Source organism: Aquarana catesbeiana, linkage group LG02, assembly GCF_042186555.1.
Source record: "Aquarana catesbeiana isolate 2022-GZ linkage group LG02, ASM4218655v1, whole genome shotgun sequence".
Taxonomy (NCBI): domain Eukaryota; kingdom Metazoa; phylum Chordata; class Amphibia; order Anura; family Ranidae; genus Aquarana; species Aquarana catesbeiana.
The window spans coordinates 226402690-226474778 of NC_133325.1; positions in this window are offsets into that span (position 1 = coordinate 226402690).

The following is a 72089-nucleotide window of genomic DNA, read 5'->3' on the forward strand; positions in this document are numbered from 1 at the left end:
CCCCCTGTCCCATAGTCCGGCAGACCCAACTAGATCCACCACGGGTCAGCTTGGGGCTGGCCGGGAGAGTTTTACAGTTCAGTTTGCCGGGAAAGTCCATCAGCGTTCCCATTCTGCTTTCCTGGCCGATACTGTATGGTAAAATTGTAAGGCTGCAGTGCCAAGCTCCATCGCAACAAACGTCCATTATCCCCGGAGACCCGATTAAGCCAGATTAATGGATTGTGGTTGGTGAGCACCGTAAAAGATCGTCCATAGAGATAAGGTTGGAATTTCTTGAGAGCCCACACCAGCGCCAAACACTCCTTCTCCACGGCTGCATAACCGACTTCCCTGGGTAGCAGCTTCCGACTGATGTAGGCCACTGGGTGCTCACCGCCATCAGGTCCTAGTTGGCTCAGTACTGCCTCCAACCCAAATGTAGAGGCATCTGTGTGGACACAAAAACGTTTGGTTGGGTCAGGGGCAGCTAGAACAGGAGCTGAAGTTAGTGCATTCTTTAATCGTTGGAAGGCAGCTTCACACTCGGGGGACCACAGTACCTGTCGGTGAAGATGCTTCTTAGTCAGGTCTGTCAGGGGCTTAGCGATGGAACTATATTGTGGGACAAATTTCCTATAGTACCCAGCTGTGCTGAGGAACGCCAGGACCTGGGTTTTAGTACGGGGGGGCGGCCACTTGGCAACTGCCTCAATCTTAGCAGGCTCGGGTCGTTGTTGTCCACTGCCTACTCAATGTCCAAGGTACTGTAACTCGGACATCCCTATGCTGCATTTCTCTGGCTTAAGGGTTAGTCCTGCAGCCTTGATGGTGTTGATGTCTAACACAACACCCAGGTGAACCAGATGGTCCTCCCAGGTATCACTGTAGATCGCAATGTCATCCAGATATGCACAAGCATAGTCCTGGAGGCCATCAAGAAGTTGGTCTACCATCCTCTGGAAAGTCACCGGTGCATTCCTCATCCCAAATGGCATTACTTTAGAATTATATAAGCCAAATGGGGTAATGAACGCCGATTTCGGAATAGATTCCACATCCAGGGGAATTTGCCAGTACATTTTGCATAGGTCAAGGGTTGTCAGGAATTTTCCCCGAGCGATGCAATCTAACAGATCATCGACCCGGGGCATAGGGTAAGCATCAGTGGTGGTGCACTCATTTAATCTGCGGTAGTCTACACAGAAGCGAGTTGTGCCATCCCGCTTCGGTACAAGGACCACTGGGGAAGCCCAGGGACTGCTGGATGGCTCAATGACTCCCAACTCAAGCATCTCCTTAATCTCATGACGCATCCCCTCTCTCACTGCGTCAGGTATCCGGTAAGCCGCCTGTCTTAGCGGCAATTGTCCCGGGGTCTCCACATGGTGCACTGCCATAGTAGTGTACCCAGGGACTGTGGAGAACATTTCCCTTCTCTGACTAAGGACCTGTCTAGCTTGTTCTCTCCGCGTTGGCCCTAGCTGGTCGTCAAGCTTTATCGTTTCTATCCCTGCAGTAATTCTGTTTAGCTCCGGGAGCACCAGCAGGGGAAGATTCTCAGAATCTTCCACAGCTGGAGCACATATAGCGGCTACCTCACCTGATCTTTCCCAGTATGCTTTCAACATGTTCACATGAAAGGTCCGTCGGACTCTTTCATCCGAACATTTAGCCACTACGTAGGTTGTGTCACAGAGCTTTGCCACAACCCAGTAAGGTCCCTACCAAGTGGCCTGTAACTTGTCCTGCTTGGTTGGCCTGAGGGCAAGAACCTTCTGCCCAACCTCCAGAGTGTGGTTCCGAGCTCTACGATCGTACCATTGTTTCTGCCACCTTTGGGCAGCCTGAAGGTTCTCCTAGACGGTGTCCGTGAGCTCCTTCAGTCTGTCCCTAAACTCAAGAACGTATGCTACGATAGAGGACCCTTGGGGATCAATTCCCCCTTCCCAGTGGGCTCTGACTAGATCTAGAGGCCATGGAAAAGAAAATGATTAATGTGCTACCTTAAAAAGAAAAAAACCAAAGCTGCTACAAACCATGTGACCAAAATGTGTACCAATATTCAATAAATTGTAGCGCTAAAAAAACACATATGTCATATGAACAGAATGCCTCTGTAAACATAAACTGGTGTCCCAATAGTGATGTATAGTCAAAGGAAAAACGTGATGATCCGCAGTGAATAAATGTGAACAGTGTAACAGTCCCTTCTGCTTCCCAAATCTCAGTTCAGATGTCATCAAACTCATAAAAGGATGGGATACGCATACCGGAACTGTTGGATTCTACTGCCATAAGCATAGAATCAATCGAGCTGTGTGCCACCACGGGCAGGTAAGTGAAGTGGTCGAAGGCAGATGGAGCCTCTGTAAGGCCTGGATGTCACCTCTGGATATACGGGAAATGGGCCAAAAACTGGTTCCAAGGTTGAAGCTGTTTCTCAAATCCTAGTGCAGCCGGAAACGCTTTCCTTGGGAAACTCAGAGGGCTCTTATTGTCGTCTTTATCCTCCCAGACCAGAGTAACAAGCTTTTATTCCACACAGAGGCAAAGTATGAATAGCAGCCACTGCTCCAACTCCACCTTCCTCCTGGAAGGTGGAGTTGGAGCAGTGGCTGCTATTCATACTTTCCTCCTGGAAGGTGGAGTTGGAGCAGTGGCCGCTATTCATACTTTGCCTCTGTGTGGAATAAAAGCTCGTTACTCTGGTCTGGGAGGATAAAAACAACAATTAGTGCCCTCTGAGTTTCCCAAGGAAAGCGTTTCCGGCTGCACTAGGATTTGAGAAACAGCTTCAACCTTGGAACCAGTTTTTGGCCCATTTCCCGTGTATCCAGAGGTAATATCCAGGCCTTACAGAGGCTCCATCTGCCTTCGACCACTTCACTTACCTGCCCGTGGTGGCACACAGCTCGATTGATTCTATGCTTATGGCAGTAGAATCCAACAGTTCCGGTAAGCGTATCCCATCCTTTTATGAGTTTGATGACATCTGAATTGAGATTTGGGAAGCAGAAGGGACTGTTACACTGTTCACATTTATTCACTGCGGATCATCACGTTTTTCCTTTGACTATACGTCACTATTGGGACACCAGTTTATGTTTACAGAGACATTCTGTTCATATGACATATGTGTTTTTTAGCGCTACAATTTATTGAATATAGATCTAGGGGACCCCTCACCCGCCTCCCATACAGTAACTCAAACGGAGAGAACCCGGTAGATTTCTGCGGCACCTCCCAATAAGCAAAGAGAAGGTGTGGCAGATATCTCTCCCAATCCCTGTGAGAGGTTGCAAATGTCCTAAGCAGCTGTTTCAGTGTTCCATTGAACCTCTCACACAGTCCATTGGTCTGGGGGTGATAGGGAGAGCTCTGTAGGGGCTTTATCCCACGGAGCCTCCATAACTGCTGAGTGAGCTCAGCAGTGAACTGGGTCCCCTGGTCAGAGATGATTTCCCGAGGGAAACCCACCCTGGCAAAGATCCGGAGCAAAGCATCAGCCAAAGTTTCTGCATGGATATTTGCCAGGGGAATGGCCTCTGGGTACTGGGTGGCATAATCCACCACAGTAAGGATATATCTCTTCCCAGAAGGACTAGGTCGGGGCAATGGTCCAACCAGGTCTATGGCAACACGGCTAAAGGGTTCATCAATGATTGGTAAAGGGTGTAGGGGAGCTTTCAGTGGGCCTCCATGCTTACACACCCGCTGGCATGTGTCACAGGTCCGGCAATACTGTCGGACATGCCCTGTAATCCCTGGCCAAAAATACGACTGAGTCAGATGATGGAGGGTCCAGGACATCCCCAGGTGTCCAGCTAAGGGTATGTCATGCCCAATGCGCAGCAGGTCATGCCGATATTTCTGCGGCACAACCAGCTGTCGCTTGGGTGGATGAGAGGCTGTCTTTCCCTCAGTAACCCGATAGAGTAATCCCTGGACCCACTCTATCCGCTCCCTCTCCAACCCCCAGGGTCCAATCCTGCTCTTTCCCTATAGCTAGCTGGGGAAGGGTCGCTAAGAGTTGCCTGAGCAAAGTCTTGGGGAGAAGCCCAAGTCGGGGTAGGAATAGCTGGGGTAGTACAGTCTAGGTCAGGGGTGACAGGTCTTACCTGGGTCCCATCCTCGAGGGACGCAGCTCCATCCGGGCTTGCTGGCAGGTGGTAACAGGGTAGGCTTCCGGGGATACATCCAGGGAGAAGGCTGAATTTAAATGTCCCAAATCGTTGCCCAATAAAACCTCTGCAGGTAAGTCCCCCAAACCCCAATCAAGGTGAACCCTGGCAGTGGGGACCCGCATAACATTTCCCCCGGCCACCCACACAGCCACAGACCGTCCCGTCTGCTCTGCCGGGTTTATCATTCGGGACTGTATCAGGGTAATAGTAGCTCCCATGTCCCGCAGTCCCTGGGCAGCCCAACCATTAATCCACATGGCTTGTCGATGGTGCAAACGATTATCTGTAGTGGCAGCTTGCACAGGGTCTGCCTCATGTAGAATTCCAATATTCTCCTCACTTGGGTAAGTCACATCATCTCTCTCCAGACAGTGTGCAGCAGCCCGGGTAGGTCCAAGGGGCCTGTTGTTCCGCACGTCCTGGGAAACATTCTGTGGACAATACCTTCTAACATGCCCTGCTTGGTTGCATCTGTAGCAGAGGTCCCCTTTTCCTCATGAAGACGGTAGCTGAGTGGGGCCGGGAATTGACGGCTGGTGTGGAGGAGCAACGCTCCATGGAATGTTGGGGACAGGCCGAGCTGGGGTCCTAGGCTCTGGTTGTACAGTCCGCCCTGAATCCACGTATTGGTCAGCTAGGGTGGCAGCTTCATCTACTGTGACTGGCCACCGATCCTTTACCCAGTCTCTAACTTCATGTGGGGTATGATCGTAGAATTGCTCCAGGAGGATTAGCTGGAGCGCATCTGCCATGGTAACAGCTTGGCACCCGGTCATCCAACTCTTCGCTGCTCGGGTCATTTGATGAGCCCATTCTGTGTAAGGCTCTCCTTTCGGCGGAGGTTGCGAAACCTCAAACGGTGTGCCTCTGGAGTAATGCCAAAGCGAGCCAATAGTCTTTCTTTTACCCGGTCATAGTCCTGGCTGATCTCATCTGGGACATTATTGTATGCCTCTGCAGCCCTTCCTGTGAGCCAGCTGACCAGGAGCGTGACCCAATCTGCTTTATGGACACCTTGGAGACTGCATTGCCACTCAAAAATTTGCAGGTAAACATCCATCTCATCTTCACCATCTTGAAACATGCGGAAGGCGGCATAGGGTAGCTTTTTGCGGGCTGCTGGAGCTTCCCGGTTGAACATAACTGATGCTCCTTGGTCCCGCTGGAGTTCAACCATTCGCAGCTGGGACACCTCTTGTAACACTTGACTGATAACCTCCTGTGGGGGGTGAGTACCATACAAGGCCAGTCGCCACTGGACGTCACGCTGGAACTCTGTCGCCTCTGAGGTATCTGCTGGTGGGTTGCTGGCCTGGTCAATCTCCATTAGTTCGGTGATGAGAGTTGCTTTGGATTTGTTGCTGGAGACTTTTCCACGGGCTTCCAAGAGATCCTTCAAGGTGCTGCGCTTGAGTCTGGCATAGTGATGTTCCATCTGCTGTTAGGAGCAGGGGGTCCCGGTGGTGATTTGGGTGTGCCTAGGCAAGAGGAAGCATCCCAGAGCTTGCCACCAATTGTGACGGATCCTATCCCACACTCCGCTGAGTGCTTCCATCAGTAATACTGCTTCCTCCAGTCTGACCATTAGAGAGATATATTCTTATAGCTGCATTGAATACAAGTCTAGCCGAAAATAGCTTGTAGAATCTTGAATGCTTTATTGGACAGAATACAGCCTTTTTATACACATTTAACACAAGGGGTTAGAGAACGAGGCAGGGATACTCCCCCCCTCCCCTCTAGCAAAACCTTAAAAGACAATTATACAATTAACATGTTAATTAACACAACACAGCCCAGGTGGCCAGACAGTTAATCTCTGCATGTCAATGTGATCAGCTCTTTCAAGAATCATGTATTGTTCAGAATTAACAACCAAATAACAGGGTGAATGTGGACAGAAAAAGGTCCTTGCAGCCAGTGTCCGTGACATATATTGATACTGCAGCTAGCAAAATCAACTGCTTGCCTGTAGTACTATTAGTATGAGAACACCACCAATCTTCTACAGGTAGCTTTAGCTGAACACTGTGCAGAGGTCGCACTACACTAACTTGTAGCTTTAGCTAAACACTGTGCAGAGGTCGCACTACACTAACTTGTAGCTTTAGCTGAACACTGTGCAGAGGTCGCATTACACTAACTTGTAGCTTTAGCTGAACACTGTGCAGAGGACGCACTACACTAATGTTTAAATAATATAGCTGCCTACGGTAGTGATAGGATCAGGAAAACACCACCAACCTTCTACAGGTAGCTTTAGCTGAACACTGTGCAGAGGTCGCACTACACTAACGTGTAAATAATGTAGCTGCCTGAGGTAGTGATAGGATCAGGAAAACACCACCAACCTTCTGCAGGTAGCTTTAGTTGAATACTGTGCAGAGGTCGCACTACACTAACGTGGAAATAATGTAGCTGCCTTTGGTAGTGATAGGATCAGGAAAACCACACCAACCTTCTACAGGTAGCTTTAGCTGAACACTGTGCAGAGGTCGCACTACACTAACTTGTAGCTTTAGCTGAACACCGTGCAGAGGTCGCACTACACTAACTTGTAGCTTTAGCTGAACACTGTGCAGAGGTCACACTACACTAACGTGTAAATAATGTAGCTGCCTGCAGTAGTGATAGGATCAGGAAAACACCACCAACCATCTACAGGTAGCTTTAGCTGAACACTGTGCAGAGGTCGCACTACACTAATCTATAGCTTTAGCTGAATACTGTGCAGAGGACGCACTACACTAACGTTTAAATAATGTAGCTGCCTGCGGTAGTGATAGGATCATGAAAACACCACCAACCTTCTACAGGTAGCTTTAGCTGAACACTGTGCAGAGGTCGCACTACATTAGCGTGTAAATAATGCAGCTGCCTGTGGTAGTGATAGGATCAGGAAAACACCACCAACCTTCTACAGGTAGTTTTAGCTGAACACTGTGCAGAGGTCGCAATACACTAACCTGTAAATAATGTAGCTGCCTGCGGTAGTGATAGGATCAGGAAAACAACACCAACCTTCTACAGGTAGCTTTAGCCGAACACTGTGCAGAGGTCACACTACACTAACTTGTAGCTTTAGTTGAACACTGTGCAGAGGTCGCACTACACTAATTTGTAGCTTTAGCTGAACGCTGTGCAGAGGACGCACTACACTAATGTTTAAATAATATAGCTGCCTGTGGTAGTGATAGGATCAGGAAAACACCACCAACCTTCTACAGGTAGCTTTAGCTGAACACTGTGCAGAGGTCGCACTACATTAACGTGTAAATAATGTAGCTGCCTGTGGTAGTGATAGGATCAGGAAAACACCACCAACCTTCTACACGTAGCTTTAGCTGAACACTGTGCAGAGGTCGCACTACACTAACTTGTAGCTTTAGCTGAACACTGTGCAGAGGACGCATTACACTAACGTTTATATAATGTAGCTGCCTGCGGAAGTGATAGGATCAGGAAAACACCACCAACCTTCTACAGGTAGCTTTAGCTGAACACTGTGCAGAGGTCGCACTACATTAACGTGTAAATAATGTAGCTGCCTGTGGTAGTGATAGGATCAGGAAAACACCACCAACCTTCTACAGGTAGCTTTAGCTGAACACTGTGCAGAGGTCGCACTACACTAACGTGTAAATAATGTAGCTGCCTGCGGTAGTGATAGGATCAGGAAAACAACACCAACCTTCTACAGGTAGCTTTAGCTGAACACTGTGCAGAGGTAGCACTACACTAACTTGTAGCTTTAGCTGAACACTCTGCAGAGGTCGCACTACACTAACGTGTAATTAATGTAGCTGCCTGCGGTAGTGATAGGATCAGGAAAATAACATCAACCTTCTACAGGTAGCTTTAGCTGAACACTGTGCAGAGGTCGAAATACACTAACTTGTAGCTTTAGCTGAACACTGTGCAGAGGTCGCACTACACTAACTTGTAGCTTTAGCTGAACACTGTGCAGAGGTCGCACTACACTAATGTGTAAATAATGTAGCTGCCTGCGGTAGTGATAGGATCAGGAAAACACCACCAAACTTCTACAGGTAGCTTTAGCTGAACACTGTGCAGAAGGTCGCACTACACTAATGTGTAAATAATGTAGCTGCCTGTGGTAGTGATAGGATCAGGAAAACACCACCAACCTTCTACAGGTAGCTTTAGTTGAACACTGTTAAGAGGTCGCAATACACTAACGTGTAAATAATGTAGCTGCCTGCAGTAGTGATAGGATCAAGAAAACACCACCAACCTTCTACAGGTAGCTTTAGCTGAACACTGTGCAGAGGTTGCACTACACTAACGTGTAAATAATGTAGCTGCAAGTCTCCCAATGCCGGAACACACTACACAGGGCCAACGTGCAGGCGGTCTTATATAGTGTGGGGTGTGTACTAAACCCCCTGAGCCATAATTGGCCAAAGCCACCCTGACTTTGGCCAATTACAGCTCTCTGTACAGACAGCACTGTGATTGGCCAAGCATACGGGTCATAGTGCATGCTTGGCCAATCATCAGCCAGCAATGCACTGCAATGCCGCAGTGAATTATGGGCCACGATGCGCCATTCGAATTTGGCGCGAACAGCCTATATCGTTCGCAATTCGGCGAACAATCGAACAGACGATGTTCGAGTCGAACATGGGTTCGACTCGAACACAAAGCTCATCCCTAATGACAAGTCGGTAAAGCAGTCAAACCAGGAGAGCAGATCAGACAGATCAGGATCTAGCCGGGTCACAAAGGGAAATCCAAACAGCAATTGTACAGAGGCTCAGGAACACAGGAAGGCTGAAGACAAACCAGCAATTGCAGACAATAGCAGACTTCCTTATATAGGCTTATGTGACCTGTTGGTAGAGATAATTGGTCCTCCAGCTAGAGATGCTGGGTCCTAAAGCCCTTCTCCTGCCATAAGTGCTGGTAGAGATGCTGGGTCCTAGACCCCTTCTCCTGCTATTGGTTCCCTGACAACTGGCACTATTGCCAGTTCTCCTACGGCCATTTCCCTGACAGTATGGTTCAGGAGATTCAAAGAATCCAAACTTGAATTTTGTAGGGCCTTCTTTATGCGGGCTCTATTGATCCTTGCAAGAAAGGGGTGTTTTTCTGGCCAGCAGCATTTCCTCCAGGGTTGCAAATTCAAAGATTGCAGAAATTGTTCTGCCTCCAAAGGAGAATGGAACGTGAGGCGCATGCCTTCTGATGCCATCCGATGCAGGATGGCGGGGTAAATTTAAAGTGATGGTGAAACAGAATCAAGCAGATCTGCGAGAAGGCTTTACGTTTGTTTGATACCTCAGCTGAGTAATCCGTGTACAATTGGAGAGTGTGCCCTTTAACTTGCAGGGTGCATTGTTTCCTGAACTTTGGTAAAAGCTGTTTATCTGCAAAGTTTAAAAAGCATGCAATGACTGGCCTTGGAGATTGCTTGTTCTCTATAGGTTGACCCAGCCTATGTGCTCTTTCCGCTGTGCACTTTGTATTGACCCCAATGCTTTGGGGATGATGGAGGAGCATATTATAGCCAGGTCAGCAGCCTTGACTGATTCTTGGACTTCAATAATGCGTAGATTATTTTGCCTGGAGCGATTTTCCAGGTCTTCCAATTTCCCCTGGAAAGCTAGCAGAGCTTCATCATGGGTCTGGATAATATTAGATGCCTGATGCATGTCTTCTTCTATGAGAGACAGCCGATTCTTTGTGTGGTGTATGCGTTGCAGCTGTAGCCCTAGTTTCTTCTGTAGCTGAGCTATGCCCTGTGTAACAGCTGCTTCCACAGCTGAGGAGATGGTGGGGGTGAGAAGGGCCACTACAGCCTCTGCAATTCAGGCATAAGAAGGATTGGCTGCTTCAGTGGCAGAGGGAGATGCTGAGGGAGATGAGTCTGGGAAGAGAGGGAAGGGGGAGGTCTCCTCTGCCATACCTAACATGACCACAGGTCCCTTCATGTTCATGTCAGTGGGTGTCTCCGCATTGGTATCCTAGCTGGGCTACGTGCAGGAGCAGGATCGATCCACAAATCAGTCCATTAGATGGACCTATACTCACTGTGTGAGTGGCGGCGGTGTAGGAGCTCCTACGTTGGCTTGTGATGCAGGGTTTCCCAGGCTTAATGGGAGCTGCAGGAGTCCTCCTCTACATCACGCGGTACTGGAACCGGAAGCCTAAGATTATGTTTTAAACATAAAAATACAAAATATTGAAGCAACTTTATCACATATAAGAACTTTGAAGATAAGCAATGCACTGTGAAAATAAACCCTTTTTTATCTGAAAGAATAGTGATACGCTTATTTGAAAAGAATTCCCCTCAAAACTTAAAAACCGTGAGAACAGAGAAAAGCACCAAAAGAACAATACTCTTTGTGGCCCTCTTGTCAATCCAGGCTTTAGGCCATCTGCCATTACACCAATGTGTATGCCATACAGCACCAAAACCTTGTGAATCTGCTACATCAGTAGACAGCTCTAAGTCTTCTGCCAAAAGAAATTCCTCCTGAAATAAAGACCTACTGGTATACATGTCAAAGAATTTAAACCACACCAAGAGATCCTCTTTCAAGTTATAGGACATAAGAATATGTGAGAAAAGAGATTTAAGGCCAGAAGTTTCCAGCAATAATCTCCTGGAGAAAATTCTTCCCATCGGCATAAATCTGTAAGAAAAAAAAAACTAACAAAGACTGGAAGTTCTTTAGCAAAACTTTTTTTTTCCCCGAATTAAAAAATATATAGAAGACTGAATTTTAAAGATTTTATCCACTGGAACTTTAAACTGTAAAAGAGCGGTACCAATGTGCACTTCCAAGAAATCAATAGTAACCAAAGGAAAAAAATTCTTCCCAACAGAAAGGGGAATGCCAAATTAATCAGTTACAGAAACAAAAAATTTCAACAGCAGAAAACACAAGGGGGAATTTGGTAGCCCAATAAACAGAAAATCATCTAAATAGTGAATGATGCTATCAAAACCAGATTCAAACATAATACAGTAAGCCACTGCAAAAAACTAAAAAAAGTTTCAAAACAGCACAGAGAACAACCCATAGGTAAACACATATCAAAAATGTTTTATTATTATTATACAGGATTTATATGGATTTATAGGGCTTTCTGCCCACCGTCCTTTGACAGAATGGCACTCCTGCTCAAATCGCCGTAGCTGTACGGTGGACGCTTTAAGGAGTATAGGGGGCGCATGCGCATTCCCACAGCATCCCTAAGGAGCCGATGCGCATGCCTGGCGGCCGCGATGTCCGCCGGGCACCCGCAATCGCTCCTGATAGAGCGAGAAGGGGGATTTGTTAATAAAAACAATTAACAAAAATAAAATGAATAAAAATAAACCATTGAAATGAAAACCTAAAGAATTAAATGTATAGGAAAAAGCCTAAATGCAGATTTTATGTCCGCTTTAGCCATAAGAGCATTCTTGCCAAAACGTTTAATTAAGTTCCAAGCATTAAAAGTAGAGTAGAAAACAAATAATAAAGAGCTGTCAATTTCATTGTTTAGAGAATGCCCTTTGGGAATGCTAAGTGGTGAATAAACCTAAAAGAATTGGGTTTATTTTTTTAAGAATGATTCCCAAAGGGAAGACCCAAAAATGTTCAAAATGCGTGAATAGAAAAGGGCCAGAAACCCTTCCTTCTTGGATCGCCTTAAAGTTTTTTCCCCTAACAATAGAACTGTTTTTGTCAGCAGATTTCAAGTTATCCACTAAACTTCAACCAGGGCCGGATTAACATAGGGTCTATTGGAGCTGCTGCTCCAGGCCCCTTACCTTAAGATAGGCCCATTTGCCCCCCCAAAAAATCACAAAAAACAAAACAAATAACGATCGATTTCAAGGGTCATGGCTTGGCGACCAGGAGTCACACATAAATATGAGGATAGGTGGCTGAAGACCTACCCCATTACTAGTCAAAATTTGGGGCTCATATCATCCATAGTTCCGGAGATATGGGGCTCCTTGCGCAGCCTATCAGAAGCTACATACAGAGTAACCAGTTTAAATACAAGCTGGCACACTCTGTTTGCAGCAGACTGAGAGGATGAGCTCACATTGCCTCTCCTCACTTCTTGCCAGAGGCACTGAGCTCGATGGACAGCTTGGAGCCCGCAGAGCTTGACAGGCAGCACCGCCTGTCAAACTCGCCTATTGATTTCAATGGGGCCACATTAGCTTGCAGTAGCAGCGTAGTCCAACAATGTAAAACTACCATTCAGCAATGTAAAAAAAAAAACAAGGAGGCGGCAGTAGCACCTCATGAATGCCTGTCAGCTGCTGCTATACCACTCGTTGAAAAGCAGTCCACCACAGATCACTTTTCAAAGGGCAGTAAGCATTATCGCAAATGTGAAAGAAACACATCATCCATTTCACTCTCACCACCAACCAGGTCACTCCACAGCCACTTCCTATGTTAGCCACCTTCCTTCAACTTATATCACAGGTGACCATTACCTAACCTGCAGATGATAGACCCTACTCCAAAAGATATCACTCCCAGTTCTCCCCCCACCCGCTGATTGATATCCCTCCATGACCACCTCACACCTCCCTGCTGACAGACATCTCTCCCCAGCCTGTCCCCATACACCCTCTCACCTGCTGACCTGTGGATGGGGAAATCACTCCCCCAGTGTTATTGTGTTCTGCCAGTGGGGAGCCTTCCTTACCCACACAATACAATGATCAGTGTTGCTAACTATAGCTGGCAGCACTGATTGTTCTGGGAAAAACCTGACAGGGTGGTTGTACTCAAGTCGATTAATAGATTGACTTGTTTACAACCAGCTAGCCCATACATAGATTGGCTATGGCTTGTCTCTGCTTAATTGGCTTAATTTCAATCCATGTATGGCCCAAATTAACCACTACGCAGTCCCTAAACATCCTTCCAAAACCGTTACATTTTTCTTTTCCAGATTCCTTCATCATCCTCACCTGTATATAGAAGACATGTGCGATTAGTTTCGTACAAATCGAAAATTCGTACGGATTTCCGAAATATGAATTGCTATGCTTCCGAATTTTGTACGAAATAAGAAATTTCGTTTACGAATTTCGGATCCAAATTCCTAACGAACATTCATAATTGTTACGAAAAGTTAATGAACCTAAAAGTTAAAAACCCAGAAAGTCAGCACAGCACAGGGATGGTGGGAGCCCCTCATAATGATAAATTCATCATTACAAAAATTCGTAATAGTTACAAAAAGTTAACGAACCTAAAGAAAATTCGTATTTCGTACGATATTTCGGACACGAATTACGAAATACGAATTAATTCTACTACGAAAGGGAACGAAACTAAATAAATTTATTGACGGCGCACATGTCTAGTACATAGTGCCTGCTGTCATACCCTCCACACTCTTCTCCTGTACATACTGCTCAATGTCATACCCTCCACACTCCTCTCCAGCGCATACTGCTCACTTTCATACCCTCCATGCTCCTCTCCTATACATAGTGCCCACTGTCATACCCTCCAAACTTCTCTCCTATACACAATGCCCACTGTCAAAGCCTCCACACTTCTCTCCTGTACATAATGACCACTGTCATACACTTCTCTCCTGTACATAGTTCCCGCTGGTCTCTGCTTAATTGGCTTAGTTTCAATCCATGCCCAAATTCAGCCCAAATTAACCATTACGCAGTCCCTAAACATCCTTTCACAAACCTTTAAATTTTCCTTCCCAGATTCCTTCATCCTCCTCACCTGTGAATAGTGCCTGCTGTCATACCCTCCTCATTCCTCTCCTGTACATACTGCTCACTGTCATACCGTCCACATCTCTCCCCTGTACATACTGCTCACTGTCATAACCTCCACATTCATCTCCTGTACATACTGCCCATTGTCATACCCTCCATGTCACGGGCATGGCCAGAGCGGAGGATGTTGGAGAGGACTGTATGCAAGCCTGTTGCCCACTGATTATGGGCCCTAGCATTTGAGGTGAATGAGAAATCCAGTCTGAACTGTATTAATTGGACTCAGTCATGTATATATTGTATGGGGACTCCTTACTGTATATTTGTGTCCCTGAAGAGGGAGGGGGGATTCCTCCAGCAGCCCCCTGCTGATAAGACTGATTCATTCTGTTGGGACACATCCTGTGAGGAGATGCTGGTGTTATCAACATGTGTTTATGTTAATTGAGAGAGCTGATCACATTAGCCACCAGCCCTGGCTAATAGACGAATGGCCTAGGCTGAGGAGGGGGGAGATTGTTGTTTGTATTGTTAATTGTATTAATGTGTGAAGCTCGGTGCCCACAAGACTGTCATCTGGTCTGGGTACATTTTGTAGTAAATTAGGTCATGTTAATTAGGTTAGCTTCGAGTCATCCCTGCTGTATAAAGGTCTGTGAGATCTCAAAATAAAGACAGTTCTGATGTACTCCAAGACTGGTGTTGTCTAGTTCTTGGGGTTCCTATAGCCAGATCCATTGGACTCGTGTTCCAGAACTTAGGAAGTGGTATATGACGGAAGCACTCAAGCGGAGTGTGGGGCGTTCCGTGACATTGGTGGCAAGCAGCGGGAAAGCTTCCTGAAGTCTGGGACATCCAAACTTCCATCTGGATCCAAGGTCCAGATAGCAGAAGAGGAGAGGTACAGATACCAGGAGAGGAGAGGTACAGATACCAGCCGCCATGGATGAGGAATTCAGAAGGAGGTTGCGAGAGATGCAGATACAGCACAGAGGACCAGTATCGGAGCAGGTCCTGCTGGGATGGTGTGATTCTATTCGCTGCAAACTCTGGAAGGAAGCGCTAGCCCGTGAGCAGCGACACCAGGGAAAAGTTCTCCCCTCCATCGAGGAAAGGTACTGGTCGCAGTACGGACTGCGGGTGCGGTTTTTGGGAGAAAAACCACACAAGAAGCAGACAGCTGAATTAAGCAGGCTGGTCTGGGCAGAGATGAAGCTGGATGAGAGCTACAGAGCCCTCCGGTGGCATGTATCCCAAGCATGTCCCTGGATAGCGGATGACAGCCCAACGGAAGGCTTAAGCTACGGCGGCTTGGGACTGTTGTTTGTGAAGCTGACAGGGGACCCTAACTTTGGGAGTGATTTGGAGCGGCGGGTGGACGAAATCATGGATTTCAGAGAAGGGCTACTGAACATTTCGGAAGTGCACTGGGCACAGGAAGATTTGGAGTTTCTGGCCGTTCAGGAATGGGAGCTAGAGATCGCCTACAGACGGCTGCTAGACATTGCTCAGTGCCAGGGCTGGGCTCCCTTTGCCTGGGACTATCAGGAAATACCAGCTGACAACCCTGAAATCCTGGCTGAAGAGTCGGCAATGTGGCAGAGCGATAGTGTGCTTTGCCAACCTGCCCCCACAGCTATGGAGGCGGAGGTCTTATGGCGGATGCAGCAAGTGCTGACTGACCTTGATGATCCTGTTTCTGCATGGGATGATCTTGGATGGAGGAATGTGCCTGTCCAGCAGCATGCCAGAGAATCTGCAGTGGAAAATCTGGAGATTGCCATCCCCAAAACTGAAGTGCTGACAACAGGGCAGAGCTCTGCTAACCTCTGCCCAGCACTGATGGCATCTTCTGAGTTCCACGGACAGGAGATGGTGAACCTCTATCCACAGACACCAGTTATAGAGGTAGATGATTTAATAGACTTTTCTGCTGAGGAAGAACAACCTGATGAGCCTCCAGCAGAAGAGCTGCTATCAGGGCCAAAGTTCACTGTGTTCTGCCCAGCACCAACAGTGGCTTCAGCCTTCCTGAGAGAAGAGGTAGTCAGCCTTTCTCCCACAACAATGACAGGGACATGTGATTTTCTGCCAGCAGCATCTATGGAGTTAAAACAAACTTCTCCAGCTGAAGATCTGGTAACTGAACAGAGGGTCCAAGACCTCTGTCCCACACTTTTACCAATTCCAGAGACTGGGGATTTAATAGACGTTTCTGTAGAGGAGGAACCACCTGGCAAACCCCCAGCAGAAGTGCTGGCAACCGGACAGAGGGTCCAAGACCTCTGCCCCACACCTGCAGCAATTGTGGAGGCCCAAGGTGAGGAGGTTGCAGTCTATCGCGAGCTGCAGATCAGGATCCAAGGAGAGAATGCAGTCATCACCTCACAACTGCAGCTTGATCTGGTGTCGGTTGATGGGACTTCAGTCCCCACCTGTATACCCCAGGGATGCTGGGCAGTCGGCCCAGATCCCCAACAGCAGGATGGAGTGAGCCCAGTCCCCCTGTCTTCTCTCCAGCGGCAGAAAGGATTCCAGGGAGAAGAGCCAGTCCGGGCCTCTCCCCAGCGGCAGATATGTTCTCTGAGAGAGGCAGAGGATGGCTGGGTGAGTAATGCACTGTTTGGGATGATTTGTTTGGGGTACTGTGTGGGTACAGGCAGTAGAGGACTGGAGCTGTGGACTAACTTCGGAGTCAACCCGTCTGGGGTCTCCTCCTGTGTTAGTCTCCTGCCGAAAGGGGAGAAATGTCACGGGCATGGCCAGAGCGGAGGATGTTGGAGAGGACTGTATGCAAGCCTGTTGCCCACCGATTATGGGCCCTAGCATTTGAGGTGAATGAGAAATCCAGTCTGAACTGTATTAATCGGACTCAGTCATGTATATATTGTATGGGGACTCCTTACTGTATATTTGTGTCCCTGAAGAGGGAGGGGGGATTCCTCCAGCAGCCCCCTGCTGATAAGACTGATTCATTCTGTTGGGACACATCCTGTGAGGAGATGCTGGTGTTATCAACATGTGTTTATGTTAATTGAGAGAGCTGATCACATTAGCCACCAGCCCTGGCTAATAGACGAATGGTCTAGGCTGAGGAGGGGGGAGATTGTTGTTTGTATTGTTAATTGTATTAATGTGTGAAGCTTGGTGCCCACAAGACTGTCATCTGGTCTGGGTACATTTTGTAGTAAATTAGGTCATGTTAATTAGGTTAGCTTCGAGTCATCCCTGCTGTATAAAGGTCTGTGAGATCTCAAAATAAAGACAGTTCTGATGTACTCCAAGACTGGTGTTGTCTAGTTCTTGGGGTTCCTATAGCCAGATCCATTGGACTCGTGTTCCAGAACTTAGGAAGTGGTATATGACGGAAGCACTCAAGCGGAGTGTGGGGCGTTCCGTGACACTCCACACTCCTCTACTGTACATACTGCCCACTGTCTCCTGTAAATACTACCCTGTGTCATACCCCCCAGACTCCTCGACTCCTCTTCTGTACATACTGCCCACTGTCATATCGTCCACACTCTTCTCCTGTACATACTGCCCACTGTCTTACCCATTACATTTGTCTCCTGTGCATACTGCTCACTGTCATACTCTCCACTTTCCTCTCCTGTACATACTGCTCACTGTCATACCCTCCACATTCCTATCCTGTACATACTGCCAACTGTCAAACCCTCCACACTCCTCTCCTGTACATACTACCCTCTGTCATACCCATCACACTCCTCTTCTGTACATACTGCCCACTCTCATATCCTCCACACTCTTCTCCTGTACATACTGCCCACTGTTTTACCCTCTACACTTGTCTCCTGTACATACTGCTCACTGTCTTACCCTTCACACTTGTCTTGTGTAAATACTGCTCAGTATCATACCATCCACACTCCTCTCCTGTACATACTGCCCACTTTCATACCCTCCACACTCCTCTCCTGTACATACTGCCCACTGTCATACATTCCACACTCCTCTCCTGTACATACTGCCCACTGTCATACTCTCCACACTCCTCTCCTGTACATAATACCCTCTGTCATACCCCCCACACTCCTCTCCTGTACTACTGCCCACTATCGTATCATCCACACTCTTCTCCTGTACATACTGCCCACTGTCTTACACTTCACACTCCTCTTCTGTACATACTGACACTTTCATTAACTCCTCTACTATACATACTGCTCACGGTCATACCCTCCACAACCCTCTCCTGTACATACTGCTCACTGTCATACCCTCCACATTCCTCTCTTGTACATACTGCTCACTGTCATAACCTCCATAGTTCACTCCTGTACATACTGCCCACTATCATACCCTTCATACTCCACTCTTGTAAATACTGCCCACTGTCATACCCTCCAGAATCTTCTCCTGTACATACTGCCCACTGTCATACCCGTCACACTCCTCTCCTGTACATACTGCTCACTGTCTTATCCTCGACACTTTTCTCTTGTAACTACTGCTCAGTATCATACCATCCACACTTCTCTCCTGTACATACTGCCCACTGTCATACCCTCCAGACTCTTCTCCTGTACATACTGCTCACTGTCTTACCCTCCACACTTGTCTCCTGTACATACTGCTCACTGTCTTACCCTCCACACTTGATTCTTGTAACTACTGCTCAGTATCATACCGTCCACACTTCTCTCCTGTACATACTGCCCACTGTCATACCCTATATACTCCACTCCTGTACATACTGCCCACTGTCATATCCTCCAGACTCTTCTCCTGCACATACTGCTCACTGTCTTACCCTCTACACTTGTCTCACGTAAATACTGCTCAGTATCATACCGTCAACACTTCTCTCCTGTACATACGTCCTACTGTCATACCCTCCAGACTCCTCTCCTGTACATACTGCCCACTGTCATACCCTCCACACCCCTCTCCTGTACATACTGCTCACTGTCATACCCTCCATATTCCTCTCCTGTACATACTGCTCACTGTCATACCCTCTACATTCCTCTCCTGTATATACTGCCTACTGTCATACTCTCCACACTCCTCTCCTGTACATAATACCCTCTGTCATACCCCCCACACTCCTCTCCTGTACATACTGCCCAATATCATATCATCCACACTCTTCTCCTGTACATACTGCCCACTGTCTTACCCTCTACACTTGTCTCCTGTACATACTGCTCACTGTCTTACCCTCCACACTTGTCTCTTGTAAACACTGCTCAGTATCTTACCGTTCACACTCCACTCCTGTACATACTTCCCACTGTCATACCCTTCACACTCCTCTCCTGTACATACTGCCACTTTCATTAACTCCTCTACTATACATACTGCTCATGGTCATACCCTCCAAAACCCTCCCCTGTACATACTGTTCACTGTCATACCCTCCACAACCCGCTCCTGTAGATACTGCCCACTGTCATACCATCCAAACTCCTCTCCTGTACATACTGCCCACTGTCAAACCCTCCATACTCCCCTTATGTACATACTGCCCACTGTCATACACTTCGTACTCCACTCCTGTACATACTGCCCACTGTCATACCCTCCAGAATCTTCTCCTGTACATAATGCTCACTGTCTTACCCTCCACACTCGTCTCCTGTACATACTGCTCACTGTCTTACCCTCCACACTTGTCTCTTGTAACTACTGCTCAGTATCATACCATCCACACTTCTCTCCTGTACATACTGCCCACTGTCATACCCTCCATACTCCACTCCTGTACATACTGCCCACTGTCATACCCTCCATACTCCACTCCTGTGCATACTGCCCACTGTCATACCCTCCAGACTATTCTCCTGTACATACTGCTCACTGTCTTACCCTCCACACTTGTCTCCTGTATATACTGCCCACTGTCATACCCTCCACACCCCTCTCCTGTACACATTGCCACTTTCATAAACTCCTCTCCTGTACATACTGCCCACTGTAATACCCTCCAAAACCATCTCCTGTACATACTGCTCACTGTCATACCCTCCACAACCCTCTCCTATACATACTGCTCACTGTCATACCCTCCACATCCCTCTCCTGTACATACTGCTCACTGTCATGAACTCCACACTCCTCTCCTGTATATACTGCCTACTGTTATACCCTCCACACACCTCTCCTGTACATACTGCTCACTGTCATGCCCTTCACACTCCTCTCCTGTACATACTGCCCACTGTCATACCCGCAACACTCCTCTCCTGTACATACTGCACACTGTCATACCTCCTCACTCTTTTCCTGTACATACTGCCCTCTGTCTTACCCTCCACACTCGTCTCCTGCACATACTGCTCACTGTCTTAACCTCCACACTTCTCTCCTGTACATGCTGCCCACTGTCATACCCTTCAGGCTCCTCTCCTGTACATACTGCCCACTGTCATACCCTCCACATTCCTCTCCTGTACATACTGCCCACTGTCATACCCTCCACATTCCTCTCCTGTACATACTGCCCACTGTCATACACTACACACTCCTCTCCTTTATATACTGCCACTTTCATAAACTCCTCTACTATACATACTGCTCACTGTCAAACCCTCCACACTCCTCTCCTATACATACTACCCACTGTCATGGCCTCCACACTCCTCTCCTGTACATACGGCCCACTTTCATACTCTCCTCACTCCTGTCCTGTACATAATTCCCTCTGTCATACCCCCCACACACCTCTCCTGTGCATACTGCCCACTGTCATATCATCCACACTCTTCTCCTGTACATACTGACCACTGTCTTACCCTCTACACATGTCTCCTGTAAATACTGCTCACTGTCTTACCCTCAACACTTGTCTTGTTTAAATACTGCTCAGTATCATACCGTCCACACTCCTCTCCTGTACATACTGCCCACTGTCTTACCCTCCACACTCGTCTCCTGTAAATACTGTTCACTGTCTTACCCTCCACACTTGTCTCCTGTAACTACTGCTCCATATCATCCTGTCCACACTTCTCTCCTGTACATACTGTCCACTGTCATACCCTCCAGACTGCTCTCCTGTACTTACGGCCCACTGTCATACCCTCCACATTCCTTTCCTGTCCATACTGCCCACTTTCATACCCCCCCACACTCCTCTCCTGTACATATTGCCACTTTAATAAACTCCTGTACCATACATACTGCTCATTTTAATACCCTTCACATTCCTCTTCTGTACATACTGCCCACTGTCATACCCTTCATACTCCTCTCCTGTACATACTGCCACTTTCATTAACTCCTCTACTATAAATACTGCTCATGGTCGTACCCTCCAAAACCCTCCCCTGTACACACTGCTCACTGTCATACCCCCACATTCCTCTCCTGTACATACTGCTCACTGTCATACCCTCCACATTCCTCTCCTGTATATACTGCCCACTGTTATACCCTCCACACTCCTCTCCTGTACATACTGCCCACTTTCATACCCGTCACACTCCTCTTCTGTAGATACTGCCCACTGTCATACCCTCCAAACTCCTCTCCTGTACATACTGCCCACTGTCAAACCCTCCATACTCCACTCCTGTACATGCTGCCCACTGTCATACACTTCATACTCCACTCCTGTACATACTGAACACTGTCATACCCTCCAAAATCTTCTCCTGTACATACTGCTCACTGTCTTACCCTCCACACTTGTCTCCTGTACATACTGCTCACTGTCTTACCCTCCACACTTGTTTCTTTTAACTACTGCTCAGTATCCTACCATCCACCCTTCTCTCCTGTACATAGTGCCCACTGTCAAACCCTCCATACTCCACTCCTGTACATACTACCCACTGTCATACCCTCCAGACTCTTCTCCTGTACATACTGCTCACTGTCTTACCCTCCACACTTGTCTCCTGTACATACTGCTCACTGTCTTACCCTCCACACTTGTCTCTTGTAACTACTGCTCAGTATCATACCGTCCACACTTCTCTTCTGTACATACTGCCCACTGTCATACCCTACATACTCAACTTCTGTACATACTGCCCACTGTCATACCCTCCACATTCCTCTCTTGTACATACTGCTCACTGTCATACGCACCACATTCCTCTCCTGTACATACTGCTCACTGTTATACCCTCCACATTCCTCTCCTGTACATACTGCCCACTGTCATACACTACACACTCCTCTCCTTTACATACTGCCACTTTCATAAACGCTTCTACTATACATACTGCTCACTGACAAACCCTCCACACTCCTCTCCTATACATACTGCCCACTGTCATGGCCTCCACACTCCTCTCCTGTACATACGGCGCACTTTCATACTCTCCACACTCCTGTCCTGTACATAATTCCCTCTGTCATACCCCCCACATGCCTCTCCTGTGCATACTGCCCACTGTCATATCATCCACACTCTTCTCCTGTACATACTGACCACTGTCTTTCCCTCTACACATGTCTCCTGTACATACTGCTCACTTTCTTACCCTCAACACTTGTCTTGTGTAAATACTGCTCGGTATCACACTGTCCACACTCCTCTATTGTACATACTTCCCACTGTCATACCCTTCACACTCCTCTCCTGTACATATTGTAACTTTCATTAACTCCTCCACTATACATACTGCTCACTGTCATACCCTCCACATTCCTCTCCTGTACATACAGCCTACACTGTCATACCCTCCACACTCCTCTCCTGTACATACTACCACTTTCATAAACTCCTCTCCTGTACATACTGCCCACTGTCATACCCTACATACTCCACTCCTGTACATACTGCACACTGTCATACCCTCCAGACTCTTCTCCTGCACATACTGCTCACTGTCTTACCCTCTACACTTGTCTCACGTAAATACTGCTCAGTATCATACCATCCACACTTCTCTCCTGTACATACGTCCCACTGTCATACTCTCCAGACTCCTCTCCTGTACATACTGCCCACTGTCATACCCTCCACACCCCTCTCCTGTACATATTGCCACTTGCATAAACTCCTCTCCTATACATACTGCCCACTGTCATACCCTCCACAACCCTCTCCTGTACATACTGCTCACTGTCATACCCTCCACATCCCTCTCCTGTACATACTGCTCACTGTCATAAACTCCACATTCCTCTCCTTTATATACTGCCTACTGTTATACCCTCCACACTCCTCTCCTGTACTTACTGCCCACTGTCATACCTTTAACACTCCTCTCCTGTACATACTGCCCACTGTTATACCCTCCTCACTCTTCTCCTGTACATACTGCCCACTGTCTTACCCTCCACACTCGTCTTCTGCACACACTGCTCACTGTCTTAACCTCCACACTTGTCTCTTATAAATACTGCTCAGTATCATAAAGTCCACACTTCTCTCCTGTACATGCTGCCCACTGTCATACCCTCCATACTCCACTCCTGTACATACTACCCACTGTCATACCCTCCAGACTCTTCTCCTGTACATACTGCTCACTGTCTTACCCTCCACACTTGTCTCCTGTACATACTGCTCACTGTTTTACCCTCCACACTTGTCTCTTGTAACTACTGCTCAGTATCATACCGTCCACACTTCTCTTCTTTACATACTGCCCACTGTCATACCCTACATACTCAACTTCTGTACATACTGCCCACTGTCATACCCTCCACATTCCTCTCTTGTACATACTGCTCACTGTCATACGCACCACATTCCTCTCCTGTACATACTGCTCACTGTTATACCCTCCACATTCCTCTCCTGTACATACTGCCCACTGTCATACACTACACATTCCTCTTCTTTACATACTGCCACTTTCATAAACTCCTCTACTATACATACTGCTCACTGACAAACCCTCCACACTCCTCTCCTATACATACTGCCCACTGTCATGGCCTCCACACTCCTCTCCTGTACATACGGCGCACTTTCATACTCTCCACACTCCTGTCCTGTACATAATTCCCTCTATTATACCCCCCACATGCCTCTCCTGTGCATACTGCCCACTGTCATATCATCCACACTCTTCTCCTGTACATACTGACCACTGTCTTTCCCTCTACACATGTCTCCTGTACATACTGCTCACTTTCTTACCCTCAACACTTGTCTTGTGTAAATACTGCTCGGTATCATACTGTCCACACTCCTCTACTGTACATACTTCCCACTGTCATACCCTTCACACTCCTCTCCTGTACATACTGTAACTTTCATTAACTCCTCCACTATACATACTGCTCACCGTCATACCCTCCACATTCCTCTCCTGTACATACAGCCTACACTGTCATACCCTCCACACTCCTCTCCTGTACATACTACCACTTTCATAAACTCCTCTCCTGTACATACTGCCCACTGTCATACCCTCCACAACCCTCTCCTGTACATACTGCCCACTGTCATACCCTACATACTCCACTCCTGTACATACTGCACACTGTCATACCCTCCAGACTCTTCTCCTGCACATACTGCTCACTGTCTTACCCTTTACACTTGTCTCACGTAAATACTGCTCAGTATCATACCATCCACACTTCTCTCCTGTACATACGTCCCACTGTCATACCCTCCAGACTCCTCTCCTGTACATACTACCCACTGTCATACCCTCCACACCCCTCTCCTGTACATATTGCCACTTTCATAAACTCCTCTCCTGTACATACTGCCCACTGTCATACCCTCCACAACCCTCTCCTGTACATACTGCTCACTGTCATACCCTCCACATCCCTCTCCTGTACATACTGCTCACTGTCATAAACTCCACATTCCTCTCCTTTACATACTGCCCACTGTTATACCCTCCTCACTCTTCTCCTGTACATACTGCCCACTGTCTTACCCTCCACACTCGTCTCCTGCACACACTGCTCACTGTCTTAACCTCCACACTTGTCTCTTATAAATACTGCTCAGTATCATAAAGTCCACACTTCTCTCCTGTACATGCTGCCCACTGTCATACCCTCCAGACTCCTCTCCTGTACATACTACCCACTGTCATACCCTCCACATTCCTCTCTTGTACATACTGCTCACTGTCATACCCACCACATTCCTCTCCTGTACATACTGCTCACTGTTATACCCTCCACATTCCTCTCCTGTACATACTGCCCGCTGTCATACCCTTCACACTCCTCTCCTGTACATACTGCCCACTGTCATACCCTCCACACTCCTCTCCTGTACATACAGCCCACTATCATACCCTCCACATCCCTCTCCTGTACATACTGCCCACTGTCATACCCTCCACAACCCTCTCCTGTACATACTGCTCACTGTTATACCCTCCACATCCCTCTCCTGTACATACTGCTCACTGTCATAAACACCACATTCCTCTCCTTTATATACTGCCTACTGTTATACCCTCCACACTCCTCTCCTGTACATACTGTCTTGTGTAAATACTGCTCAGTATCATACCATCCACACTCCTCTACTGTACATACTGTCTACTGTCATACCCTCAACACTCCTCTCCTGTACATACTGCCCACTGTCATACCCTCCTCACTCTTCTCCAGTACATACTGCCCACTGTCTTACCCTCCACACTAGTCTCCTGCACACACTGCTCACTGTCTTAACCTCCACACTTGTCTCTTATAAATACTGCTCAGTATCATAAAGTCCACACTTCTCTCCTGTACATGCTGCCCACTGTCATACCCTCCAGACTCCTCTCCTGTACATACAGCCCACTATCATACCCTCCACATCCCTCTCCTGTACATACTGCCCACTGTCATACCCTCCACAACCCTCGCCTGTACATACTGCTCACTGTCATACCCTCCACATCCCTCTCCTGTACATACTGCTCACTGTCATAAACTCCACATTCTTCTCCTTTATATACTGCCTACTGTTATACCCTCCACACTCCTCTCCTGTACATACTGCCCACTGTCATACCCTTCACACTCCTCTCCTGTACATACTGCCCACTATCTTACCCTCCACACTCGTCTCCTGCACACACTGCTCACTGTCTTAACCTCCACACTTGTCTCCTGTAAATACTGCTCAGTATCATACCGTCCACACTTCTCTCCTGTACATGCTGCCCACTGTCATACCCTCCAGACTCCTCTCCTGTACATACAGCCAACTATCATACCCTCCACATCCCTCTCCTGTACATACTGCCCACTGTCATACCCTCCACAACCCTCGCCTGTACATACTGCTCACTGTCATACCCTCCACATCCCTCTCCTGTACATACTGCTCACTATCATAAACTCCACATTCCTCTCCTTTATATACTGCCTACTGTTATACCCTCCACACTCCTCTCCTGTACATACTGCCCACTGTCATACCCTTCACACTCCTCTCCTGTACATACTGCCCACTATCTTACCCTCCACACTCGTCTCCTGCACACACTGCTCACTGTCTTAACCTCCACACTTGTCTCCTGTAAATACTGCTCAGTATCATACCGTCCACACTTCTCTCCTGTACATGCTGCCCACTGTCATACCCTCCAGACTCCTCTCCTGTACATACAGCCCACTATCATACCCTCCACATTCCTCTCCTGTACATACTGCCCACTGTCATACCCTCCACATTCCTCTCTTGTACATACTGCTCACTGTCATACCCACCACATTCCTCTCCTGTACATACTGCTCACTGTTATACCCTCCACATTCCTCTCCTGTACATACTGCCCACTGTCATACCCTTCACACTCCTCTCCTGTACATACTGCCCACTGTCATACCCTCCACACTCCTCTCCTGTACATACAGCCCAATATCATACCCTCCACACTCCTCTCCTGTACATACTGCCACTGTCTTACCCTCCACACTTGTCTCCTCTAAATACTGCTCACTGTCTTACCCTCCACACTTGTCTCCTGTAACTACTGCTCAGTATCATCCTGTCCACACTTCTCTCCTGTACATACTGTCCACTGTCATACCCTCCAGACTCCACTCCTGTACTTATGGCCCACTGTCATACCCTCCACATTCCTCTCCTGTCCATACTGCCCACTTTCATACCCTCCATACTCCTCACCTGTACATACTGCCATTTTATTAAACTCCTCTACCATACATAGTGCTCATTTTAATACCCTCCACATTCCTCTTCTGTACATATTGCCCACTGTCATACCCTTCACACTCCTCTATTGTACATACTGTCACTTTCATAATCTCCTCTCCTATACATACTGCCCACTGTCATACCCTCCACACTCCTCCCCTGTACATACTGCCCACTGTCTTACCCTCCACCCTCGTCTCCTGCACACACTGCTCACTGTCTTAACCTCCACACTTGTCTCTTATAAATACTGCTCAGTATCATAAAGTCCACACTTCTCTCCTGTACATACTGTCTTGTGTAAATACTGCTCAGTATCATACCATCCACACTCCTCTACTGTACATACTGTCTACTGTCATACCCTCAACACTCCTCTCCTGTACATACTGCCCACTGTCATACCCTCCTCACTCTTCTCCTGTACATACTGCCCACTGTCTTACCCTCCACACTCGTCTCCTGCACACACTGCTCACTGTCTTAACCTCCACACTTGTCTCTTATAAATACTGCTCAGTATCATAAAGTCCACACTTCTCTCCTGTACATGCTGCCCACTGTCATACCCTCCAGACTCCTCTCCTGTACATACAGCCCACTATCATACCCTCCACTTTCCTCTCCTGTACATACTGCCCACTGTCATACCCTCCACAACCCTCGCCTGTACATACTGCTCACTGTCGTACCCTCCACATCCCTCTCCTGTACATACTGCTCACTGTCATAAACTCCACATTCTTCTCCTTAATATACTGCCTACTGTTATACCCTCCACACTCCTCTCCTGTACATACTGCCCACTGTCATACCCTTCACACTCCTCTCCTGTACATACTGCCCACTATCTTACCCTCCACACTCGTCTCCTGCACACACTGCTCACTGTCTTAACCTCCACACTTGTCTCCTGTAAATACTGCTCAGTATCATACCGTCCACACTTCTCTCCTGTACATGCTGCCCACTGTCATACCCTCCAGACTCCTCTCCTGTACATACTGCCCACTGTCATACCCTCCACATTCCTCTCTTGTACATACTGCTCACTGTCATACCCACCACATTCCTCTCCTGTACATACTGCTCACTGTTATACCCTCCACATTCCTCTCCTGTACATACTGCCCACTGTCATACCCTTCACACTCCTCTCCTGTACATACTGCCCACTATCATACCCTCCACACTCCTCTCCTGTACATACTGCCACTGTCTTACCCTCCACACTTGTTTCCTTTAAATACTGCTCACTGTCTTACCCTCCACACTTGTCTCCTGTAAACATCCTGTCCACACTTCTCTCCTGTACATACTGTCCACTGTCATACCCTCCAGACTCCTCTCCTTTGGTTATAACAATTTTTTGTTATAACAAATTAAATTAAATAGAGAGAGGAAGGATGAGAGAGAGAGAAAGTGGATGAGAGGGGGGGAATGAGAGAGAGAGGATGCACATGAGCATGTGTGGGAGTGACATCAACGCAGCCCAGCCAAGGCAAGTGACCAAAGGCACAGAACCGGAAAGGAAGACCGGGTGAAGATGGAAGCATCCAGGACCTGCCGGATTGATCACAGCGCAGCGTTGGAGGGCTCAGTCTGACAGGTAAGTGCACCCTAATGTGCTAATATGCTGTGCATACTAGTACATTATGGCATAACCTACCTCTGGGCCAATAAAAAGTAGTAAAGTTAGCAAAGTTTTCTACTATTTTAATATCACATGATCCCAGGAACCTGTCATTGGGCCCCCTACTGACCCAGTGGCCCTTGGGCAGTGCCCACATGCATAGTTGCCAACATTTCAAACATATTTTCAGGGACACTTTTTTTAACAGTGGTATATTTAGTGTACCTGATATCCCCTATGTTCCTCTATACATCAAAGTAGTAATCACAAAATTAAATGAGCACTGATAATGGGCAGAACAAATATGAGGACTTAGAAGATTTTCGTTGGACTGACAAAAGTGTGCCCATTCTAGAGCTGGTAATATTGAGGATATTCAATATAATTTTAAAGAACTGTTTTTGTGGGTAAGAGGCATAGGGAATGAGTATGGATGGTATAAAAGTGGGAAGTATGTGCAGATGAGGGAGAGGAGTGTGGAGGGTATGGCAGTGGGCACTATGTACATGAAATGAGCGTGCAGGGTATGACAGTGGGCAGTATGTACAGAAGAGGAGTGTGGAGGGTATGATGGGGCAGTATGTACAGGAGAGGAGTGTGGCGGGTATAATAGGTGTAGTGTGTACAGGAGAGGAGTGTGGAAGTTATTATAGGGGCAGTACTTACATAAGATAAGTGTAGAGAGAAAGACAGATGGTAGTATGTACAGGAGAGGAGTATGGAGGGTATTACAGTGGGCGGTATGTACAGGAGAGGAGTGTGGATGGTATGATAGTGGGCAGGATGCACAGGAGAGGAGTGTGGAGGGTATGACAGCCGGCACTATGTACAGTAGAGGAGTTTATGAAAGTGGGCAGTATGTACATGAGAGGAGTGTGGACAGTATGATACTGAGCAATATTTACAGGAGACAAGTGTGGAGGGTAAGACAGTGAGCAGTATGAACAGGAGAAGAGTGTGGAGGATATGACAGTGGGCAGTATGTACAGAAGAGGAGTGTGGGGGGTATGACAGAGGGTAGTATGTACAGGAGAGGAGTGTGGAGGGTATGACAGTGGGCAGTATGTACAGGAGAGGAGTGTGAAGGGTATGACAGTATACAGTATGTACAGGAGAGGAGTGTGGACGGTATGATACAGAGAAGTAATTACAAGAGACAAGTGTGGAGGGTAAGACAGTGAGCAGTATGTACAGGAGACAAGTGTAGAAGGTAAGACAGTGGGCACTATGTACAGGAAAAGATTGTGGATGATATGACAGTGGGCAGTATGTACAGGAGAGGAGTCTGGAGAGTATAACAGTGGGCAGTATGTACAGGAGAGGAGTGTGGAGGATACCAAAATCCTCAGCAACAGGCCCAGGATGTTCTTAATCTGGCCCTGACTTCAACCAACACCTGAGAAAGCTGGTAGTGGGATACCTGAGGAAAACTCCCAAATTAGCATTTTGACTTTCACTTGATCTGATACAGTCAGAGCCAGTAAAGCATACTTTCCAGCCTCACAGACATGCAAGCTTTTGGAAAAAATATCTTTTGATTAGTAGCAGAAGCAGATGACCTTTTAAAACATTAGGATACCGGATGGTTGCCAGAACAAAAAGAGCACTCATGTCTAAAGTGACATGACAAATTCCATTTACATTGACTTTCATTAAAGGTGTAGCACACACCTTTCCTGTGACCAGATTGAACACTTGTATTAGGATTGGATTGTCTAGACAAATTGTCTTTCTGTGGTAAAAAAAGATTTTCCAAAAGGCCAAAGTCCTTCATATCCCTTTTAAAATTTGAGTATATTGCCAATTATTAATGAAAATATTTGTTATAGAAATACCAGTGGAAGAGCCCAACATTTTTGGAAGCCTCGAAAATAATTTTCAAATGCTGAAAAAGACCACTACATTTTCAGGGGATCTCTCACCTATTATACGTGAAAAGATACAAAATGCCTAAAGCCAATTCAAAAAGGACCTAGCAACAGGGAAATTATAACATATCTATAAAAATTAATGATAAAATATCTATAAACTCTCTCTTACAGATTTTTCATTTCACTGACAAAAACAAATTAAAACCCAAGGGAGAAGAATTGCAAGGTAATACTTCCTTAAAACAAATTTCTGGGATAGAAGGAGAAGCATTAGTAACATTTTAAACAATATCATTACTTGACAATGAGACAGAGGAATTTACAGGAGCAGAAGAAACTGAAATAGAAGTCCATTCGTTAGAAGGAGAAGCAGAACAAACAAATAAAGGTTGAGAAGAAAGAGCATCAGCAATTTTTGTGAGAGAAGACAGTAAGATGTTAAACATATGTTGTTGCGGTATCTCACTGTGAGCAGCAGCACATGAAGGGTTAGTTGCAGAAGAGGCTGCAGAGGAGATTTGTTCCTGTGCTCCTGGACAGTGGGAAGAGCTGTGGCTGCAGTGGAAAAGGCAGCAAAGATGTCCAGCGAAAGCAGCCTGAAATAAAGTCAGATGCATTGCTGGGCAACAAGCCCAGATGCTGGCGGTGCTCCAACTCAATGACCACCTGCCACATAACCTACTGTCGCTTCTGTTAGGTAAAGGCAAGAATAACAATCTTCCCCTCTTGATCATTCCACCAAGCCAAGTCCCAGTAGTGATGTCACTTCCACCTGGATCCTGATGAACTTTTGTCACCGGACGATCTGATGCCACAGATGACACTGGCTGCTCTGGGGATGGCTGTGCCTCAGTTGGTGAGGAGGAGGTCCACAATCTGACTTGCTAGAAGCTCCAGTCTCTCCTATGCTTATCGAGCGGTGACTTCTTCTCCTCTGCTCATCAGGTCCATCTTCTGCTAGCTTCAGGTAGCAGACATTTCCACCGTCCGTCTCTGATTTTTTTTTCCCATGCCAGTGGGCCATGATCAGGGATGCATGCACTGTCCTGTCACCATTTGAGGAGGCCACAAGGATGGTGAGCAGTGACAGTGCATGCATCAGTGACACTGTCCCTCTTGTCCACCTGTTGGAGCACACGCTGCATGGAATAATGGACAGGGCACTTGAGGCAGAACAGAGGCAGGAAGAGGAGGACTTCCTTACCTATCAAGGCCCCCTTTATCCAGACAGTATTCCTGCATGCCCGCCGATCACACAGGAAGAGGAGGAGGAGAAGGATTGTGTCAGCATGGAGGTGGGGCCTATCACTCAGCATCAGCAGCAGTCTTCAAGGGATCATTTACAGTCCGAAGAGACCCATGGACTTGTACGTAGTTGGGAGGAGGTGGCTGTGGATCATGTCGTCCTTAGTGACCCAGAGGACTCTGGACCGAATGCCTCAGCAAACCTACACTGCATGGCCTCCCTGATCCTGCAAAGCCTGCGAAAGGATCCTCGTATTTGTGGTATCAAGGAGAGGGATCATTACTGGCTGGCAACCCTCCTTGATCCATGTTACAAGGGTAAGGTTGCGTACCTTATCTTGCCTTTACAGAGGGAGCAGAGGATGAAACATCTTCGGGAGGCCTTGCAGAAAGGTTTGTGCAACGCGTTTCCAGAGCCTGGGAGGTTACAATTTCCTGGTCCTCCTGGACAACGTGTTGCTGAGGCTTCGGTCAGTCACAGAAGGAGCGGTGGAGAAGGTGGCTGTCTGACCGATGTGTTCAGACAATTTTTTAGTCCGCAGCCCCAAGGTATGATTGGTTCCAGCAACCATCGCCAGCATCTGATTCACATAGTACAGGAATACCTAGGGGCAAGATCAGACTTGGACACCTTTCCCACTGAAAATGCTCTGGGTTACTGGGTCTTGAGGATGGATCACTGGCCAGAGCTTGCACAGTATGCAATTTAGCTACTGGTCTGTCCTGCATCTAGCGTTCTTTCGGAAGGCACATTCAGTGCTGCTGGAGGCTTTGTAACCAATCACAGGGTGCGCCTGTCCACTGAATCGGTCGATCAACTGACCTTCATAAAAATTAATGAGTCTTGGATCACCACCAACTACCAAACACTTGATGCTGATGTAACTGAATAATTTTTTTTTAATGTGAGATCCCTTAAAGACTGCCTATGCTGAGTGACTATCGTGTTATGCTGAGTGACAATCCTCTTCCTCCTCAATGTTCGTGCTGATAGCTTGTAAGAACATTTTTGGTTCTGGGCACCAGCACCAGTGGCTAAGGCCCAATTTTTCTGCCCCTGTTTAACAGGGGCGTGTAATTACAATTTTTGATGCAATACTTTGCAGCAGGGCTCATTCCTGCTCTCCAACTAGAATATCTGTGAGGGGTTGCAGTGTTGTGGCACTAGCACCAGTGCCTTAGGCCCAATTTTTCAGCCCCTGTTTAACAGGGGCATGTTATTACAATTCTTGATCTAATATTTCACAGCAGGGCCCGTTCCTGCGCCCACCAAGAGTAACTGTGAGGCCTTACAGATTTGTGGCAACACAACCACAACGTCCACCACCAAAGGCCCAATTTTTCTGACCCTGTTCAACAGGGGCATGTAATTACTATTCTTGATCTAATATTTAACAGCAGGGCCCATTCCTGTGCCCACCAAGATTAACTGTAAGGGCTTACAGTGTTGTGGCAACACCAACACCTAAGGCCCAAATTTCTGTAGAGTATATAGGGCAGGCCCCTACTTTAAAACATCCAACTTACAAATGACTCCTACTTGCAAATGGAAGGAGACTAAAGGAAGTGAGAGGAAATCTACCCCTAGGAAGGGAAATTCACTCCTGTAAGAGTTCCTTGTTTCACTAAAAACCCCACATTTTCAAAATCCAATTGTCATTGGGACAGAAAGTGAGGTGAAATCTTCTGAACAGGTGCACAGACAGCAAAACAAATGTTACAGGAGTGATAATCGTTCCCTATGTTTTCCAAAAAGCTTAAAAATAGATTTTTTGGCTGGAGCTACATGTAAAGAATGTACCAGTTCAAAATTACAAACAGATTCTACTTAAGAACAAACCTACAGTCCCTGTCTTGTTTGCATTCCCTGTATACTGCTGTTCAGAGTATATAGGGCCTGGGGGCCCAACGCCTTTCCTTTTTTTTATTTGGGTGTGGGGTTCCCCTTAATATCCATATAAGAGCCAAAGGGGCTGGTAATGGGCTGGTGGGGGACTGTTCTCAATGGTTTTCATCCATATTGCCGGCACCAGACATGACATTAAAGCCGCAAGCAGTTTTAAATGACTTTTTTTCCTTTAGAAATGTCATTTTGAGCAGTGACTGTTCTAAACATGGGAAACACATGCCACTTTACAGGCATACTATAGACACCCCCCCAGGCACGATATTTAAAGAAATATTTCACATTTTTTCACTTTAAGCATCATTAAAATCACTGCTCCCGAAAAAAACTGTCTTTTTTAAAACTTTTGTTTGCATTGATACATGTCTCCTGGGGCAGGACCCGGGTCCCCAAACCCTTTTTAGGACAATAACTTGCATATTGGCCTTTAAAATTCGCACTTTTGATTTCTCCCATTCGAGTCCCATAGACTTTAACGGGGTTTGAAAGTTCACGCGAACTTTCGTTCCGTTCAAATGTTCTGATACGAACCGAACCGGGCGGTGTTTGGCTCATCCCTAGTGGTGATATCTCAACTTACTGAAGCAATTGACAGGCATAGGAGACACAGGCAGAGAATATATTTGCAGCAGCTGTCCTCCCTCAGTAGCAATTGAATTTCTGTGAATGAGTTATGCTTCCATAGAATTTGGTCTGGTGAGTGTGTTGCCTAACTTTAACCACCTCAGCTTCGAAAGATTTTACCCCTTTATGATTGGGACATTTTTTGCTATTCAGCACTGCACTAATTTAACTGCAAATGTGTGGTCATGCAATATTGTACACAAATTTACACACTATAAAAAAAACCAACAATTTTGGAAAAATATATTTTTCCTTTCTGTTATAAAACATATTCAATAAAGTCAAATGTATTCATACATTTAGGCCAAAATGTATTCTTACATGTCTTTGGTAAAATAAATCCCAATAAGTGTGTATTAATTGGTTTGTGTGAAAGTTATAGCGTCTACAAACTATAATATATACAGTATATTTGAAAATGAATCGGTTCTGATGGACTGACGGTCTTTCTTGAGGCCATTAAAATGCTAGGACAGTCCAAATATCTCACAAATTCCCCTTTTTTGGAAAGTAGACAGCCAGTGCTATGGCAAGTTTTTTTGAAGTTGTAATTTTTTTTTACAATTTTTTTAAAAATAAAGAAATTGAACAAAATGTGTTTTTGTGTCATCATATGACTGATGCAGCAAGGATCAGGGACACTGATTTGTGACAGTATGTTAAAAAAATAATTATTATTATTCAATTTTTGTAAACATCTTGTTTTTTTTTCATTTTTTTTACATTTTTTCCATACGTTCATCAGAGTAGTTCAGTGTGACTATAGTAACACTGCACTACTCTGAGGGGGTGATCAGGATTTTTTTTTTTTTACACTTTGCTGTTACAATGATGATCATTGTAAGATCAGTGTTTTCAACTGTCATGATGAATGGGTTACATTCATGACAGCTGTGATTGCTAGTGTATTATATACACAGCTATCATTTGTTCCAGACTTTTATACTGTATGCATACTTGTTTGCATGTTTGTATGCACATTGTAATTCAGCATTTTTGCACATGATATACTATTTTGTCATTGTGTTGCATTTTATAACTGAGACTAACTTTGGTCACTAAAACCTTTTAAAACCATGCCAAGATTTTAATGAACACCTTTGTTTTTTGTAAAATTTATAGTTTACTTAAAAAACAACAGCTAAAAATGCATGTATTCCTTGTGCTCTTTCTCTGAAAAAAGTAATGAAAATTAAATTGTATACAGTATCCCTTTTATTTCTAAAGGGGATGTCCTTCTTATATTAAATCCCTTCCGTTTTATTCCAGGAGAAAGACTAACCATTATAGCTACTTTAAAGATCACACATTTCTCGTACCTGGATGAGCCAAGCATCTTCTCTGCCTGGTTGACTTTTTTACTTTCGCTTTTAGTTAAGCCTTGGATGCCAGTGTGAGTTTATGTGATGGTGTTGTCAGGGAAAAGGTGGCTTTACAGTATGGTGTTCTAGAGGTGAGAGGTGGAGCTAGTTGAGATTTGGAAAATGGAACAAGTACAGCCTTATCTCCATCCTCTTACCTCCTCATACTGGCTTGGTGGGAGCTCTAAAAACTGCTGAGGAGGGAGACAGTGATTGGTGCTGTGTGCTGAAGTGCATCTACTGCCAGATGGGGTATTTTTGGAAGTTTCTTGGCTTCTATGCCTATTGGTTAAGATCAAAGAACTACAAAAATCCTATGTTTATACTCCTACTGTGGGTTCCTACTCCTTGGAGGTTGCTAGCACTGTGAACCATATACCCCCATCTAAGTGGATAACAGTAATTTTGTTTTAAATACAATAAAGTGCTGCGCTCACCTTACTGTATATACATAAATACTGTGCTCTTGTAATTAAAGTGAAACATGGTAAGTATCCAGTGAAAAAATATAAAGTGAATTCAAAGTCCATCTCGCATGTCCTTCAGGCTACGTTTCCACTATTGCAACCCCAAAGTTGTGTGATTTTGCAGTGATTTTTTGCCCCGGTTTTATCGCAAAGTTTGCAGTGATTTTGACGCGACTTGAAGCAATGCCTATGTATTCTTGGGGTATATGGACCTCAAGTCACATCAAAGTTAGACCAAAGTAGTGCAGGGACTACTTTGAAGTCACTGCGTCTTGAAGTCGTACAGATATGAACAGTACTCATTGTAAATCATGGGGTACAACTTGTCCATAGTGCAGTAATTTCTATTGCAACAGGAAAAATAAAAACACTTCCACTTCCACTTCCATTAAAAATATAAATTCCAGAATCAATATGGTTACTATACCACATGATTCCATGATGGCTACAGATGACCCAACTTCCTGTTTGTTTCCTACATGTGTTCCACAGACCAAAAGTGCTGTAGGCAGAAATTATGTCACAAACCTCCATGATTAAGCCCCAGGAATGGGGCAAAATGCTCTGAGGTGTGGCTTGGATGGAGCGAGCTGAGGCTGCATTTATCTGTTGATTGCTTGACTGTGAATGGTGTGCGGCTGCTGGAAGATCTCTTCATGCAAATCATTGGAACTGTATAATTGACAAAGACACTGAGAGTACAGAAGGCCAGTCTGTTTGCCCTGTATCACCCCTTTGGCCCCTTCTTAAAGTATCAGCCCAATGCTGATGATCTACAGAAGGAATCATTACCATTTGGGCTGGTGCTTTAACCACATCATTAGGATGTACTTAAACATCCTTAGGTTGAAGTGATTACACCAGAATCAAGACTGGTGCTGCAACCATGATTCTGCTATCAAAGTTTTCAGTTTATGATGGACTTTCCTGTACAAGTGGTCAAAGTGGCTGTACGGGGCTCCAATGATTTCCAATGATGGCCCTGGTTCCTTGTATAAATCAAGATTTTTCCAGTGCCTAGAAGCTGTCACCAAAGCTTTATCTACACTCTTACGTTTAGTCCAAACTTAAGTGAGATAACATACAAGTGGTGTAGCACACTGTAACCCAAGACCAAAAAAATGTAATGCTGTATATTGCAGCTAAAGTGTCCTAAAATGTGGTGGTTACATTTGTTTTCTCTTTTCAGACTAAGTACAGGAAATACCTATTAGTCCTACCAGAAACCAACTGTCCTTGTAAATTTCATTTCAATGTCCTTGTAAATTACTGAACTAAAATCTCAGTCAATATTAACAGTCATCCTAGTTCTACCATGTGAACTACATAATACAACCCCCCTATGTTATGGAGATGAGGAGAGGGGGGAATGTTTTGTAGTTCTGTCCTAGGATGATATCTGCTCCTCCATAAAAAATAGAGAGTCACCGTTGTCACCCTAAAACAGGAAGTGGGTAACTGGCAGGATTACTAGGTGAAAATAAAGTGTCTCTATGATTCTTACAGCCTATAAAAAATAATTAAATAATGTAGCTACCACATACAAGGAGTGATAAGTTGAAATATATTATATTTTTGTTTTTGGGTTTTGATACACTTCAATATGCTTATTTTTGAACAAAGCAAATGTTTTGTTTTTTTGTTTTTATTTTTAAACTGAAATTACATTTTAAAGCAACTGGAATAATAATGTTTAATATTGTATTATTATTTAGAGATTGACAATTAAAAATTTTTCATAAAAAGATTATTTATTTGTGGTTTGGAATTTTAATGCATTTTATGGTTAAGCCTCAAACTAACATATTATGTTGTAGTGAGGGGGTGGTATTGTGTTAATGTGGGGACATTTTGTTTAAAATAGAATATATGAAAAGTGTTTACTGTTATAAAGGTAAAGTGACAACAATGACTAGAAAGGTCTTTTGTATCTTTATGCCAGAAAAATAAGATAAAGCTTTACCTTGGATTTTTGCACATAACTCTAAATTGTTAGACTACTTTTCTTTCAAGGGTATGTCATTTTTTGGCAGTTGTGATGAATGTTTCTCTCAAGTACTCACTTAACTTTTGTCAACTGCACAGCAGTTTCTTTTCCATTTTTAAGTCTGCCCTTGCTACTTTCTCCAGCCTAAGTTTTCAAAATACAGTTTTATTCCTACCAATATGGGCTATAACTTTTTTTCTTCAAAATATTCAGACTCGTCTGCATAAAAAAAAACCTTTGAATTAGTGTGACCCCCAAAAATATGTTTGGCATGCCTACAATACTTTCTGTTCAATGTAGTTATGGTTATATAAATGCTGCTCAGTTCTAGATGATACAAAAGTTCTAAGCGTTAAAAAGTACAGTTTACCACAAAATGCAAGAAAAAAACTAAACAACTAACAATATTTCTAGCCTTTCTAATTCAAACAGCCTCAAGGAACATCTTCTTTTTCACTGGATTATGGAATATAACTTCTTCTTTAATAAAAGAGACAATACATATAGCAAATCTCTTTATAAATATTGCAACAAAAACACCTTTTTTATCTTCTGATATGTATGGAATAAAATTCAGTCTCTCACACCAGTGTTATTATCAAAGTCAGGAATATTTCCCAAATTTACACATGGATCAAGTGCAAGTATTCCCCTAGTTTACATACAGTATTAATGACAGTATTTGTGTTCATATGATTATTGCAAGCAAGCAAAAAAAAAAAATGATGGTTTATATCTTCCAGTAAGCTAAAGAATGAAATATATTCCAGCCCTTAACCACAGTACTAGTACTGGAGGCAAACATATCTCCTCTAAAAGTATAATCATTCTGTTCCTTGACATATAATGACGTTTTTACATTAACATAAAAGTAAAAAAAATAAGAGAATGATTAAACAAAAGCCATTGCCTTATTAAATACAGTAACAAGCACATGTTTGTATATAACACAGCCACAAAACTGGGGTCTATGAAATACACTCAGTGTTGTTTAGGTGTATAAAGGGAGAAGGCAATGAAGAGGAAGAAAAGAAGAAGAAAAAAAGGGGGGGGAGAAAGAATGGTGTACCCTTCTGTACAGGTCTTGGCTGCTTTTTTGCAGTCTACTATAAACACATGTTTAAAAAAAATGCATTCACATAAAAACATGTATATACGTACAATGGCTGCAGAACACATATGAAGAGAGATTACAAGGACATTAAGTCCATATATGATGTCTCATTGCCTCTTTTTTTTTTTTTTACCAAAGTTTTTATTACAGCAAAAGAGAAAAATAGAACAGATAATGTTTTTGTATATGACAATTATCATTCTGATAGAAATATAACACATACGTCATAAAACATACAGAAAATTGGCTATTTCCCTAAAGAAATGTATTACTCTGAGGCATCCGTATATCATCATTACATATAGACCATAATGACAATGGAACAGAACACTGTGCTACATAAGCGTAAAAGACCTTAGGAGTGAAAACATAACTAAAAAGAAAGATGTTACAATAGAATAAAAAAAAAAAGGGTACAAAGCATAAAATCTTTAGGGTTGGTGATATGATGTTATCTATTCCTCTATACACCAACCTATCCATATGCGGACCACATCTCCCACTTCCTATCATAAACAAGCATAGTATCCATAATGGTTTGACGAACTCCCCCATAAGTTGGATAGCTGCCATACACTTCAATATTTGATCCCATGGACCCATAGGGGAGTGCCAGTGTAAGGCAATCGCCCAGTGGACTGTACTAAATAAAGTATGGGCCAGTTTTTGGCTTGGAGGGGGCACTTCTGGTAACTCAGCAAAGAGTAGGCATATCTGATTTGTCAGGGTTAGATTTGAGAGACCTTAGAGGACACCCGTTGCCATAGTGGCTGAATTATACTACAGCTCCAGAAAATATGGAGGTGTGTGCCTCTGTCCGGGCAGCCTCTAAAACAGTTTTCCGAGGGGTAGAACTTATTTAATTTAGATGGTGTATAGTACTACCTAGTATGGAGGTTAACCACTGTTCCCTTCACTGCCATAGACTTTGTGCATCTATGCATATTGGTAAGCATGTCCAACCAATCCTCAGGGGAAATTTCCTGGCCTGTTTCCTCCTCCCAATCTAGTATTACTAAAGATTTAGTTGGAAGGCCTCTTTCATCAAGGTATTTGTACATAATAGAAGTTGTACCCTTATCCCTCGAGGAGAATCTGCACAGGCCCTCAAGGATGGAACCAGTGCTCGTCTCCTCCAGGGGAAAGTGGGTGGAGAAGAAATGTTTAATCTGCAAGTATTTATAAAATTATGTTTGAGTAAGTGCTTAACTCTGTTGGAGGGAGGAAAAGGAGCAAAAAGGAGGCTCTCGTGTCAAAGATTCCAAGGTGACAATATCTTGCTGGACCCATCTAGAGAATTCACTGTAAGAATTGAAAGCAGGAAGGAACCTAAAAAGGAGGCTAATTGAGGTTCAGGTGGTATCAAGGAATATGACTTTCTATGCAGAGACCATTAGTGAAGCAATTGGCCCACCACTGCATTGAGGGGGTCAGATCTATGGGGTGGACTGAGTCTGAACACAAGAGGCCTGCGAGGTAATAAGGATCTATGAAAGTACATTCAAATCAAAGCCTTGCAATGTGAGTTGGAGGTGCATGCCACTGTGCTAGCTTGACCAATCTAGCAGAAAGATAGTATAACCACAACTTAGGATAGACCCAACCCACCTTGAGCTTGTGGTCTGTATACTAACTGTTTACCTGAACAAGGTTTTTTGGCCTGCCATATGAACGTATTCACCTCTTTTTTTATTACTTCAATTGTCTGGCATGAGACATATAGACATATAATCTAAACTGACAAAAAATGGCGCCAAACAATTGTTAGGATTGATGAGTGAAGCTGCTACTTTAGGAGTGGATAACCACTCAAGTGACTGAAAATGTGTAAAAAAGTGTGGCGCTACCTCAAAACACAACCAAATAGTTATTATAATAACCTACTACAATCAAAATGTAGATCTTGTACCTTTAATAGTGTAAAAACAAACCAAGAAAGAATGTGAAAAAAATTGAAAACAACTTCATAAATAATACGCAAAAAAGTTTAAAAAAGAGTCCATTCACCGTGATTAAATGTGAGCAACTCAAAGTGGTGTAAAAATACAGTTCTAAAGGTGATAAGGGTAACAATCCACCTTAAAACATGCATGAGACATTCGCATTCACTAATGTCTAGGCATTAAAAACCACCCCAAATTGGTAGGTTCTTTGTAACCAGTGATATGGGTGGTGATAATTCCTTATTCTTTGGTAGACTTCATTTAGTAGACACATTTTCATAAAGAGGTAGGGCTCTAAAGTAGAAGAGCAATTTAGAAAGTATAGACATCTTTATTTCCTGGACCCTACCTAAAAAGGAGATGTGGTATGGGGTCCACATACACAGCAGTTGCCTAATACGAGAGAACACCTGTGGGTAATTAACATAGTTCATCTTGTGGAGGGATAAAGCTAATCTGATTCCAGATACGGGAGTGTTTCTCTACTCCAGGCAAAGCCAAATTTGGCCTGAATGCCTGAAATTGAGGATTGTGTGAAATTTATTGGAAGTTCAACACATTTTGAAAAATTCATCCCTAGACCTAATAGATCTTGTAAATTATGTAGGGTAGATGTTAGATCAGTCAGGGAGACCACCGGGTCCATTAAAAATAGCAGCATATTATCAGCATACATACTCAATTTAAATTCTTGGTCGCCCTTCACATAACCTCTGATTGTAGGATCTAGGCAAACAGAGCGAGCCAAGGGTTCAATGGCCAATGCAAATAAAAGGGGGAGAGGGGACATCCCTGCCTTGTTCCACGGCCAAGAGTGAAATAGTCCTGGAAGTTTAACAGGTGTGCATGGATGAGGATACAGTGCCCTGAAGCCATGCACGAAGACCCCCTGGAATCCAATTTTGCAAGGATGGTTTCTAAATAGGGCCACAATGTGCTATTAAAAGCCTTATGGATATCTAGACTTAGCAATAGGGATGGGCAAATGGTTCAGCTCGAGCATGAGTTCGGGCCGAACATTTGCCTGTTTGGCCATTCACTGAACACCTGAATTTGCAGGGTGTTTGCTAGGTGTTCACCCCAATGAACACCCTGCAACGCACTGAGTGCTGCACCTTGATAAGTGTTAAGGAGCCGGGACGGGAAGCCGGCCGCAGCGTCCTTAACAACCGATGAGTCATCAGCTGTCAATGTGTTTCCCCGCTGACAGCTAAATAAAAAAAAAGCGCAGGTTAAAAAAATAAAGAAAAGAATGGCATGGGGTCGCTCCACTCCATACCAGGCCCTCCACTCCATACCAGGCCCTTGAGTGGAACCCCATTCAAAAATGTAAAAAAAAAAACGGCATAGGGTTCCCCCCAAAATCCACACCAGACCCTTATCTGAGCATGCAGCCCGGCAGGTTAGGAAAGGTGGGGGATGAGTGAGCACCCCCCATGACCACCTCACCAAGAATAATCTTCTTGATCCCCTTCAGTCTAGATTCTGCCCTCAACACTCCATGGAAACTGCTCTCCTAAAAATCACAAACGATCTGCTAACAGCTAAAACCAGTACTATTCTGTACTCCTACTCTTAGACCCCTCTGCTGCCTTTGACACAGTGGACCACCCACTCCTCCTCAAAAAACTCCACGCCTTTGGTCTCTGTGACTGTACTCCTCACTGGTTCTCATCCTATTTTTCCAACCGTACCTTCAGTGTCACTCTACAACTCTACTTCCTCTTCTCCTCTATCTTTCTCTGTTGGGGTTCCCCAAGGTTCTGTTCTTGGACCTCTCTTATTCTTCATCTACACCTCCTCCCTGGGTCAGGTAATAGCCTACCATGGCTTCCAATACTGTTTCTACGCTGACAACACCCAAATCTATATCTCTACTCCTCAGCTCACTCCTTCACGTATCACTAATTTGCTAACAGACATATCAGCCTGGAAGTCACACCACTTCCTCAAACTCAATCTAACTGAAACTGAGCTCATGATTTTTCCAACCACCCCATGTGCCTCTTCCCCTGATTTCTCTGGCAAGATCAATAGCACTACTATCAGCCTGTCCCCGCATGCCAAGGTTCTAGGTGTAACCGTGGACTCTGAACTGTCCTTTCGGGCCCCATGTCCAAACACTTTCCAAATCTTGCTGCCTCAACCTCCACAACATCTCCAAAATATGCCCCTTACTAACCAATAACACCATAAAGCTCTTAGTTTACTCCCTTGTCATCTCCAACCTCGACTACTGTAACTCCCTCCTCACAGGATTACCTTTACATAGGCTTTCCCCCTTCAGTACATCATGAATGCTTCTGCCAGGCTCATCCACCTTACCATCCACTCAGTGTCTGCTATCCCTTTCTGTCAATCCCTCCACTGGCTTCCACTCACCCAACAAATTAAATTAAAAATTTCTCACAACAAATTACAAAATACCAATTTACTCATTCCCTTCATTTCTCCCAAGACCTCCTGATCTTTATTTCCCTCATCACCTCCTCCCATGCTCACCTCCAGGACTTTTCCCGGGCTTCTCTTATCCTATGGAACTCCCTACTCCAATCTGTCTGACTATCTTCTGCTCTGCTTGCTTTTAGACGATCCCTGAAAACCCTTCTCTTCAGAGAAGCCTATTCTGCCTTCATCTAACAACTGTACTTTTACTTCCTACATCAGACCATCTCCCACATTTTTTTTTTTTTGCCAAAAGTTTTGGAAAATGAAAATTTATTTTTTCCCAACAAAGTTGTCATTTTAATAAGATATGTCTCACACACAGCATAGGTATGCTTAGAATTGCATCCCAAAACATATTCTCCTCCTGAGTACGGGAACACTGCATATGGGAGACTTTTCACATCCTCTACACATAGAGAAACCCAAAATCCAAGAAGAACCTTCAGGCTTTCAAGGAGAAGAAATCTTCATCTGATTTCCTGACTATCTTCCACATTTTTGGAGGCCCTGAATGTGAGGACAGTATAAACTTCCACAAAATGACCCTGCTTTGGAAAACCGATACTTGTCAAAGTGAATCTTTTGGAGACTTAACTTTTTTTTTACAAAAGATTTTGAAAATTAATTTTTTTACAAAAAGATTTTACTGAGATGTTTCTCACACAAAGCATGTGTAAAACTTTGCACCCCAAAACATGTTTTGCTACTCCTCCTGAGTATAGGGATACCACACGTGTGACATTTTTTCAATGTTCGTTCTGATTATATACCTGACACTGGGCTCCATTCACAAAGCGGTGTCTACCGTTTAAAGAAATGTGGTAAAATACTGCACAGTGTTTTTCAAAAACATTTTTGCCATCCACTTAAAAATGCTTCTAAAATACATAATGGGTATTTATCTAATGAAACTATGCAGTATTTTATCTCAAGCAATATCCAGTAAAATGGATACAGTGGAGAAGAATTAGAAACCACTATCAATTTTTATTTCTAATAAAAAGGTAAAAAGGTTTAACCTATTCCCGACCAGGTCACGCAGATACACTGTGGCAGAATGGCTCCTGGGTAAAATCCCGTATGGGTACGTCCTTCCCTTTTTCAGCCACCAGAGGGCATGCAGAGGACCCGATGCACATGGCCGGTGGTCACGATCGCTGCCAGCCACGCGCGGTTGCGTGCACAAGTGCCAAAACAGGGATTTGTGTGTGCAAACACACAAATCTCTGTGCTGTCAGAGGAGAGGAGACGTGTTGCTAATTCCTAGTAAGTAGGAACAGCGATATGTCTCCTCTCCTACTCAGTCCTATCCCCATACAGTTATAACACACTGAGAGAACACACATTTAACCCCTTGACTGCCCCCTAGTGTTAACCCCTTCCCTGCCAGTGACATTTACAAAGTAATCAGTGCATTTTTTTTATCACTGATGGCTGTATAAATGTCAATGGTCCCAAAAATGTGTCAAAAGTGTCCGATCTGTCCATTGCAATGTCACAATACTGCTAACAATTGCAGCACCACCATTACTAGTAAAAAAAAATAATAAAAATGGCATAAAAATGCCATAAATCTTTCCCATAGTTTGTAGACGCTATAATTTTTGCACAAACCAATCAATATACGCTTATTGCGATTTTTTTCTACCAAAAATATGTAGAAGAATATATATTGGCCTAAACTGATGAAGAAATTTGTTTGTTTTTATTAATTTTGGGGATATTTATTATAGCAAAAAATTTATTTTTTCAAAATTTTCTTTATTTTTTTAGTTATATCGCAAAAAATAAAAACTGCAGAGGTGATCAAATAACACCAAAAGAAATCTCTATTTGTGGAAAAAAAAAAGGATGCAAATTTTTTTTGGGTACAGCATTGCATGACCGTGCAATTGTCAGTTAAAGCGACACAGTGCCAAATTGTAAAAAGTGCTCTGGTCAGGAAGGGGGGTAAAATCTTCCGGGACTGAAGTGGTTAAACTGTAGAAATATGCCAACTCACTAAGTAAGTGTGGTCCCTGCAGCATATACAGCAGGTAAAATAAGTCTTGCACACAACACCATTTTTCTAGGTAAATATATTTCTAAAGGTGCTATTGAGATGAAAAATTCACCACATGTCTGTAACAACCCATGCAATCCATACATACAAAGAAACAAATAAGTTCAGAAGTTACATTATATGTAATAATTGGAATGACACAGGTAAAAAGTATTGAACACATGAAGAAAGGGAGGTGCTAAAAAGGTATGGAAAGCCATGACACCAGCTAAATTCTATCAATAATTAGAAAGAAATCCTGCCCCTTGTCAGTGCAAATTAATATCAGCTGGTTCAGTCTCAACCGATGGCCTATAAAAAGGTGTCTCATTACCAAAGTGTCACACAAGAAACATCTCATGATGGGTAAAAGCAAAGAGCTTTGTAACCTTATTGTTGCAAAACATACTGATGACATTGGTTACAGAAGGATTTCTAAATGTATGAATGTTCCAGTGAGCACTGTTTGGGGCCATAATTCATAAGTGGAAAGAACATCATTTCACCAAAAACGGGCCACGACCAGGTGCTCCTCGCAAGATTTCTGACAGAGGAGTAAAAAGAATTATCAGAAGAGTTGTTCAAGAGCCAAGTACCACTTGTGGGGAGCTTCAGAAAGACCTAGAATTAGCAGGTACAATTGTTTCAAAGAAAACAATAAGCAATGCACTCATCCACCATGGCCTGTATGCACTCTCACCATGCAAGGCTCCCCTGCTGAAGACAAAGCATATTGAAGCTTGTTTAAAGTTTGCTGCACAACATTTAGACAAGCCTGTGAAATACTGAGAGAATACAGTCTGTTCTGATGAGGCCAAAATTGAACTCTTTGGATGCCATAATACACACCATGTTTGGAGGTCAAGTGGCACTGCACATTACCCCTAAAATACCATGCCAACAGTAAAGTTTGGAGGTGGGAACATCATGGTTATCATAATGGGGGACTTTAATTATCCAGACATAGACTGGGCGGAGCGAACCATGCGTTCATTTAGGGTTCGCCAGCTCCTTAATGTCTTGCAGGACAATTTTATGGGTCAGATGGTAGAAGTAACAAATAAAAATAAAACAATACTGGATCTAATAATTACCAACAATACAGACTTGATCACTGATGTGGAAATACGGGGCAATTTAGGTAACAGCGATCACAGGTCAATTAGTTTCAGTATAAATCACACAAATAGGAAACGTAAAGGGAATACAAAGACACTGAATTTCAAAAGAGCCAACTTCCCTAAACTACAAACCTCGCTAAAAAGGCATAAATTGGGATAATATATTAGGAACAAAGAATACGGAGGAGAGATGGGTTTGCTTTAAGAGCATATTAAATAAGGGCATTAGCCAATGTATCCCATTGGGTAATAAATTTAAAAGAGCGAACAAAAGTCCTGGATGGCTTAACTCCAATGTAAAAATGCATATAAAAGCAAAGGAAAAGGCCTTTAAAAAATACAAGGTTGAGGGATCATCCTCAGCATTCAGACTTTATAAAGAATGCAACAAGAAATGTAAGGGTGCAATTAGGAAGGCTAAGATAGAACATGAAAGACACATAGCGGAGGAGAGCAAAAAAAATCCCAAGAAATTCTTTAATTATGTAAACAGTAAAAAAGGGAGGACAGACCATATTGGCCCCATAAAGAATGAGGAAGGACATCTGGTTACAAAGGATGGGGAGATGGTGAAGGTATTGAATTTATTCTTTTCCTCAGTCTTCACAAGTGAATCGGGGGGCTTCAGTAACCAAAACTGCAGTGTTTATCCTCATGACACAACACAGGAAGCACCTCCATGGTTAACAGAAGACAAAATTAAAATTAGACTTGAGAAACTTAACATTAATAAATCACCGGGACCAGATGGCTTGCATCTGAGAGTACTTAGGGAACTCAGTCAAGTGATTGCCAGACCGTTGTTCCTAATTTTTACAGAGAGTCTACTGACTGGAATGGTACCAGCTGACTGGAAAAAAGCCAATGTAGCACCAATATTTAAAAAGGGCCCAAAATACATCCCTGGGAATTACAGACCAGTTAGCCTAATATCAATAGTATGTAAACTCTTGGAGGGGATGATAAGGGACTATATACAAGATTTTAGTAATGAGAACGGTATCATTAGAAGTAATCAGCATGGATTCATGAAGAATCATTCGTTCATGCCTCTACTAACCTTCTATGAGGAGGTGAGTTGCCATCTAGATAAAGGAAGGCCCGTAGACGTGGTGTATCTGGATTTTGCAAAAGCATTTGACACAGTTCCCCATAAACGTTTACTGTACAAAATAAGGTCCGTTGGCATGGACCATAGGGTGAGTACATGGATTGAAAACTGGCTACAAGGGCGAGTTCAGAGGGTGGTGATAAATGGGGAGTACTCGGAATGGTCAGGGGTGGGTAGTGGGGTTCCCCAGGGTTCTGTGCTGGGACCAATCCTATTTAATTTGTTCATAAACGACCTGGAGGATGGGATAAAAAGTTCAATCTCTGTATTTGCAGACGATACTAAGCTAAGCAGGGCAATAACTTCTCCGCAGGATGTGGAAACCTTGCAAAAAGATCTTAACAAATTAATGGGGTGGGCAACTACATGGCAAATGAGGTTCAAAGTAGAAAAATTTTAAATAATGCATTTGGGTGGCAAAAATATGAATGCAATCTATACACTGGGGGGAGAACCTCTGGGGGAATCTAGGATGGAAAAGGACCTGGGGGACCTAGTAGATGATAGGCTCAGCAATGGCATGCAATGCCAAGCTGCTTCTAACAAAGCAAACAGAATATTAGCATGCATTAAAAAGGGGATCAACTCCAGAGATAAAACAATAATTCTCCCACTCTACAAGACTCTGGAGTAGAGTATGCTGTCCAGTTCTGGGCACCAGTCCTCAGGAAGGATGTACTGGAAATGGAGCGAGTACAAAGAAGGGCAACAAAGCTAATAAAGGGTCTGGAGGATCTTAGTTAAGAGGATAGGTTGCGAGCACTGAACTTATTCTCTCTGGAGAAGAGACGCTTGAGAGGGGATATGATTTCAATATACAAATACCATACAGGTGACCCTACAATAGAAATAAAACTTTTTCGCAGAAGAGAGTTTAACAAGACTCGTGGCCACTCATTAAAATTAGAAGAAAAGAGGTTTAACCTTAAACTACGTAGAGGGTTCTTTACTGTAAGAGCGGCAAGGATGTGGAATTCCCTTCCACAGGCGATGGTCTCAGCGGGGAGCATCAATAGCTTCAAGAAACTATTAGATAAGCACCTGAATGACCACAACATACAGGGATATTCAATGTAATACTGACACATAATAACTTAAATCCAATAGAAAATATATGGAAAGAACTAAAGATCAGAGTTAATAGACAAGACCCACAGAACCATCAAGATTTGAAGATTGTGTGGAAGAATGGGCCAAAATCACACCTGAGCAATGCATGCGACTAGTTTCTCCATACAGGAGGTATCTTCTTGAAACTGTCATTACCAACAAAGAATTTTGTACGAAGTATTAAATAAGTTTGTTAACCCATAAAACTGATCCTGTTCCCTTATAGCATGTTATACAGCACAGTGCTTGTGCTGTGTCATTTGGCCCCCTGAGACACCTAAAAAAGCTGTCTGATCCCGCCTGGCTATTCCCTCCCCTCTGAAAACCTATATGAGCTCCACTCCCGGCGCTCAGTTGACTGTTGGCTCTCTCTCCTCTCTTCCGCTCCTCCCCGGCTGATGTCAGCGGGAGTGCTTGGCCCTGCCCACTGGAGCTGTGAGCCAGAGAGTGAAGAGAGCCGAGGAATCAGCTGAGCGCTGGGAGTAGAGCTCATATAGGTACAGATTGGAAGATTTTTTACATAACACAGACACAGGGACACTTGTTATTATGGTACAAAAAGGATCAATTTTTTGTTGTATATGTGGATTGCATGGGTTGTTACTGACATGTGGTGAACATTTCATGTCAATGACCTGTCAGCATCTTTAGAAATATATTGCAATGGTCACAGTCATTCGAGAGATCAAAGGCAGACCACAAGCCACAAAATTTAACAGAATTTGCCTACAAGCCGGCGGACTGGAAAAACCAAGATGGCGCCGGCCAGGCCACGCCATCCACAGCATACACGGACCTCCCGGATGCTCTGACAGATGAACAACTGGATACAGGTACCGTGGATAACCTCTCCCAGGCCCCAGAAGGTGACCCTCTCCCTGGCAGCCCAGCAAAAGCTAAGATGTGGCTGGACACTCTGCCGCAGCGGACACAGCACCCGCAAGTTGGGGCCCAGGCTCCTATCCCCTTCTCCCTAGACCAGGCCCTGCACTCCTCCATGTCCTCCTTCCCCACCTCAGGCCAGCCAGTCATGGACACCACCTTGAAAGAAATGCTCATATCCCTGCAGACCTCCCTCATGACGGATCTTTCATCCCTATTTCACAAGATCACCACTGACATCCACTCACTGGATGATAGAGTGATCAACGCTGAGAGGGGGATATATGCCTGCACCTTCACAGTAAATGAAACCTTTGAAGCTTATGATGCTTTTAAAGAGGAACAGGCATGGATGCGCTCCAAGCTGGCCGATTTAGAAGACAGATCTCACAGAAACAATGTCAAACTGAGGGGTGTCCCCGAGACTATACTACCCGCGGACCTGCCACGTTATGCAAAAGAACTGATGCATTTAGTTATCCCTGAAGCATCACCGCGAGACGTCATTATTGACAGAATTCATAGAATAGCTAAACCATCCCACCTGGCAGCCTCGGTCCCTAGAGATGTATTGATGAGGATCCACTTTTACCACACCAAAGAAAAACTCCTCATGGGACTCAGAACCAAATCGCCCCTACCTTCTCCTTATACTGGGATCCAACTCTTCCCTGACTTGTCAAAACATTCCCTTCAACTGAGACGTCAACTGAACCCGATCACCAAAGGCTTGCAAAACCATAAGGTACAATATAAATGGCGCTACCCCACCACCATCCTCATTGTGCACAATGGGCAAACCCACGCGATAGGGGATCTAGAAAAAGGCCTGAAACTTCTCCACTCCTGGGGTATAATTCCGGAACCGCCTAACTCTGTTCCTCATGACAGAGGTTCATCCTCATCCCGCAGACAACTAGATCAAAACTTCAACTGAAAGTCACAATCTTCCATGACTCATTTGGCCGATAACAGTCATTATAGCTCCCCTGCGCTCTGGCTACCTGCTATTCCTGCCCTCTCCTCCCCGCGATAATAACTCTCTGTACCCCCAGTATAGAAGCTTTTACGGTGCTCAGCACCCCCTCTAAGTTTTTCCTTTTTTTTGTTGATACAAATCTCAACTACTGTTCCGCAATATCCACTAATGGATCACCATCTAAGTTTCTTTTCACTATGGAAAACTGCCACGGCTCTCCAAGGTGACATCATATGTGTCCAGGAAACTCACCTACTAGCTTCCAACACATGATTCATGAGTCATGATTGCGATCAAAGATACCATAGACTTCCAACTACTATATGTAGTCCCGGACCCTGAAGGTTGCTTTATTATCCTAGTCTGCACCATCAATAGAGTGACTTACTCTATAATCAATGTCTATGCCCCGAATTCCTATCAAATGAAGTTCTTACATAGACTTATACGCACCGTCAAACCCATTCAAAAGGGTCACACATTCCTCTGTTGTGACTTCAACCTGGTACCAGACGTATCTATGGACTCCACCTCATCAGCAAAAAGATGTGACTCACCTTTGAAGAAGTTCATAACTTCCTAAGAATTATATGATGTTTGGGGCTGCCACCATGGCGCCGAACGCGATTTCACCTTTTTTTCCTCTAGGCACCACTCATACTCAAGAATAGACCTGTTCCTAACTGACAAGCATATTTTACAAAAAATGTCTAAGTCTCTGATCCATGCCCACGCCTCAATTACAATCCAAGACTCCAACCTGCAGCAGAATACATTTCTCTGGCGAGTAAACAACTCCATTATTCAACATGACAAATACACGCCAGAAATATCAGAACAAATTACAGATTTTTTCTCATTGAACAAAGGCTCGGTACCCGACCCTGCCATGGTGTGGAGCGCACATAAGGCAAGGAATGATAGGAATGTTAATTAAACTGAGTTCCTATCATAAGCGACAGAGGACGCAGCGTGTAGATGAATTAACAGCTCAGATAGCAGCCCTAGAAACGAGACACAAATCTGACCCTCAAGACCCACAGACAAACCAACTACTATCCCTCAGACAGGAACTTAAAACCCTACTCCTCCACTCCTATGAATTCCTTCAAAGGAAATTCAAAGCGTCTACATATTCCACCTCTAACAAAGCAGGGAAGAAACTCGCACAACGCCTCAAAGGTAGACGCATTAAAACTAGAATAACTCGACTCACCCACACCCCATTGAGTAACCCCCAAGACATTGCTGACGCCTTCAGTGTCTACTATGAAGATCTGTATAACCTGAAACAAGACCCTCTTACCCCTCAACCCACACAAGATGGCATTGACCAACTTCTCCGCAATATACACCTACCCAAATTGACCAATGACCAACTGACCTCCCTGAACACCCCATTCACTGACCAGGAGATCAAGACAACTATAGACTCGCTACCTAGTGGTAAAGCACCAGGCCCTGACGGGATGACAGGGGAATACTACAAACAATTTTCCTCACAACTAATCCCACATCTCACCGAGCTCTTCAATCATGCTGCCTCCTCTGCTATCTTCTCGAAAGAATATTTAAAAGCATTGGTCATTACGATACCAAAACCAGGGAAACAGTCACATGCCCCCCAAAATTTTCGCCCAATCTCTTTGCTCAATCTTGACATCAAAATATATGCCAAAACCATAGCAATAAGATTACTTGACATCATGCCCACTATTATACACCAAGACCAAACAGGATTCACTAAAGGCATACAATCCTCCGATGCCACCAGAAGAATGATTAATTTAATACATCATGCTGAATCCACCGGAACACCTTCTCTGCTTCTTTCCCTGGACACAGAGAAGGCGTTCGACAGAGTCCACTGGTCCTACCTCAAAGTGGTCCTCCAAATATTTGGGTTCCAAGGCCAAATTTTAAGAGCCATTATGGCATTGTACTCCAACCCTGAGGCCCAGGTTTTCACAGAGGGCATGCTCTCACATCCACTCCCCATTACAAACGGCACCCGCCAGGGATGCCCCTTCTCCCCTCTAATATTTAATATGCTTATGGAACCCCTAGCGGAACATATACGTTCCCACCCCAACATCTCGGGCCTTCAAATCGTCCCCTCTCATCACAAAATCAGTCGCTGATGATGTAATTCTCATCCAACTGTTTCCCTGGCAGAAGTACAAAAATTGCTTAACTGGTTTAGTTCGGTCTCATACTATAAAGCCAACACAACCAAATCCTACATATTAAATATAAATATAAACGCCACCATGAAAAACCTCTTACAACTACAATACCCATTCGACTGGACAGATACTGACATATCCTACTTGGGCATACAACTCCAGAGGAAAACTAAGAAATTCTACTCATGCAACTATCTACCACTCCTCCAACAAATCCAATCAACTTCACAACAAATAGCAAAACACGAACTCTCATGGTCAGGTAGACTTGTGGCCTTTAAAATGATATGCCTCTCCCAAATACTCTATTATTTCAGGACTCTACCCATCCCTCTGCCAGTCAGTTTCTTTAGATCCCTCCGAACGATATTCAACAAATTCCTTTGGAATGGCAAACGACCGAGATGTGCCCATCACAAACTAATTAAACACAAACTAGTCAGAGGAACAGGATCTATAGATTTTGAGGATTATTACTTGGCAACAATCCTAGCCCAATTACCCTCCTGGTTCCAAAAATACCCAAACACACTTTGGGGACAAATTGAGAACTCCTCACTTACACGACCTAGTTTGAAAATCTGGCTACTTAGCACACCGCTAGGCCCTACAATACCAATATCTTTATCTCCAACCATGAGAGCATCGGCACACGCTTGGATAAAATCATCAGCCCTACTGACATTCACACCCACCAAGCCACAATCCTATTTTCCATTAAAATCTTTACTACATCTAGTACCTGAACTCTCGCTATCAACATGGACCATCAAAGGCATATGATTCCTGCAAGATTTAATACATAACAACCACATTAAAACACTCTCACAACTCCAATCCGAATTCGCTCTACCAACATCCGAACACTTCACTTACCTCCGTATACGTCACTACCTGAATACTATTCCTCTTCCTTTCTACAGTATTCACCTCAAGACCTGGGATTACCTCACCAACCCAGCCACTAAAACTAGAGGTATCTCCTATTTTTATAACACCCTTCACCAAAAACGCATCTTCTCCAAACTAAACTCAAACCACAGCTGGGAAATTGACCTTGCCCATACCTATACTGATACTCAATGGCCCTCAAAGCTGTCTATAAGGCCACCAAATACGCATCCCTATGGGAACTCACGCAGAAAATTTCACTACACTGGTATCTAACTCCAGCCAGAATAGCATCCTTTAACCCACAAATCCCCAACACCTGCTGGAGATGTAATTCTTCTCCAAGCGATATATTCCATGTTTTTTGGACATGTACCAAACTACATCAATACTGGGAAAATATCTTTCTCTTAATCTCGAACATAACCCACATCAAGATTCCTCCCTCGCCGGCACTTGCGATACTAAACCTAAATATAGAGGTCATCCCTCATCCACTCAGGCTGGTAGTCACTCAAATCCTCATGGCAGCAAGACTTAATAAAACCAGACACTGGAAATCCGACACCCCTCTGACACTTGCCCAAGTCACTGACTTGGTAGCCCTCCACTACAGCTACGAGATTACAACAGCTACATACACTGGCCAGGCGACGAAAATGCACATTAACTGGCAACCGTGGACTGACTGGACTAAACACTGTGCACCCCACACAATTAAGAACTGAAACATAGATCTTTCTTTCTTGACCGAGCAATACCAATTTCTTTACAAGAGCAATAAGATACATGTAACAGCTAGTACTATCTAGCTCATCTCTACTACCGTAGGTCTATAACAAATAGGTCCCCTTCACTCCTGTGGCACTAGAGCTCCCACATAGGGTGCAACAATAGTGAAGAGGACCGACTATATATATATATATATATATATATATATATATATATATATATATATATATATATATATATATATATATATATATATATATATATACTTCTGTATTTCTAGGACCGATCATGGATATACGTTCACTACTTGTTACAACAGATCCCTTTTTGTGGATGTTAATTCATACTTTGTATTATTTACCCAGACGTCATTGCACGACGTACAATGTTTAATTGTACATTATATTTTCTCTGAAAAATCTAATAAAAATATGGAGTTAAAAAAAAAAAATATGTAGAAGGAATTGGGAATTAGAGGATTTTTATATTTGACCTGCCCAGATGGAAATCTAGCTGAATACTCTCTCTTCTTCTCCTCCCTTCCATCAAACATATCCCTTCCTGCCCTACTTTAAACTTTCTTTCCCTTGTCCCCTTTCTATCCCATTGGTCCCCCGACATTCCCCCCTCACAGGGGGGTGAAGATTTGGTCCGGTAGCCACTCCTCTCATTGACTCCTCATCCACCTCTCACCATGACCTCCCTGAATGTGCTCACCCTAAATGTACAGGGCCTAAATTCTCCCCATAAGGGACATAAGACCTTTCGTTCATTTGCTTCCAATAAAGCACATTTCACCAACCACCCCGCCCCCAAATATTTGGGTGAATTCAATCCTCAGTACTATACAGCCTCTGCCAACATCCAATGTAGGGGGGGTCATGATAGCTTTTCACCTTTCAACCCCCTTCACACTCCAAGCAGAGATCAAGGACCCAGACTGCAGATACCTAATTTTTATAGGCCTTCTCTTAGATGTAGAAGTAACAATAGTTTCGTACTATGCTCCCAACTGCAGCCCTGCCTCCTTTCTCTCTCACCTATTCCAGGTCATGGAATCTCATAAACAAGGCACCTTATTAGTATGTAGCGACTCTAACCAGGTTACCTACCCTTTTCTAAATAAGTCCCCCTTCTCCCCTTCTAGGAGCCCAAGTAATCTTACTTTTCAACAATTGCTACACCAACACTCTTTCCTTGATACCTGGCGCAAAAGCAATCTTACCAGGAGAAAACACACCCATTATTCTCACCCACATAAAACTGTTTCAGGCATTGACTTCATCTTTATCTCCATTCGATCTCCCTCTTCATGTCTACCCCGATTGTCCCAATCCCTCGATTAGATCAAAATGCTATCCTTTCCTCTTTAGACTCCCTTATCCCCAAGCAAAAGGATCGCTCTTGGTGCCTCAATGACACCCTTTTAGCGCATCCTTCACATAAGTTAAACATATAGGGGGATATTTACTAAAGCTGGTGCACACAGAATCTGGTGCAGCTATGCATAGTAACCAACCAGCTTCTAGTTTTTTTATCAAAGCTTAATTGAACAAGCTGAAGTTGGAAGCTGATTGGTTAATATACACAACTGCACCAGATTCTGTGTGCACCAGTTTAAGTAATTTTCCCTCGTAGTTTAATTATTCTGCGCTCACCAGACCTAATAATGTGATCAATATTGTAAAAATACAATATTGTAGGTGAAAAAAATGAATGAAAAAATATGTGTATATGTATTCTGCAATCTTCAAGACTTAAATACATAATTCAACATATATAGATAGAAAAAAGAAGATTACGCAAACCAAAACACATTATTAATCAGTTCCGGACCAGCTGCTGCAGTTATACTGCGGCAGGTTGGCCCGGCTGGGCAAAGTGTCATAGCTATACGTCACGCACACGGCCGCCTGGGGGGAGCGCACGCACCCCCTAAGCAGCCACAACAATCAAATTTGCTTTAGAAACAATCAGTCTCCAGGCCCAGGCCAATGATTTGTGGCCTGGACCTGGTGATCGGCCCTGGTGAATTAAATCCTTCCCCTGCATGTGTAAGTGTAAACGCAGCAGGGGAAGTGATGTCACCTCTCCTCGTGGAACTCTTTTCCGTTCCAGAGAGAGGAGAGAAGACATTTCAGAGTAAGTGCACCAACACTACACTGACACCAGTTCATGTAGGTACACTTGTCACCCCCCGATCACCCACCGACCGCCCCCCCCCCCCCCTCCCCAGTTAACCCCTTCACCCCCTGTCACTGTGTCACCCAGTGCAGTGTTCATATTTTTTTTTATCACTGTCCTGGTGTTATTAGTGACAAAAATCAGTGTTAGGGTACTTAGTGGTAGGCCCAGATAGGTCTAGGGACCCCCCTAACCCCCCAATAAAAGGTTTAACCCCTTGATCACCCCCTGTCACCAGTGATCACTGTATTAGTGTCACAGGTGATGCTGGTTAGCTATTTTTTTATAGCATCAGGGCACCCGCTGTATATTACCTAAATAAAGGTTTAACCCCCTGATCACCTGTTGGGTGATATCAGTTAGGTTTTAGTGTCAGATAGGGTATGCATCGCCCCAGGCAGCATCAAATTAGTGCCAGTAGTGCTAACACCCACGCACACACCATACACCTTCCTTAGTAGTATAGTGTCTGAACGGATCAACATCTGATCTGATCAGATCTATACTAGCATCCCCAGCATTTTAGGGTTCCCAAAAATGCAGGGTTAATGGGATCAGCCCAGATACCTGCTAGCACCTGTGTTTAGCCCCTCCGTCCAGCCCAGCCCACCCAAGTGCAATATTAATCGACCACTGTCAGGTCTAATCCCTGCGAACGCTAACAGTTTTTTTTGTAGCATTTGAAGCAGTCGCTGACAGTCAGGAGCTCTTTTTCCTGTGAGTCTCACTACTGTACCAGTAAATTTAGAGACCAAAATGTCAAATTGAAGGTACGGTAGTGAAGAGACCAACACGTTTCTGAGCATGACAGATAGTGAAGAGGAGGTTACCCATCTGTCAGATTCAGGCTCAGAATACGAACCGGTAGACAGCAGCGGCACCCTGACAGATAGCTCTGATGACGGAGTAGTGGTCCCTGCCAAGGTCAGGCGTACCCAACCCCATTTTTCTGCTGTCATTGAGGTGCAAGAACCGCAAGGCTCTCGTATGGAGCATAGAGCCAGTACTAGTGGCGCTCATCCTTCTGGTGAACTGGCAAGCATGGGCAAGTGCCCTTCCTGCTGCATTTTCCAATCCTAATTGGGAGCCCACCACTTCTGCAGCACCCATACTTTCCCCATTCACTGGCCAACCCAGAATTCAGGTGGAAACATTTGATTTTATGTCACTTGATTTTTATTCGCTGTTTTTCACGGAAGATCTCTATAGATCTGTATAATAGGAGAGAAATGTGTAGGGCTTGGACTTTTTCTCCACTATGCGGCTGCCCAGCACTACACTCCCTATCCTTAGGGGTGTATGCGTACTCCGGGTTCACCAGGGGTTAATCCCCCCTGTGGAACCCACGGTTACAGCTGCGTTCCTTGTCCACAGCGTCAGGCTGTTATCCTTGCCGATGCTGAGATGGGGAGCATGCGCAGTCTGTACCGAGCAGATGCTTGGATGACGTCACCTCGGCACACTCCGATTGGATGCTTACAAGCGGGGTGTATGCACAAAAGGCACGCCATTCAGCGTCCCTCTGTCTAGTTCCTGGTTACATTCGCTCTCTACCCAAGCAGCCGTTTTTTTTGTATATCCAAGCTTACTATCTATCAGCAGCAGGTATGTTCCTGGATTCTAGGATATGTTACTGGCACTTCTATTCCTGTTTTTCCTTGCTCCCCCTCATTACCTTCCTCCTCCCTGCTAGACCTTGCTTTCTTTACTTTTTTAATTCAACTATATTTATGAGTATTCATGCACTACCTTTTAATAACTTTGCCTTTTTATCTGCTTGCATCCTATTAGGTCTCACACTACCAATCTTTATATGGGATGCCCAATCACCTTTTTGTGGCTACCTATAAACGTTTGTTACTGCTGTGTTTTTTACACATTTAAGTAACCCTACATTGCTGCTTATATACCGTATTTATCGGCGTATAACACGCACCGGCGTATAACACGCACCCCAAGTTTAGGAGGGAATTTTAAGGAAAAAAAACTTTTAGGAGGGAAGTTGAAGGGAAAAAAACTTATTTAAATGCCCATCATTGCAGCCTTCTCAGTGCAGCCTTGCCCCAGTGCAGCCATGTCAGTGCAGCCACGTCAGTGCAGCCTTGTCAGTGCAGCCTTGTCAGTGCAGCCTTGTTAGTGCAGCCTTGTCAGTGCAGCCTTGTCAGTGCAGCCTTGTTAGTGCAGCCTTGTCAGTGCAGCCTTGTCAGTGCAGCCTTGTCAGTGCAGCCTTCCCCAGTGCAGCCTTGTCAGTGCAGCCTTCCCCAGTGCAGCCTTGCCCCAGTGCAGCCTTGTTAGTGCAGCCTTATCAGTGCAGCCTTCCCCAGTGCAGCCTTGCCCCAGTGCAGCCTTCGATCCTGTGATCCCCTGCCATCCTGGGCTTCAAAATCGCCGACCGCGATTTGAAAATGGCGCCGCCGATGCCGAAATACACAGAGCCGGTCCTCGGCTCTTCTCGGTGGCTCTCGTTCACTTTCGGCTCCACTCGTAGTCTCGCCCGGGATGGGCGTGACTGTGAGCGGAGCTATCCGAACCTAGCCGAGTACACTCGGCTAGGTTCGGGCGGCGCTCGAGTGAAGCCGAAAGTGGCCGAGAAGAGTCGAGGACCGACTCTGTGTATTTCGGCGCCGGCGGCGCCATTTTCGCGGTCAGCGATTTTGAAGATCTGGCAGCTCAGGATCGCAGGGGATCGGCGTATAACACGCACCTGCGATTTTCCCCTGATTTTAAGGGGAAAAAAGTGCGTGTTATACGCCGATAAATACGGTAACAGTCCTGTGGTTATTATGTGTTGCTAGATGCCTCTGGCACTATATACCACAGTGCAAGTCTTTAGTTTACTTCCCTGGTGGGTTAATTCCCCGCCTCCCCCCCTTTTTCTTTTTCCTCCCTCCCCCCTTCATATCTAACCATCATATTACTACTATCATGGTAAGTGCTTGTAATTCTTGAGATTGTTAAATTATTACATTTATGAAGGTACTGCAACTAGAGGTCACTCTTACCTACTAATTATTAGGTTCACTATCTAGTACCTACCTTCATTACCAAAACCAATTGCTTTACAGCTTTTTATTACTTTTCACTTGTTTGTCTGGTTAGTACTCCCCCCCTTCCCCCCTCCCTTTTCTTTCTCTTCTTCCCCATCTTTCCTATACCCTTCTTTTCCCTCCCTTTCTTCCTTATCCCCTCCCCTCCTTTGCCCTTCCTCCTCCTTTTCCTCTCCCCCCCTCCTCCCCCCCCCCCTTTCCCCCCCTCCTCCCCCCCCCCCCCCTTTCCCCCCCCCTTTTCCCCTTCCCTACTTCTTCTTTTTCCCTCCCCACTCTTCCCTCCCCCCCACCCCCTCCCCCTTCTTTTCCCCCCCTCCATTCACTGCCAGCTGCCATACTGCTATTCCAGGAATATCCGATCTTAGCTTATCTTTACATATCGATATTGCTAACTACATTACTAGCATATGTAAAATATTTTTTGATATTATGTTGCATACGTCCCCATAGTAGACGAATACTTCCTGGGTCTTTCCTGACTAGGACTGGCCTGTATGGGTTTCCACCTCAGCAATTCCCAATGTTTATTTATATTCTTGTTATTAATATTTTTGGTCTATGTTTTGACTTATGCATTATCCGTCATATTTATTCAATGTCTTTCAGTTCCATGCTCCTGAAGAAGCGCTAGGCGCGCAACATGTTGAGCTGTAAATATTAACAACTACCATCGACATAGCTCTTCCTTGAATATAATATTTCTATGATGAAATGATGGTTATCTCATCTTTGAATTCTCTATGTTATTTCATTGTTGTATGGTCTGTATTGTTGTAACCAATTTCATGGACTAATTTTGTACAGATTTTTGGATCTGTTTTTTTCTTTTTTAAATTATGTTTTCTATGTTCAATAAATTTTAGCTTTTAAATATATAATATTTGTTATTGTGCCTAAAAAGTCCAAGCCCACACATTTCTCTCCTATTATACTCAATTATAGGACGTGGCACAGAGTACTTCATATGTATCCGCAGTACCACTCTGCGTTGATACTAAATTTTTTAATCTCTATAGATCTATTGTGGACCAAAGCAATTTGTATGCTGGTCAATTCATCGCCGCTAATCCCCAGTTGACCCTTGCCAGAGATTGGAGACCTATTATGGTCTCCGAATTTAAGACCTTGCTGGGCCTATCCCTCCTCATGGGAGTAACTAAAAAGAGTGATTTGCGGTCATATTGGTCCACTGACCCAATTCACCATATACCCATGTTCTCTGCCTCCATGACCAGGACATGATGCAAGCAGATCTTGCGGTTCATGCACTTCAATGATAATGAACTCTGTTGTCCTTGGGGTGACCCTGGATTTGATCGGTTCTACAAAATTTGGCCCCTCGTAAACCACTTCAACCAACAGTTTGCAGCCTTGTTTACTCCTGATCAAGTTGTCTGCGTTGATGAGTCTCTGAATAAGTTTTCTGGACACTTGTCTATCAAACAGTATCTTCCCAGCAAGCGTGCCAGATATGGGGTCAAGATGTATAAGTTCTGTGACAGGGCAACAGGCTATACATATAGTTTTATGGTTTATGAGGGAAAAGATAGTCACGTAGAGCCGGAGAACTGCCCAGACTACATAGGGAACGCTGTTAAGATTGTGTGGGACTTGGTGTCACCCTTATTCGGAAAGGGGTACCACTTGTACGTTGACACTTTTTAGTCACCTTTTTGATTATGGAATTGGCGCATGTGGCACCATGCGATCTAATTGCTGGGACTTCCCCCAATGGCTTGTAGAATCTGACTTAGACGGGGGGAGAGAGCCTGCTTGAAGTGTAATAATTTGTTAGCAGTGCAGTGGAGAAATTCACGGAATGTTTTTGTTCTCACCTCCCTTCACGCAGATACGACAGTCCAAATTCCTACGGCGACTGGTGCTGTGGAAAAACCCCTCTGTGTCCACAAATACAACCTTAACATGGGAGGGGTGGACCTCAACGACCAGTTGTTGGTGCCGTACCTAATTGCCCCTAAGGCCAGACGCTGGTACAAAAAAGTGTCTGTATACTTATTTCAATTGCCTCTGCTGAACGCTTTTGTGCTATACAAAGCTTCAGGATGAACTGGATCCTTCCTAAAATTCCAGGAAGAGATCGTCACAGCCCTTCTGTTTCCATATGGTGCTATGGCCCACCTTCCCAACGCAAATGCAGTAAGTCGGCTGCATGAGAGGCATTTTCCATTTGTCCTCCCTGGTACCCCTACCCAAAGAACATCCCAAAGAAGATGTCGTGTCTGCATAAAACATGGATTTAGGTGTGACACCGGCTTTTATTGTCCCTCCTGTCCTAACCAACCTGGTCTCTGCATTGGTGACAGTTTCAAATGCTACCACACACTAGTGGAGTATTAGTGTAGGGTACAGCACTGCACAGTCCTAGGGCACACTAACACAGGGTCTCAGAAAAGATGAAATGACCATTACATTTTGAGAGACCCTAATCTGGAACGTTCACAGTTTACAGTTTTTATAAAAGTGCAAAAAAAACACACACACAAAAACTATATAATAAAAAAGCCAAAAATAGTTGTGGTTTTATTTTTCTTCTCTCTCTCTATTGTTCACTCTCTTATGTTCGCTCTCTATTGTCCGCTCTATTGTTCTTTCACTATTGATCTATATGTATTGTTTTCTCTCTGCTGTTACTGTATTTTAGAACTGTAATGTTTTATTTTTACTATGTTTTATTGTATTTGCTTTGCAGGAATGGTATGTCTTACTGTTATACTGTGATGTTACTTTGTTTTATTGTTAACCATCATTTGCTTAGCAGGCACGCCATTCAGCTGCAGCACAGGTTTATTTATTCTGACAGCAACAGCTTTTTCTCCCACGATATGTAAAGCCGTGACTCCAGTGCTGTAGGAGGTGATTTCACCACCACAGTTAAAAAAAAGAGCATAGATGCCGAAGCATGGGGATAGGGGTGGAGGAGCGATTTGCTCCTAACATTAGGGGCGGATTGCCCCCATGATTTGACATATATTTTTTTGGCACAGATTGAGTTAAAAAATGTTTTATTTTTACTATGTTTTATTGTATTTGCTTTGCAGGTTTGGTATGTCTTACTGTTATACTGTAATGTTACTTTGTTTTATTGTTAACCATCATTTGCTTAGCAGGTATGCCATTTAGCTGCAGCACTGATTTATTTATCTTGACAGCAACATCGCTTGCTGCCACGATACATAAATCAGGGACTCCGGCGCTGTAGGAGGTGATTTCACCACCACAGTTAAAAAAAAATGGTGCATGTATGCCCATCATTAGAAGTGGATGGATTAGGGGTGGTATTCTAATGGTGGGCATACCCACTGATCAATCTCTTTTTTTCATGCAGCCCACGGGCTGCATGAATAAAAGAACATTACAATGTATGCCCAACAAGGACCAGCAAAGTACTGGTATGTTGCTGGACTTTGAGTGGTTATACCAGAATGATGCCTGCAAGTTTAGGTATCATCTTGGTATTATTCTTTTCAGCCAGTGTTCAGCTTTCATGTAAAAGCAATCCTAGCAGCTAATTAGCCTCTAGACTGCTTTTACAAGCAGTCAGAGGGAACGTCCCCCTCCCCACTGCCTTCCATGGTTTTCTCTGGCTCTCCTGTCCCAACAGGGAACCCGAGAATGCAGCTGGTGGTTCTGCCAGCTGACCATAAAGCTGATCAGAGACCAGAATGGCTCCAATCATCACTATGGCCTAAGAAACCGGAAGCTATGAGCATTTCATGACTTCACCAGATATAAACCATGCCATTGGGAAAGCATTTTATCACACTGATCTTGATGTGGTCAGATGCTTTGAGGGCAGAGGAGAGATCTCTGCCATCTTTCCAAAATTAGGTCATTGGGGGGGATTTGTGCTATTTTGACATTTCATGGCCTCCGAAACTGTGATAGGTAGAGTGGAAGTGAAATCACCATTTCTGTTTCGTACATCATGGGACACAGAGCCACGGTATTTACTGAATGGGTTATATAGGCACCTCTAGGTGATGGACACTGGCACACCCTAGACAGGAAGTTTAGCTCCCTATATAACCCCTCCCCTTACTGGGGGGGATTTATGCTATCTTGACATTTCATGGCCTACGAAACTGTGATAGGTAGTGTGGAAGTGAAATCACCATTTCTTTTTCGTACATCATGGGACACAGAGCCACGTTATTTATTGAATGGGTTATATAGGCACCTCTAGGTGATGGACACTGGCACACCCTAGACAGGAGGTTTAGCTCCCTATATAACCCCTCCCCTTACTGGGAGTACCTCAGTTTTTTTGCCAGTGTCTTAAGTGTTGGTGACACTGCTATATCCTCTGTAAATAAAAGTTTGACTTGTCCTGTTGACAACACTCAAATGCTTAGGGATCCAAACGATAAGAAATTGGAATTCTTGTTAAAATGTTGGCAGGTTCAGTAGCTCAACCTGCAGTGGCGGCAATTGGGATATGTCAATCCTTTCAGATTCACTCTGCAGACAACAAACAGCTTTTTCTTCACAGCAGAAATAGGCAGTTTAATAAAATCCATGCATTGTGCATTGATCTCCCAGAGAGGATTTTTGATTTCTTAACAAAAGTGGAGTTACTCCTAAATTCTTAAAATAAACGTTGGAGGATATGCTGTAGTGTCAGTATTCATTTGTTTAATATTACTGAACTCCTAGAAGGTAATTCAATTTTTTTTTTCATTTACTTTTTACTACCCTTTCTTAAAATGTATAACATTTGTCCATACACTTGAGAATGTTGTACACACACACTTAAAAACACTATTACTGGTTGTTTTAAGACATTTTTTATGTGACTATTAATAAAAAAATTCAAAGAAAATGTACACTATACTTCCTTATACAAGTGATTCACATTCACTGTATATGCAAGCAAAAGAGAAGAAACAAAGTTCAATTTAGTTGCTTGGCAATTACTATACAGACAAAGCATTTGTGAAGTCTTACTAATTAATTGCTAATAACCTGCTGGGAACATAACAAATACGGGTACTAAATTGTGAAACTAGTTATCATGATTGTTGAAGCGAAATTGATTTAATGATTTTAATCAGAGTAATAGCTTAACAGCGGGACATTAAAATATATATTGTATGAGGTATATCTTTCCCATGAAATCAATCTACAAATCCATTTCTTTTAGCTTGTTATGGGTGTTACGGTTGATCAAAAATAGTGCCCTGAGTGATTTAATTTAATTTAATAAATGAAGTGTACATAGATGGGCAGAATGAGTCTAAGCACAATTTATTAAAGCACAGCCACCAGTACTGTACCAGATGTATTCCTGAAAGTATTTAAATATCCTAGTGAAAGATATAGAAATGTTGAAGGGGAGTTAATTCTCTTATTTCACCACTAACAGGATACATAGTGAAAACAGCACCATGGCTAAGAATAGTTATGAGTTTAGTTACCTTATTTGTGCAGGATATGCTCACCTTTTATGATATGAGGGCAACAAAAAGGTAATCATGACAATACATGGAAAAGAAAAAGTAAATTGTTAAAATGTGTGGGCAACAGACCAGTATTCATAACTATAAGCAGCATACAAACGGTCATCTGTAACAATACATAGGGCAACAGAGTTATTACAATACACAGGCAAGCAATTGTTATAATATGCCATGCCCACTACAATATTGATGACATTTTCCTGTTATGGAGGGTCTTTATTGGACCAACAGGTCCAGGATAGCTGAAATAAGCTTCCCCAACCAAAAGCAACTTTAGGCAAGCCTTCCACCATTCTTAAAAAACAACATAGCACATCTTAAATGACAACTGTACGTTTGTATTATAAATCAATATTTTAAATAACCTAGCACACTTGTTTAATTAGCAATACAAATGCTATACAGTTCTTCTACATAAGCTAAGATTTTTGTGTGACCTGCCTAACTTAACTATGTTGCTAATGTCAACCAGAATGGTGACTAATCACATCTTTAATGACCATCCATGCTCCTGTGGGGAATGAGTACACAGAGTATTCTCCTATGCTCTTAAACTCACAGCATTCAACACACCTGAGGAAACTTACATTGGTATGCTCCCATTCTATTAGTCCTGCCCACTTATTAGCTGATTAGTGGACATGCTGAGGAGATTTAGTAGCATTTGCATTCTTACCATTCTACCTTAACAATGCTTACATCTATCTGTCAGGTAAGCGATAGATCCTAAGTGCACACAGATGTGCAGGTTCAGGCATGTGAGTGCTCATGCGGGTGTGTGTATATGTGGGCACATACACACATGCATGCCCAGGTGGGCAAGCACTCACAACTAATACCAGTGCCAAATACATTTAAGTTGAACTATTGCACTGGCCAGTTGATTCCTGGTACTGAAACAGTTTGTCTCTGATCATGCTTTAACACTACATACCCTGACCTAGGCCTGTGTTCTGACTATTCTTCTGCCTGTTGCCTATCCCTAATCTGTCTGACTGTTAGCAACCTGGCTTGCCTGACCTTGCATTCTGCCTCACCCTGTTTGTCAAATACTTCCTGATTGGTATGATATCTACCTGGTCTCTACCGGCCTGCTCTGCACCTGCAACCTGCCATCAGTCAGCCAAGTGTCTGCCAGCTTGCTGACAGTTTGGGGTCTTCTGCTTCTGCCTGCCATCAACTACCTCAGTCATTTAAGTCATCCCCAAAAAAGCACCAGCTACCTGCCTGCACAGTCTGCTGAACACCCTACAGGTGCTCATACCTCACTGTGCTCTCATGGCAACTGTCTCACTACGAGTAGCCCCTGAGCTGGAGCTGCACGGGAGGCCTCACTCTTCACATCAGGCTCTAAAACCTGGTACATGACACTATCACTGGCATTACACAGGGTAAAGCTGGCATTACCCAAAAGTCAAGAAAAACGTTGTTATGGTTTGAGTTTCAAGTAGCCATCTCTCCTTCTGTTTGTCCTACCCACCTGTTATCTGATTGGCTGGCATTGAATTCTTTCCACATATACATTGAACTCTGGAACTTGTAGAGAACAGGAGAGTACTTCCTGTGTACTAGATCCTCCACAGGAGCCTGGATGGTTGGTTAGTGTTTATGATGAATCAACCACCATTTAATGGTTCATTTCAGCAGCAGAGTTAGGCTAGCCATAAACTGAAATGCAGGTGGAATGAAAAAAAAAAGTTAGACTTACCGGTAACTTCTTTTCCAGAAGTCTTTCAGGACAGCACCTGAGAGATAGTGACTCCTCCCACTGGAACCAGGAAACACCTTCTTCCTCCAAACTTTAAAGGGAGGCACCTCCCTACCATACCTCAGTTGTAGTAGAGAAGACCTCTGGCCCCAGCTGGAACACATAAACACATACATTAGTCACAGCATAGTATATTAAATACAATAGGGCGGGATGATGCTGTCCTGAAAGACTTCTGGAAAACAAGTTACCAGTAAGTCTAACTTGGTTTTTCCCAAGGCGTCTTTCAGGACAGCACCTGAGAGAATAACAGAGACTTACCCCCTTAGGGCGGGACAACAGCTTGCAGGACCTTTCTGCCAAACGTCTGATCATTAGCAGATGCGAGGTCCAGCCTGTAATGTTTCACGAATATGTGAAAACTTGACCATGTTGCTGCCTTGCAAATTTGTTCAGGGGTGGCACCAGCTCTCTCTGCCCAAGTGGCTGCTAGTGCTCTTGTTGAGTGTGCACAAATTCCTGCTGGTGGAGACACACCTGCATGTGAATAAGCCTCTGAAATGGATAGTTTCAGCCACCTTGCTAAAGAAACCTTAGAAGCCTGGCTGCCCGAGAATTGCACAAACAGTGAATCTGAACGTCTAAAGAGCTTTGTTCTTTCCAAGTAACATAACGAAGTCCTTCTGACATCCAACATGTGGAAACCAGCCTCCTTCTCCCCTGCTGGGTTGGGGCAGAAGGTTGGAAGTACAATGTCCTGAACACTATTCTGTACTGAAGCTACCTTTGGTAAGAATTTCTGATCTGTTCTAAGTATAATCCTATCAGGAAAGATAGACAATTAGGGTTCCTTAATTGATAAAGCGTTAAGCTTACTGATCCTGCGTGCAGAGACCATGGCAATCAGAAACACAAACTTAAAAGTGAGATATCTGAGCGGCGCTTCTTCCAAAGGGGCTCTTTGTTAGAGACTGAAGGACTATTGGCAGATCCCATTTAGGAAAAAACTTAAGCGGGGCTGGTCTGGATATCGTAAGAGATCTAAAGAATCTGGTTACCAACGGATTCAAGGCCACAGATCTTTCTAAGAACACTGCTAGCGCAGCAACCTGTACCTTCAAGGTACTAACTGCTAGTCCCTTGTCAGCTCCAACCTGTAAGATTTCAAGAATGGTAACAAGACTCCCTGGGTCCTGGGCAGATGAATTACACCATGTATTATAAACCTTCCAGACCTTGGAATAAATGTCCCTAATCACCTTTTTCCTACTTGATAATAGCGTTAAAATCAACCGGTTGGAAAAGCCCTTGCTTTTTAGGAGCTGCTCTTCAGATACCAGGCTGTGAGCGCCAAAGTGGCTACCTCTGGATGATTTACAGAACCTTGTGATAGTAAATCGTGCCTGAGGGGAAAATGCCAATAAGGCTTGATCGCCATTCTCAGAACGATTGAAAACCAGGCCCTTCTTGGCCAAAAGGGCGTGATTAGGATGACTGGTACCATTTCCTTCTGAATTTTCCTTAATATTAAGGGAATTAACTGGAATGGGGGGAAAGCGTAGCAAAGATGGAATTTCCATGGATACGCCAAAGCATCTGTCCCTAGTGACCCGTCGTGACTGTTTAGGGAAAAAAATTGCAGAACTAGGGCATTCTCCTTTGAGACGAACAGGTCCAACTTTGACAGCCCCCATTTTTCGGCAATCATAGCAAAAACCTCTGGGTTCAGAGACCATTCTGCTTCCTGAATGGGGTTTCTGCTTAGGAAATCCGCCCTTTAGGTGGACTGCTGATAGAGACAGTAAGTGTCCTTCTGCCCACCGAAGAATGTCCATGGCTAGTACTTGCAGCAATTTGCTCCTTGTACCTCCCTGCCTGTTTATATAAGCCACAGCCGTGGCATTGTCTGTTAGTATTTGAACATGCTGAGCCTGAAGACCCTGAGCGAATGACCTCAGAGCCAAGTCGATCACCTTGAGCTGTCTCCAGTTTGAGGACTTTGTCGCCTCTTTCCTGGACCAGTTTCCCTGAGTGAAACCCTTTTCTAGGTGGGCCCCCCACCCCCAGGAACTGGCATCGGTTGTCAGCCTTTTTCCGATCAGAAAGGCCCAGACTAACCCCTCCGATAGGATATCCTGCCTCTTCCACCACCATAGTGACCTCTTCACCTGGGTTGGAATTTTTACCTCTGATTCTAGAGATTCCAAATTGTGATCCCAAGATCTCAGAAGAAAGGCCTGCAGATGTCTAAAGTGTAACCTTGCCCACTGAACAGCTGGCATTGACGAAGTCAGAACACCCAGAGCTGGCATGACCCGCCTCACCATCAGCTGCTGGTTGGTCTGCAGTAAAGACACTGTATCCTGGATCTTTTCCTTCTTCTCTGAAGAAAGATCCTTTGATCTACAGAATTTATTATATACCCTAGAAACCGAATCTCCTGAGGTGGGTTCAGGGAAGATTTTTGGAGATTTAGAATCCATCCAAGAGACTCCAGATGGCTGCATGCTCTGCCTAAATTTTTTTGTAATTCTTCTCTTGAGGGGGCGAAAAATAGCAGATCATCTAAATAAGGAATTACTGTGATTCCTTGAAGATGAAGTGGAGCTAGGGCCTCTGCCATCACCTTGGTGAAAATCCGGGTTGCGGAAGATAACCTGAAGGGTAAGGCTCTGAATTGTAGATGCTGAATTCCGCCCTCCATCCTTACCGCCAACCTGAGATACCTCTGGGATTGGGATGAGATTGGAATATGCAGGTATGCATCTTTTAAATCCACTGACGCCATGAAGCAACCTGGAGTCAGTAGATTTCTGACAGTGAAAATTGAGTCCATCTTGAACTTTCTGTACTTGATGGCTACGTTTAGCGGCTTTAGATTGAGAATTAATCAAAATCTTCCTGTTAGTTTTTTTACCAGGAAGACATGCGAATAGAATCCCTCCCGCTGTTCCTTTGGTGGCACTGGGATTACTACACCCTGCTGCATAAGTTCCTCGAGAGAGGACCTCATGGCCATGGCCCTTATTGGATCTCGAGGGGTATTTGTTAACAGAAACCTTCTTGGGGGGCTTCTGGAAAACTCAAGAGTATAGCCCTGCGAGAGAGTGGTCAGAATAAACTGATTTGAAGTTATCCCTGACCACTGCGGAAGAAACTCTCCTAATCTTCCGCCAACCCGCAGGGACGAGTCATTGCGATTTCTCAGCCTGTGAAGGAGGACGGAAGAGAATTCCACCTTTACCCTTCGTTTTTTGTGCGGACCAATTTTTCCTCTTCCCCTGAAACTTACTGTCCGGGTCTTGAGCTTTTTGAGGTTGAAAAAGACGTTTTGGGGCCTGCTTTCTCTTTTTGACCGGGAAGGACTTCTTTTTATCGGCAGTTCTGTTAAGGATATTATCTAGATCAGGGCCAAAAAGAAGGTCACCTGAAAAAGGAATACCACAAAGTTTGCTCTTTGAGGCTGTATCCCCTGGCCAGGTTTTTAGCCATAAAGCTCTTCTTGCAGCATTTTGATTGCTTCAGCCGAAGCATCCGCAATATAAGCCACTGCAGAGATCAGGGTAGGAAAGGAATCTAAGATCTCCTGTTTGGGGGAATCTGCCACTATATGTGATCTAAGCTGGTTCACCCAGTATTCCAGATTCCTGGCCACACATGTTGTGGCCATTGCTGGCTTCAAATTGCTCATGATTGATTGCCATGATCTCTTGAGCAAAAGATCCATGCGTTTGTCCATTGGATCCCTCAAAACCCCCATGTCTTCAAAAGACAGGTCTGTGGATCTTGATCCTTGGGAAAATGCAGCATCCAACCTGGGCACCTTATTCCACACCGCAGAAGGATCCTCCTCAAAAGGGAAGCGCCTTTTGTGGGCTCTGGAAAAAAAAGGGTTTTCTCTCTGGATCTTGCCATTCTTTACTAATGGCGTCAGAAATGACCGAATGGACCGGAAATGTTCGGCCCTTAAGTTCATTTAATCCTGCATACATGTGGTCATGAAGAGATAATTCCTTCTTTTCCTCACTTAAGCCAAGCGTAACATGGATAGCTTTAAGGAGCCCGTCTACCTCCTCTAGGGATAGCTTAAATTTGGAAGGAGCCACCTCCGCCTCCTCACCCTCCTCTTCTGAATCTTTAACGGAAAGAGCAGGGGACTGCTCTTCCCTGGTTGAGGGGTCTTCAGGTAAAGCTTCCACCATCGGGATAATAAGTGAACCCTGGGAAGCCTCAGAAGTGGATGGCTGACTAGCAGCTGGATTAACTAAAGAGTCACAAAAAGTTTGATTCGTGGCATATAGTTCCTTCTTTACAGAGGCAACCAGGTCATCACAAACCAAAGCTGATTCCTCCTTGACTAAAGAAGTGATGCATGTACTGCACAGGGCTTTTTTCCAATTTTCTCCCATTTTGGCCCTGCAAGAAGGACATCTCTTTTTTGGGTCAGAGCTTTTAGCCTGCGAGAGAAAAAACAAAAAGGGAAAAAAAACAGGGGACCTTTTAGTGAGACCCAGTCTCAGCTTCACAAGAATCACCCACAGGTGCACTAAGAAGAAACCAGTCAGCCTCTAGTACCCAGTCAGGCCCCTTGCCACTAGGGGTAGAGAAAAAAAGGAATAGAACAAACCCCGGTAAAGGAAGAAAAAGCAGACTTTAACCGCTGCTCCTACCTGAGCTTTGCTGGCGCCTGTCCCCACCGCTGCAGACGCTGAGTCCTCCATCTCTGGTGTGCAGCTTTCCACCTGTGGCTTCATATGCCGCTTCCGGACTCCCATAGTGCATCTGCACTGGACCGGAAGTGGAAATAGGTGCCAGCTCCTGTCCTCCCTCCTCCCTCCCTGCATCCATGCTGGAAATGTCGTTTTTGCTGATCCAGCGACCGCCGGAAAAATGGCGGCGGCGCACACGCACCCCCGCTTCCTACAACCAGGCTGGTCACCGGATCTTCGTCTCTCACCAAGCACTAGGAGGGGAAGAGGAGCCCGATTCCTACCGCTGCGGATGCTTGGGTAGGCCAGGAGGACAGCGGGTCTCTTGTGGAGGAAAAAAGAGAAAGAAGCAC